This window comes from Pelobates fuscus, chromosome 5 (genome assembly GCF_036172605.1).
Source record: "Pelobates fuscus isolate aPelFus1 chromosome 5, aPelFus1.pri, whole genome shotgun sequence".
NCBI classification, from domain to species: Eukaryota; Metazoa; Chordata; class Amphibia; order Anura; family Pelobatidae; genus Pelobates; species Pelobates fuscus.
The window spans coordinates 270,232,835-270,304,923 of record NC_086321.1 but is presented as its reverse complement, the minus strand read 5'-3'; positions in this window follow the sequence as shown (position 1 = coordinate 270,304,923).

Below are 72,089 nucleotides of genomic sequence, written 5' to 3'. Positions count from 1 at the left end.
GCCAGTATGCGATTCCAGAGTCTGGCCTCTGGTATACCCCCAAATAGGCATGTGCATGGGGAAAATTTTCAGTTCAGCATTCTGCAATTCGGGAGTTCCGCAATTTGGAATTTCCACAATTCGGCACTTCAGAACTTTGGCAACTTCGGCACTTCAGCACTTCAGCACTTCGGCAACTTCGGCAACTTCGGCACTTCGACACTTCGGAAATTCAGCAACTTCGGAATTTGGGAATTTCGGGACTTCGGCACTTTGGTACTTCTATTGCAGCCGTTTAGTAGATAACTCTCACGGTATTAGGGAGTTATCTACCAAAAGCCTGAAAGACCTAAATTGGTCTTTCAGCCAAATTTACTACATTTTGTAGATTTAGTACATTTTGCCCCTACTCGCTATACCGCGAGTACGGGCATCTCTATTAAACAGTGTCACTGTTAATAATAAAAAAAAATAGGGTCCCCCCTCCCAAACCCCCACCTGCGACGCGCGAGTGTGGGCTTTTAAACTAAAGGGGGGACCTATTGCCCCCACCCCTGAGCGGCAGGTGGGGGCCCTAAAGTAAAATGATGGGGGGACCTATTGTCCTCCCCCGGCCCCACCCCTGATCGGTGGGTGGGGGCCCTAAATACTCTTAAGAGGGGGGACCTAATGTCCCCCCCTGGCCCCCACCCCTGAGCAGTGGGTGGGGACCCTAAATTAGAATAAGGGGGGGACCTAATGTCCTAAATTAGAATAAGGGGGGGACCTCCCCCCTGGCCCCCACCCCTGTGCGGTGGGTGGGGGCCCTAAATACTAATAAGGGGGGACCTAATGTCCTCCCCTGGCTCCTACCCATGAGCGGCGGTGGGGGCCCTAAATTTGAATAAGGGGGGGGTCCTAATGTCGTCCTCCCCCCTGGCCCCCACCCCTGAGCGGTGGGTGGGGGCCCTAAATACTAATGTCCTTCCCCCTGGCCCCCACCCATGAGCGGTAGGTGGGGGCCCTAAATACTAATAAGGGGGGACCTAATATCCTCCCCTTTGGCCCCCACCCCTGAGTGGCAGGTGGGGGCCCTAAATAATAATGTTACCCCCCAGGTGACTAGGGGTCCCGAAACCCCTAGTCACTCCCACCCCCCAAAAGAAAATTAACCCCTACCGCCCTCACGCTAAAAATAATGAGGGGGGGCCTTTAACTAAGTACCTGTAAAAAAAATAAAACTTACCATTTGATATTTTCTTTCTTCTAAAATCTTTTTTCAGCATAGGCTGCACACTGTTTAATAGACATGCCCCTACTCGCAGTATAGCGAGTAGGGGCATTATTTACTATTACTAAGTAATCTTTACTTAGTATTAGTAAATTTGTCTGAAAGACTAATTTAGTTTTTTCAGCCTTTTAGTAGATAGCTCCCTAATACCGTGTGAATTATGGAGTTATCTACTTATTCATTCCTGTCATTCCATTGACAGGCTCAGTAACTTACATTTTATATGAATGTATGTTACTTGATTGTTGTAAATGTTGCAAATGCTTACAGCTGAATCCTGGCTATGTTTGTATACTTTTTATTTAAAATTGTATACAGTGTAACATTCTTCATTCTTCCACTGGGTAAGTATATTAGTTCTTAGACAATACTGTGCTTCAGAACTTCGGCATTTTGGAATTTCGGCAACTTCGACACTTAGGAAATTCGGTAATTTTGGAACTTAGGGACTTTGACCATTCGGCAATTCGGCAATTCATCTATTCGGACATTCGGAAGTACCCGAATGTCCGAATTGCCCAAAATTCGTCTGAATTCACATTCGGACCAAAACAAATTGCACATGTCTACCCCCAAATGGCGCCGTTCGCACCCTGTGCCAAATCTGATCCATCTGCTACTTCTTGAAACCGTGTGAAGGTGGAGCACGTCGATGTCATGTCGGAATGTGACTTGGAGTTGCATGCCTCCAAGCACCTCCAGGTACACACACACACTCACTGACATACACACTCACTGACAGACATACAGACACACACACACTCACTGACAGACAGGCAGACACAGACAGAGACGCACGCACACACACTCACTGACAGACAGGCACACACAGACAGACAGAGACACACGCACACTCACTGACACACAGACACTGACACACACTCACTCACTCACTCACTGCCAGACACACACACACTGACAGACACACATACACAAACACACATTTACACATCATTTTATTTATTGACACACACACTCACTGACAGACAGGCAGACACAGACAGAGACGCACACACACTCACTGACAGACAGGCACACACAGACAGACACACGCACACTCACTGACACACAGACACTGACACACACTCACTCACTCACTCACTGACAGACACACACACACTGACAGACACACATACACAAACACACATTTACACATCATTTTATTTATTGTTCCATACCTTTGGGAGCTGGTGTGAGCCCTCTTCTATCTGGAGATCTCCTTCCTGCTCTTTCTTCTCCCTCGCGCGCAGTTTAGTGATGCCGGGTGCCGGAATACCAAAAATTGTTTAACATAATCTTTGCATACTTTTTATTGATGACATGTTTGTCATTTATGTGGTACATCAGCTCTATAATATATCATACTGTTACATGAGAAAATTTAGCTTTTTACCCAACTTTGTATTTACTGATTTTTCTTTGATATCTAAAGCTACACTAAAATAAAAATAAATGACTAAAATAATAAATAAAAATAATAAATAAATACATTATATATATATATATATATATATATATATATATATTTCTTAAAAGGTGTGATACAAATACCAAGATGTCCGCCTACACACTGAAATTCTGTCACATTTCTTTCAAGGTCATTACAGCTATGTTAACTATAGTTTGCATATATAAAAATTATATTTGTTTTAAACTGGTTTAAGTAAATTAAAATTCAATTGTTAAAGCAAATTTATTTACAAAAAAATCTTGTTTTTCCAGAAAACTTTAGTAAGACCTCCTCCTATCAGTGGCAGAGCAACTTTGCTACTTTAGACCAGCAGACCATAACATCTTCAGTTGGTGAATTCCACCAGATCATCATCCTCTGCAGTGCGCGATTACACAGTGTTTACTCCACTGGTTTATATTATTTATATTATACTTATTAAATAAATGTGTGTACTTTATTTCATCGAGAAGAAACACGTCTTTTCTATAATAACTTCCTGTAAATAGGTAAATGCAGGAAAATGTAGCTGTGTGTATGAGTGTGTTTTTGTGTGGGTGCATCTATCTATATATGGGTATATGGGTTTGGTATTGGGGTTGTACCACAGGACAGGCATAACAGTTCCAGTTGTATTCTGAACATAGCTCAAACGGCTTAAAGAAACTAATTAAGCTTTATGATAAAGTCAAGCTGTAACCTAGCCAGTTTACATACCTGTGCAGTGTGCACTGCTTCTCTCATACTTTTTGTGAGGTACTTTACTGTGGTCATATTTGGTAGGAAATGCTAACCCTATACCAACCCTCTCCAACTCTATCCCTAACCCTATGCTTATTGCTTACACTAACTTTTTTGTTTTGTTTTTAACATTCTTTATTTTTTCAGTGCATAGTGAGAAATACAAGATCATTTAGACATTTCAGAAATGGAATACACAGTGTTAAACGATACAAGGAATTGCCTGAAATGTTGAATACTGCACTAATGTTTGAAAAATAACAAAAAGAAAATACCAGGCTATGCTAGGCATGTATAATTAATAGACTAGACAGTAACTAAACATATTCAGGCTAGCTATGTAGATCTATATTGTTTATGAAGTAGAATAGCTGAGAACAATTAGCATAATACTACTAGCATGACACTAAACTGTATTATCAGCCTTTTTGGATTTGCTAGACATGTTTTTGGATCACAAGCAAATAGTACCACCAAGGTGCTAAAGGACAGGGCAAAACTATTATGCCACTACAGGTGTGGCCTGAAAAGAGGTATATGGGAAGAAAGTACATTTAAAACAGTAAGCTGCACCTAGAAATGGAAGGCTAGCCAGGCATGAATGCATGTCAGGCTGCCTGCCAATCATGCATGCCGGCCAAACAAATGCAAAATATCATGAGTAATGCACTTGAAGTGCTATTTAACTCCCTGAACGCTTTTTAAATCAGCCGAACGCTTTTTAAATCAGCCGATGCCCACAGCGTCAGTGCCAAGGACAGATTTATGTGCAGGGTACTTTGAGCCTCCCTGGGTGCCGTGTAGTGCTGCATCCCACCAGTCCCAGGCTGTGACGGAAACCTGAACCCAGAGTCCACTGGCTTTTCTCCCTTTCACTAGGGTGAAGCCTCGAGATCACAGTTGTTAAGTTCCCCGGGTGGCTGGATGTGGTGTGGACAATCAGACTTTCTTGGTTCCCCGTCTGGGAGGGAGTCTCTGGGGTAGAACTCTGCCCTGAGGCCTAGTGGCCTAGGAGCAGGCACTCTAGGTTGCTTCTTTCGTAATTGTAATTTTCTTCAGAACTGTTGGCAAATGTTGTTAAACTTGATCTTAAAGACAGCTTCCTTTCTCCGGTCGAGGCTGGTGCACCTTGCTTTGTAGCTTTACTGCCGTCGGCCATCTTGAAACGACCACGAGGGAACTGTTCACTTGTAGGTTGCCCTGGATTAGTGTGGTAAGTAGGTTCTTGATTGGTGGGGACCGGGATAACGCCCGCCGGCCCAGAGGGAGGAGGAATGGGACCCAGTTCAGTGGTTAGATTAGTTCACACGGCAAACCTATGAGCTTAGTCGCCTGCAGGCCACAACGTGCTGCTGAGGTCTCCCATCAACCAGCTAACCTGAGTGAGGGGTCTGTAGACCTTTACGGCCTTGGAGAAGGCACCTTCTAACATGAGATAATTTACAATGGAGATTCTTTTGATAGATGGTGAGATTGTGGTATGTGATGGAATTTTTACCAAGATGCTGGTACTTCTCAATGCATAATAGTTCTAGCTGCAACTTCCGTGGCTAACACATCAAGCTAGCAGATGTTATGCCTAGTTAAGTATCTCATCATTTTGCAAAAGACATATTGGCAGGTTAAGTGTTCATAAACTTCTAATACATAAGACCTATTGGCCAGCAGTGGAGATGTGCTATATAGTTTTATCCCTGGTAAGATTTCAAAAACAGTCTCTTTATCAAATAATGAAAGTAAAGTATTTGGGTGACATCTGTTTGCATCTTAGTTTAGTACTGTTGTCACAAAATGCAAGTTTAATTCCAGACAGCATACAACCAAAAAATCCCTGTAAATACAGTGAGCAATCTCATTTTTGTGTGAGAAATAGAAATTTAATGTACAGGCAGAGTGAGTCTGATAAAAACAAAGAATGAGATAGAAATAAAGAAACATACATAAGTTTATGAATTTGTTCATAAAATATTTTACCAGGAAGGATACATTGAGATTTCTCTCATTTTCAAGCATGTTCTGGGTCCACAAACATTGCAGTGTCACAATACAGTACAGTATAATATTAAAAATACAATATAATATTAAAATACACATATATACATTTAACACGGAACAAGCCTGAAATGTAATTAACTATGATTACAAGTGGATTATGTACTGAGTTAGGTTGACAGGCATGTCTTCAAGTATTTTAGACTGCAGGAAGATTTAATTGTGTCTGTGAGGTCGTTCCGTAATTTGGGTGCTCTGTAGGAAAATGAGGATTGAGCCACTTTATTTTCCCTTCGTATAGTGGCAGTACTTACAAGTGGGATGTTCCTTAGGGTTCTGGACAAGAAGCTCCCCCTTCTTTAGAATTTAAATGCTGTGCTCCGCCTGCTGCCTCCATATAAGCTGTAACCCAGAGACACACACCAGTTCTTCTTGTCCCGGCAACGGGACGGACAGGTTCCCCCACAGTGCAGGTGGAGATTTGGTGCGTTCAGCACAGGTTGCTGACCGGGAGGTGAGTGCCCGATAGTTTCCCGGGCGGGAACTGAGCGGCAATAGTACTTCCGGGTTCGCGTTACGGAACGCGACCGGGTACTGGCTTTTGTGTTTTTTTTCTGATCATTGCTCGTTACGCATGCGCACAGCGGTGGAACGCACGCCCGGGAGGTTTTGCGTTCCACCGAACACAGAATCGCGCTACTGAGCATGCGCGAAACGGTGTTTGGCGCCAAATTCAAAATTTGGACCTATATGGCTGTGCAGGACCTTCCTGACCCCAAGGGTGGGTGTACAGTCCTGGTTCTCCGTGTCACCAGCCTCCTACACGGATCTTAGGTGATTTTGAGGTGAGATTTATCTATTTAAACTCTCCTTTTTTTCACCTTTCTTTATGCATGCTCCTGGAATTAATCGGCCGATCCTAGACCTGAAACAAGTAAACACCTGCATACCGTACCAGAAGTTCCGTATGGAAAGTATTCTGTTTGTGACACACATTTTACGAAAGGGAGATTACATGGCAAAGTAAGATTTAAAAGATGCTTATCTCCATGTACCGGTTTTAGAATCTTCCCGGAAGTTTCTCCGGTTTGCGGTTTTAACAAGTAAGCGAAGGATTCTCCATTTACAATTCAGGGCTCTTCCCTTTGGCCTATCCTCAGCTCCTCGAAAATCCTGTCTCCCATAGCAGCAGTTTTACGTCTGAAAGGTATCTCGATTGTTCCATACCTATACGATTGGTTCCTGAAAGCCCAATCAAGACAACTGCTAAATCTTCATCTCAAGATTGCAATGAAGGTTTTTTTAAAGATCACGGTTGGATCCTGAACCTGGAAAAATCCAAGCTGACTGCGTCACGAAGTCTAGAATTCTTGGGTCTTCGAGTAAATTCACAGACCCTCTCTTTTTTTCTACCAATAGGGAAACAAATGAGGATTTTAAAAGCCGTATCAAAGCTACAAAAAACCTATGCTCTATCAGGGATGCTATGAGGTTACTGGGCCTCCTCACTTCTGCAATCCCGGCGGTAGCCTGGGCAAAGGCAGAATCAAAACCATTGCAAAGGGACATCCTTTCCCAATGGACACGAAAACAGGAAGTTCTAGACTCGCCCTTCCACCTATCCGAAGGGGTGAAAAGACAACTGAACTGGTGGAAACACAGAAGCAACATCTCAAAGGGCCTATCGTTTGCACAGAAACAGTGGATTACGATAACCACAGATACCTTCCAGACGGGTTGGGGCGCCCATCTAGGTTCTCAGTTCCATCAAGGTCGTTGGAACAGTGTGGAGGCTGGCTCTTCCTCAAAATTTCAGGAAATTAAAAGCGGTTTGGAAGGCACTGGTTTCCTTCAGTTCAGCCATCACCAATCAGTCAGTGAGGATTCAGTCGGACAACGCCACTACAGTGGCTTATTTGAATCACCAGAGAGGCACGAAGGTGAAAGCTCTACAAGATCTCTGCTACCGCATAATGTCTTGGGCTCAAGCGAATCTTCTCGCTATATCAGCTACCCATATCAGATGGTCTCTTAACATTATTGCAGACGACCTCAGCAGATGCCATTGGTCTTAGGCAGACTGTGCACTGTCAAGCCAAGTTTTCTGGGAGCTGGTTTCACGCTTCGGCAGGCCAGAGATTGCCCTGTTGGCCACAAGGTGAAACAGAAAAGTACAACGTTTTGCTTCTCTCCATTCAGGAGATTACCCAGATGTCCTAGACGGTCTATCGATCCCTTGGAGCTTCGACATGGCTTATGTTTTCCCTCCTGTCGCTCTTATACCACGGATTGTTCGGAAGTATGATGGAGAAGGCAAGAATTTTGGCAGTCCTGCCCTTCTGGCCGAACAGAAGTTGTTTTTCAGAAGTGGAAAACATGACAATCTCACGTTGGCATCTCCCAGTCTCTTCTCAAATATTGGAGAATGTGACTCTCCCCGTGGAAACTCTGGAGATTTTTCACCTGACGGCACCTGACCTGGAACCTGACCTGGTTGCTGCAAGGGTGATCCTTCAAGGCCATGGTCTTTCTGACCTTTTATGTGATGTGTTGCTGTCTTCTGTCCGCTTGTCCATTTCGAAAATCTATTTCAGAGTTTGGATTAAGTACAGAACCTGGTGTTCACTTCGAGGTTTGGATCCGGCCAAAGCCTCTATCCCGGAAATTCTTTCTTTTCTGCAAGATGGGTTTGAAGCCGGCCTGGGAGTATCTACGCTCAAAGGCCAGATTTCAGCTCTAAGTCACTTCCTGGTTCGTGTCATTGCTTCAAACCTTCTTATTCGAAGATTTCTTAAATCCATAAGGCTTAAGAGGCCTCCTAAGTTAGTACCTTTCCCTACTTGGGATCTGTCTCTGGTGCTTCAAGCCCTTTGTGAACCACCGTTTGAACCTTAATGGAGGTTCCTATCAAGTTACTTACCTTCAAGACGGTTTTCCTGGTGGCTATCACCTCTGCTAGATGAGTAGGTGTGATCCGAGCTCTCTCTTCCTCTCCGGAATTCTAAATTTTTTTTTCATCAAGACAAGGTGGTCCTGCACACCAAGCCTTCTTTTTTGCCTAAGGTTATTTCTAGTGCTGCTATTAACCAACCTATTGTCCTGACGGCTTTTTGTCATCTCCTACATCGGATCTGGAAAGAAAGTGACATCTCCTAGATGTTAGTAGATCCCTGAAAATCTATCTGCAGAAGACTCAGGGATTTAGATCCTTAGATCATCTATTTGTATACTTTCATGGCACTAACAGGGGTTGTGCTGTCTCAGGACCCTCTTTGGCCAGATGGCTGACGTATACAATCAGGTTGGCTTATCAATCCAAAGGGATTCCCCTTAGTTTCCCTTTAAAGGCTCATTCCGCTAGAGCTATGGCGACCTCCTGGGCTGAAAAAGCAGCCGCCTCACCTGAAGACATCTGCAAAGCTGCTACTTGGTCTTCCTTACATAATTTTATCAAGCATTGTAAGCTGGACGTATTCTCATCATCTGAAGCTGCTTTGGGCGTAAGGTGCTACAAGCTGTGGCCTGCTGAGTTCCCACCCTTTATTTTATGCAGGGGTCTTGCTATATCCCACTTGTAAGTACTGCCACTATACGAAGGGAAAAACAGTAATTTTACTTACCGTAAATTCCTTTTTTCTTAGTATAGTGGCAGTACTGGCTTTCCCTCCGCTTTCAAATAGATTAAATTCTATGCATCATTCGGTCTCCGTTTGGTTCTTTTGTATTACTGGTGTGTGTCTCTGGGTTACAGCTTATATGGAGGCAGCAGGCGGAGCACAGCATTTAAATTCTAAAGAAGGGGGAGCTTCTTGTCCAGAACCCTAAGGAACATCCCACTTGTAAGTACTGCCACTATACTAAGAAAAAAGGAATTTACGGTAAGTAAAATTACTGTTTTTTGTATTGTAGTATGCTAAATTGCTGGCACTGGGTCAGAGGCAGGGCCGGATTAACATAGGGGCTGATGGAGCTGCAGCTCCAGGCCCAAACCCATGGAATAGGCCCATTGATTTAAAAAAACAAACAAACATATTTTTTAAATTAAAATAATTTTTTTTACACACTACTCTTAGGGTTGCCCCCTGGCCAGTATGTATTTGAGGCTGCCTGACTGGTGCCGATATTGCAGTATTACCGGCAAAACAAATGCAGGTATTTTTCTCAGTACAGGGAGTGCAGAATTATTAGGCAAGTTGTATTTTTGAGGATTAATTTTAAAACATTCAAAAACATAACAAAAACAAATCAGTGACCAATATAGCCACCTTTCTTTGCAAGGACACTCAAAAGCCTGCCATCCATGGATTCTGTCAGTGTTTTGATCTGTTCACCATCAACATTGCATGCAGCAGCAACCACAGCCTCCCAGACACTGTTCAGAGAGGTGTACTGTTTTCCCTCCTTGTAAATCTCACATTTGATGATGGACCACAGGTTCTCAATGGGTTTCAGATCAGGTGAACAAGGAGGCCATGTCATTAGATTTTCTTCTTTTATACCCTTTCTTGCCAGCCACGCTGTGGAGTACTTGGACGCGTGTGATGGAGCATTGTCCTGCATGAAAATCATGTTTTTCTTGAAGGATGCAGACTTCTTCCTGTACCACTGCTTGAAGAAGGTGTCTTCCAGAAACTGGCAGTAGGACTGGGAGTTGAGCTTGACTCCATCCTCAACCCGAAAAGGCCCCACAAGCTCATCTTTGATGATACCAGCCCAAACCAGTACTCCACCTCCACCTTGCTGGCGTCTGAGTCGGACTGGAGCTCTCTGCCCTTTACCAATCCATCCATCTGGCCCATCAAGACTCACTCTCATTTCATCAGTCCATAAAACCTTAGAAAAATCCGTCTTGAGATATTTCTTGACCCAGTCTTGACGTTTCAGCTTGTGTGTCTTGTTCAGTGGTGGTCGTCTTTCAGCCTTTCTTACCTTGGCCATTGAGTATTGCACATCTTGTGCTTTTGGGCACTCCAGTGATGTTGCAGCTCTGAAATATGGGCAAACTGGTGGCAAGTGGCATCTTGGCAGCTGCACGCTTGACTTTTCTCAGTTCATGGGCAGTTATTTTGCACCTTGGTTTCTCCACACGCTTCTTGCGACCCTGTTGACTATTTTGAATGAAACGCTTGATTGTTCGATGATCATGCTTCAGAAGCTTTGCAATTTTAAGAGTGCTGCATCCCTCTGCAAGATATCTCACTATTTTTGACTTTTCTGAGCCTGTCAAGTCCTTCTTTTGACCCATTTTGCCAAAGGAAAGGAAGTTGCCTAATAATTATGCACACCTGATATAGGGTGTTGATGTCATTAGACCACACCCCTTCTCATTACAGAGATGCACATCACCTAATATGCTTAATTGGTAGTAGGCTTTCGAGCCTATACAGCTTGGAGTAAGACAACATGCATAAAGAGGATGATGTGGTCAAAATACTAATTTGCCTAATAATTCTGCACTCCCTGTATAAACAGAGATTACTCTGCGATATTAGCACCGGCCAGTAGGAGTCGCTGTGTGTGTGGAGAGAGGAAGGAATAGGAAGTTACAGCATATACCTGCATCTCTCTACGTACTGATCCGCAGGGGAGCACCTACACAGCATAGAGAGTCAAGACAGCAGCTTTCAGCCTGTAGAGACAGTCTACAGCTCAGGGAAGTGAGGGATGAGGTAAAAGTTGCAGGGAGACATGGGGACACCGAGACACTAGGGGACACTGAGACATGGGGACACAGACACTAGGGGACACTGGGAGACATGGGGACACAGATGCTTGGGGAAACAGACACACATGGGTACACTGGGACACTGAGACACTAGGGACACAATGTTCACAAGTGTCTCAGTGTACCCGTGTCTCCCTGCCAGTGTCTCAGTGTCCCTAGTGTCTCCCAGTGTCCAAAGTGTCTGTGTGTCCATGTCTCTAAGTGTCCCTAGTGTCTGTGTCCCCATGTCTCCCAGTGTCTGTGTCCCTAGTGTATCAGTGTCCCAATGTATCTCCCAGTGTTCCCATGTCTCTCAGTGTCCCCTATTGACATAGAGACACTGGGAGACATGGGGACACAGACACTAGGGAACACTTGGTGACATGGAGACACTGGGAGCAATCCATCTATACAGCAGAATCAAACTGTAAGTAGTTTTTTGGTGATTTTACAGAATTTTCTATTATGTCACTCCTTGTGATTTACATCATGTGATGTAATGCATACATAATAAGTTATGCAAATTAGTAAGGCCTGTATTTTTTTTCCAAGTAAGGTGGCAACCCTTACTACTCTTCACATACTCATGCTTAAGTATGGAAACTTAAGAGGGATATATGGAAACAAAACTTCTGTGGACTAACTGAAATTAAATTAGTTAAGGTAATGCTGACTTTGGTCTTTCTAACACTGTGGCATGTTCCCTTTCTTCTACACTCACTACATCCACCTTTTCTTTGTCTCAGACTGTATACCAGGAGCTTCTACCTGCTAGTACAAAGGTAAGGAGACAAGTGGACATGTGAGTGATAGGGGACAGTCCTTAGAAAGCATGGAGCAAGCGCATCATTAGACGCGTTTATGCCAAACTCAGGATCCTGTTGGCCAGCATGCATGATTGGCAGGCAGCCTGACATACATTCATGCCAGGTTAGCCTTCCATTTCTTTGGGCAGACATGCCTTATTTTTGGGCATGATCGTCCCTTTCTCAAGCTCTGGTTACGTGACACTGCTGTTAGGGAGTATGGATTTGAAAGGTGAAAGCATGAATTAGAGAGAGATAAGCATATTTTAAGAGAGTTTTCTTATAGCTGCATCCTATGTGTTTCCCTCCGGCAACATCTCCACCATATACACAACGCTTGAGAGGTATGACTGTTTTGGTGTTTTTGGTCGATAAGATTCTGTACTTGGGCCCCTCATAATTGTCAGCACCAGGCCCACTGGGCTCTTAATCTGGCCCTGGTCAGAAGTTAAAGGAGGTGGGAACAGCTGGGGAGAGCATTCTACTCAGGTAGGGATGGAGCACAAGGCTGGAAAGATGAAGGGTGCGTCTGGATTCCAGCGGCAGCCAGTTTAGCACTTTTAAAATGTCACAATGGTCTTGTAATAACATTGTAGCACAAAGTGACGGAATGAGTTATACAATGTAGTAAGTTTATTAGGGATGTGCATGGGCAAAACATTTGGTTCAGTTCAGCACTTCGGCAATTCCCTAAGCTTAACCCTAACTCTACCCCTACTCCCACCCATAACATAACCCCAACCCTAACCTATCCCTTCTAGTTAGGGGTAGGGTTAGCGTTAAATTCCTGTTATCATGCCCTTAATTTTCCCTCCCTCTCCTGTTTTGCCACTTTTCAGAAATCCGAAGCACTTTGGTACTTCAGCACTTCTGAAATTCGGTACTTCTGCAATTCGGACATTCAGAAGCATCCAAATGTCAGAATTGCTGAAATTCGTCTGAATTTGGACGAATTGCACATGTCTAAAGTTTATGAAAGTGGGATTGCGGTGCGGGTGCATACCCTACATCACCATAATTACAATGGGGCTTAGGCAGGATTTGTTTCTACAGGGCACCAAGTTTTATATAAACGTTTGAGAGTTTTTTTTATGTGGAGGACAAAAGATAGATTGGGGTCTAGCAACATAACTAGATATTTTAAAGAATGAACTACAGTCAGTGTACTAGAGTTGATGCATAGTTGGGAATTTTTTAATTTATGTAATTCAGATATCATTCCACAGATCATTGTTACAGTTTTGTCAGTGTTTAGGAAAAGTTTGTTATCTGCAATCCACTTTTCTACCTCTGTGAACTGGTCTTGGATCACAGCCTAAAGCTTCGGTAGATTGGGTTTACTAGCGTAGATTACTATGTTGTTCGCATACCTGTGTACAGTTGAGGCTTTGTAGAATTTAGGCAGATCATTTATGAATAATATGAATAGTAGGGGGCAGAGTATGGAGCCTTGGGGAACACCACTCGTGACCAGGAGAGGGAGGCGCTGTCAAAAAGGGACACATATTGTGATCGATCCAAAACATATGTCTGAAACCAGGTTAACAGATGATCACCAATAGCTGAGTTTTTTATTTTTTTTTAAATTCTTTATTTTTGTTGTGCACATTAAAGGTAAAATCCAACATGTTTCTCCGCTGTGCCCCAACAGCTGCAGCGGGGTTTGAACAACATAAAGCATTTGTATGGTTAAAATCAGTCATTACGATAATTGTTTTGCACTTTTTAATTGTTTGATTGTGAATGTTGTGGTGTAACTGGGATTGGTTATAGAAGTGGTTGCGAGTGTGTAGTGTGAGATTGTGCGGTGATTTGTCTGGATTAGTGGTATGGATGTGTCGGGTCGGGCTGTTCGTTTTGGAGCTATCGTATCATGGCATGTCATGTATTTAATGAAGGTGGGTGAACTGGCCCGCCATAGGTAGTACCCCTTACCAAGGGGGTAGCTGGGGGGAGAGGGCTGGTCCGTATGGAGACGGCCACTTGCCATGTAGTGCCCTGTTTCCAGGTGTTGTCTGTCAAGGGGTGGTAGGTGTTGCGACCTGAGGTGTCGGCCTGTCTCCTAACGCACCCGGACCAATAGCTGAGTTTTTAAATTTTTGCAATAGAATGCCATGGTCTACTGTGTCAAAGGCCTTGGAAAAAAAATCAAGGAAATTAGCTTCCGTTAGGTCTCCTCTTTTTTTTCAACTTTGGATGTCAATGCAAACTTTTAAGAGGGCAGTTCAGTGATTTGTGCGAAAGCCTTATTGATCAGGGGTTAGATAGTTTGATTGTTGATAATACTCACATAGTTGCATGTCAATGCCCTTTTCCAAGATTTTTGACAATATAGGGAGCAGTGATATCGATCGTTAGTTAGATACCAAAGTATCATCACCACTTTTAGGGATAGCTACTACTCTCGCAGTATTCCAAAGTTTGGGTATGTATCCAGTCATTACGGATTCGCTGATTAAGGTTGCGACTAGTTTGGCAATTGCCATAGAGAGAAACAGCAACACAGACAGACAGACAGGGGAAGCTCAAATAATTTATTTCAAATTGCAGTTGATCATTACATTTCTTTTAGGTCATCAAAAGTACAGTCTTTTTACAGGGTTCATGGGTTTCCAATAATAATAAACACTGCATTTTCTTTGACATTTGTGCCCAAGGACTCTTTGGATTGGCTCAGATCATTAGTAATGATGATCACAGTCACTGGCAGAGTGGCGGCCCCAGACTTACGCAGAGTGGAATTGAAGGCAGAGTAGAACATATATCACAATGCTGGGTCTTGAAGTATTTTAGGCTTACATAGAGTGCCATATTTGCAAGAGAAAACTCAGAAATTCGTGTACCTTAACCATAGGGTAAATCTCTCAGATAAGTGTGAGAATGTGGAGCCTGGTCAGCAGGGGTAGTTGGGGCAGAGCATCCCCCAGTTTCTGTTGAAATAAAACAAACTATCTAGTCATGTCAACATTTTGGATACTTTTTTGAAATAAATGCCTCATTATTTTGGTTTGGACCTCTCAGATGTACTTAGTCTCCTCTAATATATAATCCCAGGGCACCAATTTGTTGAAGGTTGTCAGATCCTGCAAATTCTTCTATCTACTAGGGCTTCCACTAGAGCTGCTACTAGGCAGCAATGTAAACACTGCCTTTACAGTGATAACAGTATAGGGACATGCTATAAACATCAGAACCACAACATTAATATGTAGTGTTTCTGGTGACTATAGTATCCCTTTAAACAAAATGCTTAACACCCTTATTAGGGTGGATACAAATTTGTAAAAAAAAATATTTAACATTTAAAGGGACACTATCTGCACCAAAACAACTTTAGCTTAATGAAGCAGTCTCACTGCTCAATTCTCTGACATTTAAGTGTTAAATCATGTGATTTGCTCAGTCTTCTTAAAAACTTCCTGTAAAGAGACCTCTAATGTTTATATTTCCTCAATTGCACATTATCTATGTGCCATCAGCACAAAGGTAAAAAAAAAAAAAAAAAAGTTTTAAAAATGGATGTAAATGCTGTCAGGCCCCCGCTCTTCATTTGCCTTACTTCGCAGTCCCTCACAGCATCTTCAGTTCTCTTCTCGGCTTGTCTCCTGGCTTGACTGGTTCACCCCTGCAAACTGATGATGGGTCTGAAGTGGTGTTGCTTCCCGTTCATGGCCCGCAAATCGGAGGAAAAGGCCCTCATCATGGAAGCATGGTGGATGAAGCGAGACTCGGAAAAGACCTTAGGTGCATGCAGGGCTGTCTTTAATGCAGGGCAAACGGGGCAGCTGCCCCGGGCCCAGTTGCTCCTGGGAGCCCCAGAGCAGCTGCCCTGTGTGCCCCATGATTTGCGCAGCCCCCATGGGCTCCCATGCACACTAAGGAGGCCCCCCGGGTGGTCCATATACTAAGGGCCAACCGGTGGGCATGTGTCAGCAGGGGCCCGGTCAGGCGCTGTGACGCTTAGACAGCGCACCGGGCCCCTTCCTGTTCGGCAGTCAGCTGGGAGGAAGTGAGTGCCGTGCATCACTTCCTCCCACCAGAGATCAGAGTCGAGCGGGAGGAGAAAGGCAGGGAGGAGGGGAGTTCCAGAGGATAACTCCCAACTGCCTCAGCCTGCCACTGAACCCCAGGGAAACCACCCTCCAGAAAAAGGTAAGAACCTGGAGGGTGGCTAAATGTATGTCAGTATGTCTGTGTGTGTTTGTGTGTGTGTGTGTGTGTCAGCATGCCTGTGTGTGTGTGTATTTCAGTATGTCTGTGTGTTTGTGTGTGTCCTTATGTCAGCATGTCTGTGTGTGTATATCTGTATGTCAGTATGTGTGTGTGTATGTCAGTGTGTGTTTGTGTGTATGTCAGTATGTCTGTGTGTGTGACTGTGTCAGTATGTCTGTGTGTGTATGTCAGTATGCCTGTGTGTGTGTGTGTCGGTATGTCTTTCTGTGTTTGTCAGTTTGTCTGTGTGTCAGTATGTCTGTGTGTGTGTGTGTGTGTCGGTATGTCTGTCTGTGTTTGTCAGTTTGTCTGTGTGTCAGTATGTCTGTGTGTATGTCAGTATGCCTGTGTGTGTTAACATGTCTGTGTGTGTGTGTGTGTCAATACGTCTGTCAGTGTATGTGCCTGTGTGTGTCAGTATATCTGTCAGTGTATGTGTCTGTGTGTGTCAGTATGTCTGAATGTGTGTCAATATGGCTGGCAGTATATATTTGCGTGTCAGTGTGTATCTGCAAATGTTTTAATATGTCGGTGTGTATATGTGTGATTGCGGGTTGGGCATAATTGGGGGATGGGGGGGGGGTAGGGCCAAGGGGGCCCAAGAAAATGCTTTGCCCAGGGTCCTATTCATATTATAGGGTGCATGTGGGTTGGAATGGTGCAGAGAGCGGGTGGGTCCAAACATGTGGTGGGATGTGGGGGGAGGCTTCCCTTTTCTCATCTATTTAACAGCAGTCATCCTGTTCCTCTCAGTTCTACTGTGCTCATGGTGGTGTAAACCTCCTTTCCTGCTGTGCTTCTGATTCCTGGTATTTGACCCTTGTCTGTTTCAACATTTAGGAACCTGTGCTGCCTGACCTAACCTTCTGCATCCCTGCCCATGCCTTTAAATGGCCTTCATCTACACTGCGATCTTCTTATCATTATATCCATAGTGGGCTCCAGGGCCGGCGCTTCCTATAAGGCGAACTAGGCAGCCGCCTATGGCGCCATATAGGAAGGGGCGCCCTGCGCCCCCATCGCCGGCCCTTTAAATGCTGCAGCCAAATAAGCGCTCTATAGAGAGCGCTCAGACGGCTGCCGCACTGCCTCACCTCCCCTTCCCTGTAGCGTGGCCGAGCTCCTGTGCGGTCCGAGACCCGGCCGGTCTAACAGGAAGTGCACACTGAGTGTGCACTTCCTGTCAGTCCGGCCGGGACCGCGGACCGGAAAGGAGCTCGGCCACGCTACAGTTAAGGGGAGGTGAGTAGAAGATTGGAGGGGAGGGGGGGAGTGAAGATTGGAGGGGAGGGGGGGAAAGAAGATTGGAGGGGAGGTGGGGGGGAGAGAAGATTGGAGGGAGGGGGGAGTGAAGATTGGAGGGGTGGAGAGAAGATTGGAGGGGAGGGGGGGAGTGAAGGTGGAGGGAAGGGGGGAGAGAAGATTGGAGGGCAGGGGGGAGTGAAGATTGGAGGGAGGGGGGAGAGAAGATTGGAGGGAGGGGGGAGAGAAGATTCGAGGGGAGGGGGGAGAGAAGATTGGAGGGGAGGGGGGAGAGAAGATTGGAGGGGAGGGGGGAGAGAAGATTGGAGGGGAGGAGAGGGGGGGAGAGAAGATTGGAGGGGAGGGGGGGAGTGAAGATTGGAGGGGAGGGGGGGAGTGAAGATTGGAGGGGAGGGGGAGTGGAGATTGGAGGGGAGGAAGGGAGTGAAGATTGGAGGGAGAGGGGAGAGAAGATTGGAGGGGAGGGGGGAGTGAAGATTGGAGGGGGGAGAGAAGATTGGAGGGGAGGGGGGGAGAGAAGAGGGGAGGGGGAGAGAAGATTGGAGGGAGGGGGGAATTAAGGAGAACACAGGGAGGGGGGGAGTAAGGAGAACACATGGAGAGGGGGAAGTAAGGAGAACACAGGGAGAGGGGGAAGTAAGGATAACACATTGAGAGTGGGAAGTAAGGAGAACACATTGAGAGGGGAAGGTGAGGAGAACACAGGGGGGGGATGTGAGAAGAGTCTGCTAGGGGAGGAGGGGGGAGAGGAGAGACCACTCAGGGGCAGGGTAGAGCACTAAGGGACGGAAGGGAGAGCTCTATAGGACTAGGGGACGGGACAGGGAGCTCTTTCACACTATGCTCACACACACACTGCTTCTCTTACATACACACAGAAACACAATGCATCTCTTACACTTAATGCACCCCTTACAGACACTCACACTACATCACTTACATATACAGAAACACACCTTGCATCCCTTATGGATACAAACACAGATTCACACAATGCATCCCTTACACACAACCAGAAACACACAATACATCCCTTATACACAAACACACACTGCTTTCTATCCCTTAAACAAAAACACACTGCTTTCACTACACACAAACACACTGTATCACCTACACAAACTGGTATCCCTATACACTACATTCCATAAGCACAGACATTAGATCCTCTACACTAACCCGTAACACATCCCCTACACACTCCACTCCCTGGGAGCGAACTCATGGGTGGAACATGTAGGTGGACTTATGGGTGGGCCTTATGGGCATACTTACTGTCAGGCCCTGGGGCCCAGACCTTGAGCTGTGTAAGGGGCCCCAAAATTTTTTTATTTTGCCTAGGGAGGCAAAAATCCTTGCACCGGCCCTGGTGGGCTCCGTCTACTATACCTAATACCATTCTTATAAATGCTTGCACTGCGCATTGTGAAATACCTTGTTTATTATTTGGGATTGTATGCATCTGCTAAGTTTGTGAATTGTGGTGTATTGGTGGCAACTGCGAAGTTCCAAGTTATCTTTTAATCTATATATTTTAATTTGTTTTTGTTTTGACCTAATCACCTAAACCTTTAGTGGTCAACCAGTTCATTGTAAAGGTGTAACATTTTACAGCAGGATCCATATGAACCAGATTAACTAAATTTAAAAAGATTTAAGTGTGTTTGTGACATACAGGAGAGTAACCACCAGATGGAACTATTTAAAAGAAAATCAAAGGAACATTACAGCATTTATGAACTCAATCTCCAGTTCTGTCTGTTATGTATGATCTGCAAGCTGAAATAACCTAAAACAAAACTTCCTTTGTAATAATCTGTACCTCTGTCAAACTTGCGAATTATGACTTTAATATTCTATATAATTTAAATATTTTATAATCAAGCTAAAATACTCAATAGATGTGGCTATAACAGACTTAGATCTTTTCCAGATCACATATTTGCCTATATTTTCAAACTAGGATTTGTAATTTAACTCCAACTTGGTTTTTAGTAGATAAACCTTATTTTATGTTTATAACGACATTTCAAATTAATCAAGAAGCCTTGAGAGTGCTAGTGGTTCATGAAAGCTGAATCTTCTACATAAAATAGCAAAGTAAACCTAGATGAACAAGACAAAATACTAACACACCCACCACAGGTCACTGCACCCCCACTGTTCTTTGCCCTTTGCCATTCCTCAGGTGAAGTTACCAGCAGATAATAGCAGAGAGGACATCTTCTTGCCTTCCTTATCTTCCCTGGTGCCAAACTCCTGCAACACACCAGGAGGCAGTTGTTAGAGGGACGGGGCTAGGGCTAAACAGGGCTAAGGCCAGCCGATGATTGGCTGCCTGCCGAAGGAGAAAATCCTAAGCAGTAAGAGGAAGTGATAAGTGACACGGCTTATAACTGGGGCCCTATTTAAATGGACACTGTAAACACCAGAACCACTACAGCTTAATGTAGTGGTTTCTGGACAAAAATCTGCAGTCTTTGTGGAGTAAACTAATGGCACTTCCAGTGGCTGTCGCTAAGCCTTGGGGAGCTTCCTGTTTGCAGTCTTGCATCTTTACACGATGGACGTTCAATGTCTCCACGATCTGCTTTGAGATGCCGAACGCATCACATAGAGATGCATTGAGTCAATATATGCAGCTTTGGGTTGGCTGATATAACAGTAAAAAAAGAAATCTATATTTATATATTATTTATTTAATAAATATATAATATACACATTTTTTTCTGCTCCTCCTAATTTTCCTCTATTGGTTACTTTTTAAAATTCTTTATTTTCCGTGCAGAGAAAAAACAATACATAGAGACAAGCAATGCCACGATAGCTGTTGCCAGCCAACTGATCAACAGGTAGACAAAGGTATGGCATCTAATAACATTGCACATTTTATAATATATTGTGAGACTGACTATGCATAACAAGGGTAAACAGTAATATTAGCGTGGTTCACAGATCTACGTCATAGTTTGGGCACAGTAGAGGTTAATGTCAGGTTAAAACTTTGCATTGATATATTGATCTGACCTCGCCTGTCACAGTACCTGACTGCTCCTGTGTTTTAGTGAAACAAGCTTGTACCAAGCCAGTAGGAGAAATCCTGCTACGTCGTGTTAAACTAAGACTGGCTGTAGGAGTCATAGAGCAGGCTGTAAGTAGTAACTTTAGCCAGGTGTTGCTGTGTAGGTGTGGTAATCCTGTGTATTGGTTACTTTTTCTCACTCGATCTGTAACACGATTGGCCCAGTTTCACACTTGTTTAGTCTGATTTTTTTTTCCGAATCCTTTTTCATCAATAAAATTCAGACAAGACAAACTGCCATATGGACGCAATTTTTTTATTTTTTTGCTTTAGATTAGATAAATGGCCTGTATCACTGGAAAGAGAATATAGAAGCCAGTGGTTAAAGAAACACTATAGAGTCAAGACAACAAATTCCTGACCCTATAGTGCTAAAAATACAGGTAGGGTCCCTGACCACCCCTTCCTCCCTTTAAATAAAAAAAGCTATCCTGTATTCTAGCGCCGCATGGATCCGCTAATGCTGGCCTTGCCACAGATCTGCTTCCTTGGCTGAGATAATCAGAATTGATTAAACTCCAGCCTAGCCAATGCATTGAATCAATGTAGCTCTATGGGAAAAGTTCAGTGTCTCCATGCAGCGTGTGGAGCTACTGAATGAAGGTGCTGCACTGACCCAGGAAGCACCTCCAGTAGCTGATCAAGGAGTGGCCACTGGAGCCACTTTTCTTTGAAAAGTCAGTGTTTGCATTAAAATGCCTGCAGGGACTAACTATACTCACTGTAGTGGTTCTGGTGACTATAGTGTCCCTTTAAATACATACAGGAGGCTATTATCTTTTATGGAGGAGTCATCTCTTCTAGATAGGTGTACAGGAACTTAATTGTGACAAATGCTCTTTCCCACGAACGTTTGCCACAAACTCTTGGAGGAGTGTGGAAACTGGCCTCCTGCCCACCGACTATGGTCCAGGTCTGAGAAACCGTTCAAGAGTTACCCTGCCCAGCCGCCATTAGCAGCTCTCCATGGGTGCCCCTGGTTTGGCACTTTCCCTTCATTCGAATGGAACCGAACACTAGCTCCCTTATGGCTGTTCGCATGAACCAAACCCACAAATGGTCCTCAGCGGGACTTGGACGTGACCGCTATGGAACTAATTTCAACATGAGGACTTTGTGGGTACCCGGTCACCTCAGCAGTACTTGGCCTCGAATGTTATTAAACTGTTTTCGGCTTGAGGTGACCTTGCGGTTCCCGGACAACTTGGTTTGTGGTTTTGAACCGCTTTGCAACCCGCTAGGAGAGCGCTTTTGGAGGGAAGGTTCCTGAGACTAAGGTGAACAAATGCTACCTGAGAGCCAGATGGAGCACCCCGTATTTTTGACGCAGGAGCTCCCGAAAGTTGACCAGCAAAAGCACCAAACACCCTGGAACTATTTTGGGCATAGGACCACATGTGTGGCCATTCAGAACTTTAACATGGTGGTGTTTCCCCTACGCTTCATAGATCTGAGCGCTATATGTTGAACATGGCCGCTCAGATCAGAGTTATTTGGGGATCTATAATATGTGGGGTTATTGTATGTTTTTTTTTTTTACATTCTTTATTTTTGATTTATTCAAGCACGACATGGACATGTGATACATTTCAACAGGTTTCAACAGTAGCGTTATCGTGACAGTATACATAGCATCTTGTTAGTAGTGTTAACAATTAACTACGAAGCTATATTTCCTCCCCCCCCTTATGTTGCGTACATATGGCAATAAACAGTGTGGAGTATTGGGTTGTGGTGTGAGTCTCCTTTTGTTAGGAACGAGTGGGAACGTAAGGTACATGGGGAAAGAATCACACCATAGTGGTGGCGTCTGAACTGTATCTTTTGGTGGCTTATCAAGTCTGTGGGTTTAGCTTGGTGCGAAAAAGCCTTTCACCATCAGAATGTGCCATATTCCCTTTATGTTACTTATGTCGAGCAGGTGTCGGGGAGGGTGTGTGTATGGGTTGTGATATGTCAAGCTGGTTGGGTAGGGTTAATGGAAGATTGGGACATCAGCTTTGTGAGTATGTCGAGTCGGTGGTGTCGTAAGTCCCATTACATACATTATTTCATCTGTGTATACAGCGGTGTGGGTTCTGGCAGATAACACCCATCAGCCCTCGGGACCTTGCTGGTCCTTGTGCCAGAGCAATGTACCTGTCCTAGAATCTGCTGGAACGAATGATTCGTTCCCTGGTCTCTGTGTGCGTGGGCGGGAAGGGAGGGGCGGGCTACTGGGGCTGGGGTTAGCGGAGTGGGGGATGGGACCGGGAGGGGTTGGGCGTGGGAGACCTGGGTGAGCCACCCCCGGCCCCCGTGGCCATGCCATCGCCTCTCAGATCTGCGGACCGTGGCTGCGCCGCTGTCTGCTGCGGTTCGGCCCTCTCGAGTCAACAGGCATTTGGGGTGTGTATTATGCTGACCCCTTCGAAATATATGAATTCCAAGGGTACCATTTGAGAGCGCATTTGTCAGAGCGCTCTTGCAGGGAGGCGGTCATGATTTCCATGTCGTAGATGTTTTCCACTTTATCTACCCATTGTCTAAATGTGGGAACCATTGGGCGTTTCCAGTGCTGGGGTATGAGGGCTTTGGCTGCAGTGAGCAGATGTATGGTGAGGGAGTTTTTGTATGTGCGCGTGGGCGTGGGCGTGTGGTGTAAAAGCATCGTTAGGGGCTGGAGGGGGAGGTCTGATCCTGTAATCTCCCTGATCTCTGTATTGACCATCTGCCAAAATGGTGTTATGTGTGGGCAGGACCACCAGATGTGTAGGTTAGTACCAGGTTCTGCGCCACATCTCCAGCATTCGCCTGTAGCAGCTACTTGCATGTGTCTGAGGGCGTCTGGTGTTTGATACCACTGTGTCAGGAGTTTATAACTAGTTTCTTGGAATTTTGAGCTTATGGAACATTTGTGTGTGAGGAGGAATATTTTATCCCAGTCTTGATCTGTCAATTGGGTTCCGGTCTCTCTTTCCCATTTACTCGTGAAGTGGGCCATTGTCCACCGACATCAGGAGAGTAACGTACATGCAGGAGATGCCATGTTCTATGTGACTCCTATTTGTGCACAGTTGTTCAAAGTCTGTGAGCTGCCTGTGTAGGTGGGCCCTTCCTGGTAGTTGAGCGTGGTACGACTTCACCTGGTGGTAGTGGAAAGTGTCTTGCTGTGTGGGTGGCTGGTCCTTCAGTAGATCCGCCAGCTGCCTGAGATCGCTCCCTATGCTCCATTGTTGTAGGTAGATCTAGTCTGTCATTTGGAAGCGTTTGAGGGCCGCCGGGGGGAGGCCCCCTGCCAGGTCTGGGTTGTAGGTGACGGGGGTGAGGGGATTCGGGGAGGTTGTCAGTCGTCGAGCGTAGCGCAGGTTGCACCAGACCTTCAATGTAGCGTCTATTATGGGGTTGCCCGTTTGCAGTTCCGTAAAGGTGGTTCTTCCTAGCCAGAGTCTTGACGGAATAGTGCCCCGGGACTGCTTTGTCTCCATCGTCACCCAGCGTTTGGGGCTGGGGTGGGCATGCCAGCACGATTCTGTGCAGGTGTGTGGCTTGGTAGTAGGCGAGTAGGGACGGCAGCCCCACTCCTCCTGCTGCCTTGGGGCGTTCCAGGGTCGTCCTGCGGATGCGCGTTGGTCGCTGGTTCCACACGAACTTGCGAATGGCTGTCGCTGCCGATCTGAAGAATGCCTGTGGAATCCTCGTGGGCAGAGTAGCGAACAGGTAAAGCAGTCTTGGTAAGATGTTCATCTTAACCGCACTGATACAGCCGAACCAGGTGATGTATTGCCCTGACCACCGTGCTAGGTCTTGTTGTATGGTCGAGAGGATGGGGAGGAAGTTCAGCTGGTATAGCTGGGAGAGGTAATTCGGCAACCAGGTGCCCAGGTAGCAGAGTTTGGTCGCACACCAGGAGAAGGTGAATTGGGAGCTGAGGTGATTGGTGAGTCCTTCATTCTGTGTTATCGACATGGCTTCGGACTTGTCTAGATTTAATTTCAGGTTGGATACCTGTCCGTAGGTCTCGAATGCCCGTAGCAGGTTGTTCCAGGAAGAATATCATGTCGTCCGCGTACACCGCCACCCGGTGCTCCTCGCCGCCCACACGGACCCCCGTGATGCCACCATCCCGTCTGACCGCCTCCAGGAATGGTTCCAGGGTGAGGGCAAACAGGAGGGGGGGACAAGGGGCAGCCCTGTCGGGTCCCATTGCATATGGGGAAGGAGTGTCGGCGTGGTGTATAATGCCGAGACCCATGTGCACATGTATGGCCCAAAGCCCATATGCCGCAACGTTTCAGTCATGAATACCCAGTCCACTCGGTCGAATGCCTTTTCGGCGTCCATCGATAGAAGTACGGTGTCCCGGTTAGACGTTCTAGCGGCGTGGATAACATTAAGTGCCCGTATAGTGTCGTCTCTGGCTTCTCTTCCCGGGATAAAACCCACCTGGTCTGGGTGGACGAGGTCTGGCAGGATCCGGGCCAGTCTTAGGGATAAGGCCTTGGTGAAGAGCTTCAAGTCGGCTTTCAGTAATGAGATGGGCCTATAACTTGCGCAGTTGGTTGGGTCCTTGCCCTCCTTGGGGATGACCGTGACTATCGCCGCTAGGGAATCCATGGGAAAGCGCCCTTTGTCACGTATGGAGTTCAGACCCGCCAAGAGCTTCGGCAGGAGCGTGTCTCGGAACGTCCGAAGATACGTGAGCGGCAGGCCGTCTGGGCCTGGGTCCCGATGCGGTTTTGAATTCTTCAGTGCTGTGGCTAGTTCCTCCAGCGTCAGGGGGCTTTCCAGGTCCTCCACGAGTTCCGGCGTCAGTTTGTGGGTAACATTTTGTGACAGGTAGTCAGTGATTTTCCGGCGCTGGGTCTGGTCCGAGGCATCCCGTGTGGCCTGCGTTAAATTGTAAAGGTCTGTGTAATAGGTTCTGAAGGCCTCCTTGATTCCTTTGGGCAAACTGGTGTTCCTGCCATCCCGTGTGTGGATCTTGTGGATGTGATGGGACCTTCTCTTCGCCCGGAGCATCTTAGCCAGGAGTCTGCCGCTCTTGTTGGAATATTCGTAAAAGAACCTGGCTCATTTCCGCAGGATGTGTAGGTGTCCTTGGGAGAGGTGGTCCCTGAGCGCCCTGCGGGTCTCCGTCAGTTGTAGGTAGGTGTCATCTTCCAGGGTCTGTTTATGGGTGTTTTCCAAGTCCGCGATCCTCTTTGTCAGATCGGTGATGCGTCGCACCTTTTCTTTCTTGCGTCGAGTACTTATGGATATAAAGTGTCCCGGAGCACACATTTATGGGCTTCCCATAATGTCAGTGGGGGCATGTCGGGAGTTTCATTTGTGTCAAAGTATTGGGTGATAATCTGTTGTGCCGTGGTGCGTGCGTCTAAGTCTGTCAGTAGAGTCTCATTAAGTTTCCATTGGCGTTCCACGGGTTTAAATAGAGGGGAGACCATTTGTATCGATACCGGGGCATGGTCAGACTGGCGTAAAATCCCTATGTGTGCGTCGTGTAGGAGCGTCAGGTGTTCCTGTGGCATGAAAATATAATCTATGTGGCTGTACTGCTTGTGTACAGACGAATAGTAGGTAAAGTCTCTATCGTCAGGGTGGGCCGCCCTCCAGCAGTCGACTAGCCCCACCTTGTGCAGGGATTTCCTGGCCATGTGTAGGCAGTGTGCTGTAATGGCACTGGTGCCCTTCGAGGAGTCTAGGCTGGGGTCTAGTGGTATGTTCAGGTCCCCTGCCAGTATCAGGAGGCCATCCCTAAACCGTTCTAGTTTGGACAGTGTTTTAGCTAGGAATGTGTGTTGCGTTCGGTTTGGGCTATATATACATGCGAATGTGTATGCGTGGTCCGCAATAGTACCCTTAAGGAATATGTATCTCCCGCTCGGGTCTGCGAGCGTTTCCTTGTGTTGGTATGGTACCGAGTGAGCGAAGAGGATCACGACACCCGTTTTCTTGGCATCTGGGTGACTTGCGTAGTACCCCTGAGGGAAACGGTTGTTCTCGAGTTTTGGCTGGACTCGGCTCACGAAATGCGTCTCCTGCAAGAACGCTACGGACACCCTCTCCGCCCAGAGTTGGCGAAGCAGCTGGGCGCGTTTCTCCGGGAGGTTTAAGCCCCGGACATTGTTCGACCATAACTTTAGCTGCGCCGGGCGTACACCTGACTTGGCCCCGGGGTCCAGGTCCCCCCCCCCGGATCCCCGTGGATGTATTAGAGGGAAAGGTCGGTCGGGTGTGAAGGGGGCTGAGGGGTTCGGAGAGGGGGGGGAAGGGGCGGGTGTGAGCGTGGGAGTGGGGAGGGTGAATGCAACAACGAACCTCGGTCGGGAGTGGTGTTCGGCAGTCGCTAGCCAGCAGACCTTCCGAACTCCGACCGGTATGTACAAATTAGGTCTGTTGCGTGAGGTGCGAGGAAGGCCACCGATGGCGTCAGTCGCTCGGTTGTATAGAGTCTGTCAGTGACTGTCTCCCAGGTCACCCAACCCGCTGGTGGTAGCGTCTAGTGCATAGAGTCCTTGATGTGGGGAAGTACCATATCAGGGCGGGTGGACCTTCGTCCTGGGTGAGTGGTGAGCTACCAAGTTGGGATTGTCTGGAGTTGTGACTGGGGGAACCCTCCTACACCATGTTTCCGTCAGGTTAGTTCCGGGTTCACTGTCCTTTGGTTCCCAGGTGGTATGTCAATGGTCTCGGTTATTCGTCGCTATTGCTCGGTCGCAGGCGTGCCGGCCCAGTCGTCCAGTCCCCCCTAACCATCAGGGTTTGTCTGTGGGTCAGGTCCATCTGTCCGTGTGGCAACCTCACGGGGTCAACTCTCAACATAAAACATGAAACATAATATAAACATTTGTTAAAACGCGTATGTCCATACACCGTGGATTTCCTTTTCTCTGGCTGTCCTTAGCGCACGGCCGCCGGACCCCTTACGCGGCCTCCGCACTCGCCAACAACCTGGTCAGCGGCGGGGGGGCCTCTAATGTTATTGTATGTTTTTATTATCTTTTGGGGTACTTTTATGTTTTCTGTTGGGCTTTCTGTTCCTAGGAGATAATTAGCTTACCAGTCTTTAACTCAATTATCTCCCAGGCCCAGAGATTCCTGGGAGGGGCTTCTGGAGACCCCATACAATGGAGACCCCATGCTGGGGTCTGTGCATAAAAGGAAGAGTTTGGCTCATTAAAATCAGTTGTACTCCCAGAACTATGTGTTGTCTAGTTACTGGGAGGGGAAAGGGCTAATCCCTGCTCAGCACCTTGTTCCAGCTCGTGGAGAGCTCAGCAGGGAAAGTCCTTATAAGGACTGTAGCTCCCATGACTGTGAGTTGTCCAGTCGCTGGGAGTGAATAGAGCTAGTCCCCTACCCTGCTCCAGGACAGAGAGGCTCCAGAGGACCCCAGTCAAGCCACGGCGATTTGGGCAGAAGAGCTGAGGTTTTCCCGGTTCTAGCTAGGAAGCGATTCTTGGCGAAGGTACCCAGCCGGGGTACAGGGAGCTCCGTTACATTAATTAACCAGGAAGAAATCCAGATTTATATTACACTTTGTTTAAACTGGTTAAGAGATTGTACAGCTGTAAAAATGTGGAGATTTTACAACTTTTAAAAGTGTAAGAAAATAATTTATGATGATAAATTACATGACTGCTTTATTTAAATTAAAAAAAAAGAATTCACTCAGTTTTTCATTTCAGAATTAAGCTTAATATAGAGAACAATAAACTAACATTTGTAGAAGGTACAGTGCCTTGCAAAAGTATTCACCCCCTTGACTTTTTACCTATTTTGTTACATTACAGCCGTAAGTTCAATGTTTTATTAATCTGAATTTTATGTGATGGATCAGAACACAATAGTCTAAGTTGGTAAAGTGAAATGAGAAAAATATACACATAAAACTATTTTTTAGAAATAGAAAACAGAAAATTGGCATGTGCGTATGTATTCACCCTCTTTACTATGAAGCCCATAAAAAGCTCTGGTGCAACAAATTACCTTCAGAAGTCACATAATAAGCGACATTATGTCCACCTGTGTGCAATCTAAGTGTCATATGATCTATCATTACATATACACACCTTTTTTGAAAGGCCCCAGAGGCTGCAACACCTAAGCAAGAGGCACCACTAACCAAACACTGCCATGAAGACCAAGGAACTCTCCAAACAAGTAAGGGACAATGTTGTTGAGAAGTATAAGTCAGGGTTAGGCTATAACAAAATAGCCAAATCTTTGATGATCCCCAGGAGCACCATCAAATCTATCATAACCAAATGGAAAGAACATGGCACAACAGCAAACCTGCCAAGAAACGGCCGCCCACCAAAACTCACAGACCGGGCAAGGAAGGCATTAATCAGAAAGGCAGCACAGAGACCTAAGGTAACTCTGGAGGAGCTGCAGAGTTCCACAGCAGAGACTGGAGTATCTGTACTTCGGACGACAATTAGCCGTACGCCCCATAGAGTTGGGATTTATTGCAGAGTGGCCAGAAGAAAGCCATTACGTTCATCAAAAAACAAAATGGCACGTTTTGAGTTTGTGAAAAGGCATGTGGGAGACTCCCAGAATGTATGGAGGAAGGTGCTCTGGTCTGATGAGACTAAAATTTAACTTTTCAGCCATCAAAGAAAACGCTATGTCTGGCGCAAACCCAACACATCACATCCCCCAAAGAACACCATCCCCACAGTGAAACATGGTGGTGGCAGCATCATGCTGTGGGGATGTTTTTCAGCAGCCAAGACTGTGAAATTGGTCAGAGTTCAGAGAAAGATGCATGTTGCTAAATACAGGGATATTTCTGAGCAAAACCTGTACCACTCTGTGCGTGATTTGAGGTTAGGACGGAGGTTCACCTTCCAGCAGGACAATGACCCCAAACACACTGCTAAAGCAACACTTGAGTGGTTTAAGGGGAAACAAGTAAATGTGTTGGAATGGCCTAGTCAAAGCCCAGACCTCAATCCAATAGAAAATCTTGTGCTGTTCACAAGCGCAAACCAACCAACTGGAAGGAGCTGGAGCAGTTTTGCAAGGAGGAATGGGCAAAAATCCCAGTGGTAAGATGTGGTAAGCTCATAGAGACTTATACAAAGTGATTTGGAGCTGTGATTGCCGCAAAAGGTGGCTCTACAAAGTATTGACTTTAGGGCGGTGAATAGTTATGCACATTGACTTTTTTTCTGTTATTTTGTCCTATTTGTTGTTTGCTTCACAATAAAAAAAAAAACATCTTCAAAGTTGTGGGCATGTTCTGTAAATTAAATGATGCAAATCCTCAAACAATCCATGTTAATTCCAGGTTGTGAGGCAACAAAACACTAAGTGTATACTTAGTGAATACTTTTGCAAGGCAATGTACATAGCTCATACAAAAATGGCTTAGACTTAGAGCAGGGGTGCCCAAAAGGTAGATCCCCAGATGTTTTAAGACAACAACTTCCACGATGCCTTGTTATCTAAAGGCATGAAAAGACATGCAAAGCATCAGGGGAGTTGTAGTTCTACAACATCTGGGGATCTACATTTTGGACAGCCCTGGCTTAGAGAATATTAAACTAAAACATACCCTTATAGCTGCTGGGAGTTGGTTCACCAGCATGTATCTCTTAAGCACAGAACTAGAATATCAAATGATGGGATATTAAAGGTGGGCTTATAAAGTGGGAGTGACAAAGTGGCTCAAGGGATGAGATAGAGGAGAGTTCAGGGTTTCTTTGAACTAGTGGCTCGGATGCAGTAATGTTTAGACCAGGGCTTGGCAACTTTCGGCACTCAAGATGTTTTGGACTACATCTCCCATAATACTCTTACAACCATAATGTTGGCAAAGCATTAGGGGAGATGCAGGGCCGGATTAACATAGGGGCTGATGGAGCTGCAGCTCCAGGCCCAGGCCCATGGAATAGACCCTACTCTTAGGTTTTCCTCCTGACTGGTATTTTACTGACCCAGATGGTATTTGAGGCTGCCTGGCCGTGCCAGTATTGCAGTAATATCGCAATACAAATGCAGATATTTTTCTCAGTATAAACAGAGATTACTCTGCAATACCAGCGCCGGCCAATAGGGGTCAGTGTGTGGAGAGAGGCAGGGATAGGAAGTTACAGCATATCCCCCCCTGCCTCTCTCTACTCACTGATCCACGGGGGAGCAGCTACACAGCACAGAGAGTTCAGACAGCAGCTCCCAGCCTGCAGAGACAGCCTACAGCTTAGGGAAGTGGGGGATGAGGGGAAAGGCTGCAGGGAGACATTGGGACACTGAGACACTAAGGGACACAGACACTTGGAGACACTGGGAAACATGGGGGCACTGAGACACTATGGGACACTGGGAGACCTGGGGACACTGAGACACTAGGGGACACTCTGAGACATAGAGACATTGAGAGACACATTGGGACACGGAGACACTAATGACACAGTGCCTCCATGGCTCCCAGTGTCCCCATGGCTCCCAGTGTCCCCATGTCTCCCAATGTCCACATGTCTCCCAGTAAGTGTCCCTAGTGTCTCAGTTTTCCCGTGTCTCTCAGTATCCGTAGTGTCCCCATGTCTCCCAGTGTCCCCATGTCTCCCAGTGTTCCCAAGTGTCTGTGTCCCCATGCCTCCCAGCCAGTGTCCCTAGTGTCTCAGTGTCCCCATGTCTCCCAGTGTCCTCTAGTCTCCCAGTGTTTGTGTTCCCATGTTTCTCAGTGTCCCTAGTGTCTTAGTGTCCCCAAATGTCTGTGTCCCCATGTCGCTGTGTCCCTAGTGTCTGTGTCTCCATGTCTCCCAGTGTCCCCAAGTGTCTCAGTGTCCCCATGTCTCACTGTGTCCCCATGTCTCTCAGTGTCCCTTAGTATCCTAGTGACACAGGACACACTGAGACATGGAGACACTGGGAGCAATGAGGACACAGACACTGGGAGACTAGTGGACACTGGGAGACATGGGGACACTGAGACACTAGGGACACTGGCTGGGAGGCATGGGGACACAGACACTTGGGAACACTGGGAGACATGGGGACACTGAAACATTTGGGGATACTGACACTGTGATACATAGGGACACTGATGCCAGGCTGGCCTTCCAATTCTTTGGGCAGACATGCCCCCCTTTTTGGGCATTTTCACTCCTTTTGGCAGTTCTAGTCATGTGATTCGTGTCAGTGGCCCACCCTTTTACACCACCCATTGACTTCCTGCTTCACTGGACACTTCTGTTAGGGGGAATGGATTTACTTGAAAGATGAAAGCATTAATTAGAGAGAGATTAGCATATTTTAAGAGAATCTGCGTTTTCTTATAGCTGCATCCTATGAGTTTCCCTCTGGCACCATCTCCACCAGATACATAACGCTTGATAGGTATGACTGTTTTAGTGTTTTTGGTCAATAAGATTCTATAATTAGGCCCCTCATAATTGTCAGCACCAGGCCCACTGGGCTCTTAATCTGGCCCTGGGGAGATGTAGTCCACAACATCTGGAGTGCTAAAGCTTGCTTAACCCTGGTTTAGATCTTCCTTAGGGAAAATGTATTTTTACTATACAGGGTTAGTCATTGTTGAAATATACAGGATCATTAAGAGTCAATGAAGTACAGTATTGGATTTTATGAATGTATTGGATTTGTTATGGCAACATATGAGGTAAATGTAGTAATTAGAAATGATTACACATGGAAGTGGAAGTGGTATATAGCATTGTTATTGTGAGGGGTTTAAATAACTGGGAAATGAGCTCATTTACTTAAGTAATTACATAAACAAAGAGTAAGAAAAAAAAATTATAAAATAAAAACAGGAGGCAGAATTTACTTGAAATGATTAACGCAAATTATTCAAAAGCAAAAGGAGTCTCAGGCGTCAATAATTTAGAAAAATGTTCCCATACATAAATATAATAGCCAAACATGCATCAAAAGCAAGAATTCAGCAAATAAAAACCATACATATCAATAATTGTTTTATTTTAAAAAGTCATTATGATAATAACATGCAATATATATATATATATACATACAAAACGTTCAACAAAACCCAAAGAAAAAAGTTACTTGCACACTATCCCAGATCCCTATGCAAATTTTTTATAACTGGAGGTTTTATTTAGTATCAATCCAATGGGAATTTAAGTGTAAGCTCCCCTGCCACGTGAAGGCAAAACCTCTTAAATAAGTTCTCTACACTAACAATTCACCTAGCTTTTTTCAGCTAGAAAATGTTACAGAGTTTCATTGTTCTTTCGACAGTAACACTATCCAGGGCAGACCCAATATAGGACCTGATAGGGCCATGGCCCGAGGCAGCACTCTGACAGGGGCGGCATTTTGTTGTCCCCAGGGGTCAAGTCCTGGGGGAAAAAGTGTGGGAACTCACCCAAGATTCCCGCCCCCCCCCCCCCTAAAAAAAAAAAAAAAAAAAAAAATACACTCCTATGCATATAGTGCAGTGCAGGGGGTGTATAATGAATGTAGTGTGTTTGTAGTGAAAGCAGAGTATGAATAATAAATGTAGTGTGTTTGTAGTGAGTGCAGTATGTATAATAAATGTAGTGTGTTTGTAGTGAGTGTAGAGTGTGTATAATGAATGCAGTGTGTTTGTAGTGAGTGTAGATTGTGTATAATAAATGTAGTGTGTTTGTAGTGAGTGCAGAGTGTGTATAATGAATGTAGTCTATTTGTAGTGAGCGCAGTGTGTATAACAAATGTAGTGTGTTTGTAGTGAGCGCAGAATGTGTATAATGAATGTAGTGTGTGTAGTGAGTGCAGTGTGTATAATGAATGAAGTGTGTTTGTAGTGAGTGCAGGGTGTGTATAATGAATGTAGTGTGTTTGTAGTGAAAGCAGAGTATGAATAATAAATGTAGTGTGTTTGTAGTGAGTGCAGTATGTATAATAAATGTAGTGTGTTTGTAGTGAGTGTAGAGTGTGTATAATGAATGCAGTGTGTTTGTAGTGAGTGTAGATTGTGTATAATAAATGTAGTGTGTTTGTAGTGAGTGCAGAGTGTGTATAATGAATGTAGTCTATTTGTAGTGAGCGCAGTGTGTATAACAAATGTAGTGTGTTTGTAGTGAGCGCAGAATGTGTATAATGAATGTAGTGTGTGTAGTGAGTGCAGTGTGTATAATGAATGAAGTGTGTTTGTAGTGAGTGCAGAGTGTGTATAATGAATGCAGTGTGTTTGTAGTGAGTGCAGATTGTGTATACTGAATGTAGTGTGTTTGTAGTGAGTGCAGAGTGTGTATAATGAATGTAGTCTATTTGTAGTGAGCGCAGTGTGTATAACAAATGTAGTGTGTTTGTAGTGAGCGCAGAATGTGTATAATGAATGTAGTGTGTGTAGTGAGTGCAGTGTGTATAATGAATGAAGTGTGTTTGTAGTGAGTGCAGAGTGTGTATAATGAATGCAGTGTGTTTGTAGTGAGTGCAGATTGTGTATACTGAATGTAGTGTGTTTGTAGTGAGTGCAGAGTGTGTATTATGAATGTAGTCTATTTGTAGTGAGTGCAGTGTGTATAATAAATGTAGTGTGTTTGTAGTGAGTGCAGAATGTGTATAATGAATGTAGTGTGTGTAGTTAGTGCAGTGTGTATAATAAATGTAGTGTGTTTGTAGTGAGTGCAGAATGTGTATAATGAATGTAGTGTGTGTAGTGAGTGCAGTGTGTATAATGAATGAAGTGTGTTTGTAGTGAGTGCAGAGTGTGTATAATGAATGCAGTGTGTTTGTAGTGAGTGCAGATTGTGTATACTGAATGTAGTGTGTTTGTAGTGAGTGCAGAGTGTGTATAATGAATGTAGTCTATTTGTAGTGAGTGCAGTGTGTATAATAAATGTAGTGTGTATAATAAATGTAGTGTGTTTGTAGTGAGTGCAGAATGTGTATAATGAATGTAGTGTGTGTAGTGAGTGCAGTGTGTATAATGAATGTAGTGTGTTTGTAGTGAGTGCAGAGTGTGTATAATGAATGTAGTTTGTAGTGAGTGCAGAGTGTGTATAAGGAATGTAGTGTGTTTGTAGTGAGTGCAAAGTGTGTATAGTGAATGTAGTGTGTTTGTAGTGAGTGCAGAGTGCGTATAGTGAATGTAATGTGTTTGTAGTGAGTGCAGAGTGTGTATAATGAATGTAGTTTGTAGTGAGTGCAGAGTGTGTATAATCAATGCAGTGTATTTGTAGTGAGTGCAGAGTGTGTATAATGAATGCAGTGTAGGTAGTGTGAGTGTGTTTGTAGTGAGTGCAGAGTGTGTATATTGAATGTAGTGTGTTTGTCGTAAGTGCAGAGTGTGTATAGTGAATGTAGTGTGTTTGTAATGAGTGCATAGTGTGTATAATGAATGTAGTGTGTTTGTAGTAAGTGCAGATTGTGTATAATGAATGCAGTGTGTGCTGGATGGTGTGTGTGTGCTGGATGGTGTGTGTGTGTGTGTTGGATTATGTGTGTGTGTGTTGGATTATGTATGTGTGTGTTGGATGATGTGTGCTGGATGGTGTGTGTGTGTTGGATGATGTGTGTGTGTGTGCTGGATGGCGTGTGTGTGTGTGTTGGATGGCGTGTGTGTGCTGGATGATGTGGATGTGTGTGTGTGTGTGGGATGATGTGTGTGTGTGTGTGTGTGTGCGCGCTGGATGATGTGTGTGTGTGTGTGTGTGTGTGCGCGCGCTGGATGATGTGTGTGTGTGTGTGTGTGTGCGCGCGCTGGATGATGTGTGTGTGTGTTGGATGATGTGTGTGTGTGTGGGGGATGATGTGTGTGTGTGTGTGTGGGGGATGATGTGTGTGTGTGTGTGTGTGTGTTGGATGATGTGTGTGTGCTGGATGATGTGTGTGTGTGTGGGATGATGTGTGTGTGCTGGATGATGTGTGTGTGTGTGTGTGTGGGATGATGTGTGTGTGTGTGTGTGTGTGTGTGGGATGATGTGTGTGTGTGTGGGATGATGTGTGTGTGTGTGCTGGATGATGTGTGTGTGTGTGCTGGATGATGTGTGTGTGTGTGCTGGATGATGTGTGTGTGTGTGCTGGATGGTGTGTGTGTGTGCGTGTGTGTGTGTGCTGGATGATGTGTGTGTGTGTGCTGGATGATGTGTGTGTGTGTGCTGGATGATGTGTGTGTGTGTGTGTGTTGGATGATGTGTGTGTGTGTGTGCTGGATGGTGTCTGTGTGTGTGTGTGTGTGCTGGTTGGTGTGTGTGTGTGCTGGCCTGGATGATAGGGGGGTGAAGCATTTATTTTTTTAAAACTTAATGTGCTTATTTTTTTATCCACCCCTCCCTGCTGCTTCTTACCTTGTCAGGGAGGGGGGAGATCGCCTGGTGGTCCGGTGGAGGAAGCCAGCCACTGCACACAGGGCCCATCACACGCTGTGTTCCCTCTCCAGCTCTAACTCTCGCAAGACTCGCCTGTGCGGAGCGTTGCCATGGTAACACCCAGCACTCCCAAGCAACCAAGTCCTGCTGAATCTTCAGAGCAGAGACTGGGCCCCTTAAAACAGCATTAACACCCAGCACTCCCAAGCAACCAAGTCCTGCTGAATCTTCAGAGCAGAGACTGGGCCCCTTAAAACAGCATTAACACCCAGCACTCCCAAGCAACCAAGTCCTGCTGAATCTTCAGAGCAGAGACTGGGCCCCTTAAAACAGCATTAACACCCAGCACTCCCAAGCAACCAAGTCCTGCTGAATCTTCAGAGCAGAGACTGGGCCCCTTAAAACAGCATTAACACCCAGCACTCCCAAGCAACCAAGTCCTGCTGAATCTTCAGAGCAGAGACTGGGCCCCTTAAAACAGCATTAACACCCAGCACTCCCAAGCAACCAAGTCCTGCTGAATCTTCAGAGCAGAGACTGGGCCCCTTAAAACAGCATTAACACCCAGCACTCCCAAGCAACCAAGTCCTGCTGAATCTTCAGAGCAGAGACTGGGCCCCTTAAAACAGCATTAACACCCAGCACTCCCAAGCAACCAAGTCCTGCTGAATCTTCAGAGCAGAGACTGGGCCCCTTAAAACAGCATTAACACCCAGCACTCCCAAGCAACCAAGTCCTGCTGAATCTTCAGAGCAGAGACTGGGCCCCTTAAAACAGCATTAACACCCAGCACTCCCAAGCAACCAAGTCCTGCTGAATCTTCAGAGCAGAGACTGGGCCCCTTAAAACAGCATTAACACCCAGCACTCCCAAGCAACCAAGTCCTGCTGAATCTTCAGAGCAGAGACTGGGCCCCTTAAAACAGCATTAACACCCAGCACTCCCAAGCAACCAAGTCCTGCTGAATCTTCAGAGCAGAGGTATCATCTCTGGAAGATCTACTCAAGAATACCTGTATTCCTGTTTCCTTTAAACTCTTATTTTAAAATTGTGTTCTATTCCATCTCCCTCCCTATACTATCACTACTTAATTGATACCTATATCTCCCATCCCGATCTTCTGTTCTTGTTTTGCTTAAAGCTGCTGTGATCATGTCATTTTATGTTCATTCTTTAAGACTTTTTGTTAATTGTTTGTTTACCTAGTGTTACTACTCACTGATAATCTTGTAAATTTATGTTCATGGTTTATGACTTTCACCTATCTGATCCTTCCTATCTTTTTATCCCAAATGTTATCTCCTTTTAGTTTTTCATCTCGAATTAATTACCTCAATAGCCCCATGTCTCCCCACCCATAATAGTGTGTTTTATTTCTTTTTTTTCTAACCTCAGACCTTATATTTCAGACTGGGCCCCTTAAAACAGCATTAACACCCAGCACTCCCAAGCAACCAAGTCCTGCTGAATCTTCAGAGCAGAGACTGGGCCCCTTAAAACAGCATTAACACCCAGCACTCCCAAGCAACCAAGTCCTGCTGAATCTTCAGAGCAGAGGTATCATCTCTGGAAGATCTACTCAAGAATACCTGTATTCCTGTTTCCTTTAAACTCTTATTTTAAAATTGTGTTCTATTCCATCTCCCTCCCTATACTATCACTACTTAATTGATACCTATATCTCCCATCCCGATCTTCTGTTCTTGTTTTGCTTAAAGCTGCTGTGATCATGTCATTTTATGTTCATTCTTTAAGACTTTTTGTTAATTGTTTGTTTACCTAGTGTTACTACTCACTGATAATCTTGTAAATTTATGTTCATGGTTTATGACTTTCACCTATCTGATCCTTCCTATCTTTTTATCCCAAATGTTATCTCCTTTTAGTTTTTCATCTCGAATTAATTACCTCAATAGCCCCATGTCTCCCCACCCATAATAGTGTGTTTTATTTCTTTTTTTTCTAACCTCAGACCTTATATTTCAGACTGGGCCCCTTAAAACAGCATTAACACCCAGCACTCCCAAGCAACCAAGTCCTGCTGAATCTTCAGAGCAGAGACTGGGCCCCTTAAAACAGCATTAACACCCAGCACTCCCAAGCAACCAAGTCCTGCTGAATCTTCAGAGCAGAGGTATCATCTCTGGAAGATCTACTCAAGAATACCTGTATTCCTGTTTCCTTTAAACTCTTATTTTAAAATTGTGTTCTATTCCATCTCCCTCCCTATACTATCACTACTTAATTGATACCTATATCTCCCATCCCGATCTTCTGTTCTTGTTTTGCTTAAAGCTGCTGTGATCATGTCATTTTATGTTCATTCTTTAAGACTTTTTGTTAATTGTTTGTTTACCTAGTGTTACTACTCACTGATAATCTTGTAAATTTATGTTCATGGTTTATGACTTTCACCTATCTGATCCTTCCTATCTTTTTATCCCAAATGTTATCTCCTTTTAGTTTTTCATCTCGAATTAATTACCTCAATAGCCCCATGTCTCCCCACCCATAATAGTGTGTTTTATTTCTTTTTTTTCTAACCTCAGACCTTATATTTCAGACTGGGCCCCTTAAAACAGCATTAACACCCAGCACTCCCAAGCAACCAAGTCCTGCTGAATCTTCAGAGCAGAGGTATCATCTCTGGAAGATCTACTCAAGAATACCTGTATTCCTGTTTCCTTTAAACTCTTATTTTAAAATTGTGTTCTATTCCATCTCCCTCCCTATACTATCACTACTTAATTGATACCTATATCTCCCATCCCGATCTTCTGTTCTTGTTTTGCTTAAAGCTGCTGTGATCATGTCATTTTATGTTCATTCTTTAAGACTTTTTGTTAATTGTTTGTTTACCTAGTGTTACTACTCACTGATAATCTTGTAAATTTATGTTCATGGTTTATGACTTTCACCTATCTGATCCTTCCTATCTTTTTATCCCAAATGTTATCTCCTTTTAGTTTTTCATCTCGAATTAATTACCTCAATAGCCCCATGTCTCCCCACCCATAATAGTGTGTTTTATTTCTTTTTTTTCTAACCTCAGACCTTATATTTCAGACTGGGCCCCTTAAAACAGCATTAACACCCAGCACTCCCAAGCAACCAAGTCCTGCTGAATCTTCAGAGCAGAGGTATCATCTCTGGAAGATCTACTCAAGAATACCTGTATTCCTGTTTCCTTTAAACTCTTATTTTAAAATTGTGTTCTATTCCATCTCCCTCCCTATACTATCACTACTTAATTGATACCTATATCTCCCATCCCGATCTTCTGTTCTTGTTTTGCTTAAAGCTGCTGTGATCATGTCATTTTATGTTCATTCTTTAAGACTTTTTGTTAATTGTTTGTTTACCTAGTGTTACTACTCACTGATAATCTTGTAAATTTATGTTCATGGTTTATGACTTTCACCTATCTGATCCTTCCTATCTTTTTATCCCAAATGTTATCTCCTTTTAGTTTTTCATCTCGAATTAATTACCTCAATAGCCCCATGTCTCCCCACCCATAATAGTGTGTTTTATTTCTTTTTTTTCTAACCTCAGACCTTATATTTCAGACTGGGCCCCTTAAAACAGCATTAACACCCAGCACTCCCAAGCAACCAAGTCCTGCTGAATCTTCAGAGCAGAGACTGGGCCCCTTAAAACAGCATTAACACCCAGCACTCCCAAGCAACCAAGTCCTGCTGAATCTTCAGAGCAGAGGTATCATCTCTGGAAGATCTACTCAAGAATACCTGTATTCCTGTTTCCTTTAAACTCTTATTTTAAAATTGTGTTCTATTCCATCTCCCTCCCTATACTATCACTACTTAATTGATACCTATATCTCCCATCCCGATCTTCTGTTCTTGTTTTGCTTAAAGCTGCTGTGATCATGTCATTTTATGTTCATTCTTTAAGACTTTTTGTTAATTGTTTGTTTACCTAGTGTTACTACTCACTGATAATCTTGTAAATTTATGTTCATGGTTTATGACTTTCACCTATCTGATCCTTCCTATCTTTTTATCCCAAATGTTATCTCCTTTTAGTTTTTCATCTCGAATTAATTACCTCAATAGCCCCATGTCTCCCCACCCATAATAGTGTGTTTTATTTCTTTTTTTTCTAACCTCAGACCTTATATTTCAGACTGGGCCCCTTAAAACAGCATTAACACCCAGCACTCCCAAGCAACCAAGTCCTGCTGAATCTTCAGAGCAGAGGTATCATCTCTGGAAGATCTACTCAAGAATACCTGTATTCCTGTTTCCTTTAAACTCTTATTTTAAAATTGTGTTCTATTCCATCTCCCTCCCTATACTATCACTACTTAATTGATACCTATATCTCCCATCCCGATCTTCTGTTCTTGTTTTGCTTAAAGCTGCTGTGATCATGTCATTTTATGTTCATTCTTTAAGACTTTTTGTTAATTGTTTGTTTACCTAGTGTTACTACTCACTGATAATCTTGTAAATTTATGTTCATGGTTTATGACTTTCACCTATCTGATCCTTCCTATCTTTTTATCCCAAATGTTATCTCCTTTTAGTTTTTCATCTCGAATTAATTACCTCAATAGCCCCATGTCTCCCCACCCATAATAGTGTGTTTTATTTCTTTTTTTTCTAACCTCAGACCTTATATTTCAGACTGGGCCCCTTAAAACAGCATTAACACCCAGCACTCCCAAGCAACCAAGTCCTGCTGAATCTTCAGAGCAGAGGTATCATCTCTGGAAGATCTACTCAAGAATACCTGTATTCCTGTTTCCTTTAAACTCTTATTTTAAAATTGTGTTCTATTCCATCTCCCTCCCTATACTATCACTACTTAATTGATACCTATATCTCCCATCCCGATCTTCTGTTCTTGTTTTGCTTAAAGCTGCTGTGATCATGTCATTTTATGTTCATTCTTTAAGACTTTTTGTTAATTGTTTGTTTACCTAGTGTTACTACTCACTGATAATCTTGTAAATTTATGTTCATGGTTTATGACTTTCACCTATCTGATCCTTCCTATCTTTTTATCCCAAATGTTATCTCCTTTTAGTTTTTCATCTCGAATTAATTACCTCAATAGCCCCATGTCTCCCCACCCATAATAGTGTGTTTTATTTCTTTTTTTTCTAACCTCAGACCTTATATTTCAGACTGGGCCCCTTAAAACAGCATTAACACCCAGCACTCCCAAGCAACCAAGTCCTGCTGAATCTTCAGAGCAGAGGTATCATCTCTGGAAGATCTACTCAAGAATACCTGTATTCCTGTTTCCTTTAAACTCTTATTTTAAAATTGTGTTCTATTCCATCTCCCTCCCTATACTATCACTACTTAATTGATACCTATATCTCCCATCCCGATCTTCTGTTCTTGTTTTGCTTAAAGCTGCTGTGATCATGTCATTTTATGTTCATTCTTTAAGACTTTTTGTTAATTGTTTGTTTACCTAGTGTTACTACTCACTGATAATCTTGTAAATTTATGTTCATGGTTTATGACTTTCACCTATCTGATCCTTCCTATCTTTTTATCCCAAATGTTATCTCCTTTTAGTTTTTCATCTCGAATTAATTACCTCAATAGCCCCATGTCTCCCCACCCATAATAGTGTGTTTTATTTCTTTTTTTTCTAACCTCAGACCTTATATTTCAGACTGGGCCCCTTAAAACAGCATTAACACCCAGCACTCCCAAGCAACCAAGTCCTGCTGAATCTTCAGAGCAGAGGTATCATCTCTGGAAGATCTACTCAAGAATACCTGTATTCCTGTTTCCTTTAAACTCTTATTTTAAAATTGTGTTCTATTCCATCTCCCTCCCTATACTATCACTACTTAATTGATACCTATATCTCCCATCCCGATCTTCTGTTCTTGTTTTGCTTAAAGCTGCTGTGATCATGTCATTTTATGTTCATTCTTTAAGACTTTTTGTTAATTGTTTGTTTACCTAGTGTTACTACTCACTGATAATCTTGTAAATTTATGTTCATGGTTTATGACTTTCACCTATCTGATCCTTCCTATCTTTTTATCCCAAATGTTATCTCCTTTTAGTTTTTCATCTCGAATTAATTACCTCAATAGCCCCATGTCTCCCCACCCATAATAGTGTGTTTTATTTCTTTTTTTTCTAACCTCAGACCTTATATTTCAGACTGGGCCCCTTAAAACAGCATTAACACCCAGCACTCCCAAGCAACCAAGTCCTGCTGAATCTTCAGAGCAGAGGTATCATCTCTGGAAGATCTACTCAAGAATACCTGTATTCCTGTTTCCTTTAAACTCTTATTTTAAAATTGTGTTCTATTCCATCTCCCTCCCTATACTATCACTACTTAATTGATACCTATATCTCCCATCCCGATCTTCTGTTCTTGTTTTGCTTAAAGCTGCTGTGATCATGTCATTTTATGTTCATTCTTTAAGACTTTTTGTTAATTGTTTGTTTACCTAGTGTTACTACTCACTGATAATCTTGTAAATTTATGTTCATGGTTTATGACTTTCACCTATCTGATCCTTCCTATCTTTTTATCCCAAATGTTATCTCCTTTTAGTTTTTCATCTCGAATTAATTACCTCAATAGCCCCATGTCTCCCCACCCATAATAGTGTGTTTTATTTCTTTTTTTTCTAACCTCAGACCTTATATTTCAGACTGGGCCCCTTAAAACAGCATTAACACCCAGCACTCCCAAGCAACCAAGTCCTGCTGAATCTTCAGAGCAGAGGTATCATCTCTGGAAGATCTACTCAAGAATACCTGTATTCCTGTTTCCTTTAAACTCTTATTTTAAAATTGTGTTCTATTCCATCTCCCTCCCTATACTATCACTACTTAATTGATACCTATATCTCCCATCCCGATCTTCTGTTCTTGTTTTGCTTAAAGCTGCTGTGATCATGTCATTTTATGTTCATTCTTTAAGACTTTTTGTTAATTGTTTGTTTACCTAGTGTTACTACTCACTGATAATCTTGTAAATTTATGTTCATGGTTTATGACTTTCACCTATCTGATCCTTCCTATCTTTTTATCCCAAATGTTATCTCCTTTTAGTTTTTCATCTCGAATTAATTACCTCAATAGCCCCATGTCTCCCCACCCATAATAGTGTGTTTTATTTCTTTTTTTTCTAACCTCAGACCTTATATTTCAGACTGGGCCCCTTAAAACAGCATTAACACCCAGCACTCCCAAGCAACCAAGTCCTGCTGAATCTTCAGAGCAGAGGTATCATCTCTGGAAGATCTACTCAAGAATACCTGTATTCCTGTTTCCTTTAAACTCTTATTTTAAAATTGTGTTCTATTCCATCTCCCTCCCTATACTATCACTACTTAATTGATACCTATATCTCCCATCCCGATCTTCTGTTCTTGTTTTGCTTAAAGCTGCTGTGATCATGTCATTTTATGTTCATTCTTTAAGACTTTTTGTTAATTGTTTGTTTACCTAGTGTTACTACTCACTGATAATCTTGTAAATTTATGTTCATGGTTTATGACTTTCACCTATCTGATCCTTCCTATCTTTTTATCCCAAATGTTATCTCCTTTTAGTTTTTCATCTCGAATTAATTACCTCAATAGCCCCATGTCTCCCCACCCATAATAGTGTGTTTTATTTCTTTTTTTTCTAACCTCAGACCTTATATTTCAGACTGGGCCCCTTAAAACAGCATTAACACCCAGCACTCCCAAGCAACCAAGTCCTGCTGAATCTTCAGAGCAGAGGTATCATCTCTGGAAGATCTACTCAAGAATACCTGTATTCCTGTTTCCTTTAAACTCTTATTTTAAAATTGTGTTCTATTCCATCTCCCTCCCTATACTATCACTACTTAATTGATACCTATATCTCCCATCCCGATCTTCTGTTCTTGTTTTGCTTAAAGCTGCTGTGATCATGTCATTTTATGTTCATTCTTTAAGACTTTTTGTTAATTGTTTGTTTACCTAGTGTTACTACTCACTGATAATCTTGTAAATTTATGTTCATGGTTTATGACTTTCACCTATCTGATCCTTCCTATCTTTTTATCCCAAATGTTATCTCCTTTTAGTTTTTCATCTCGAATTAATTACCTCAATAGCCCCATGTCTCCCCACCCATAATAGTGTGTTTTATTTCTTTTTTTTCTAACCTCAGACCTTATATTTCAGACTGGGCCCCTTAAAACAGCATTAACACCCAGCACTCCCAAGCAACCAAGTCCTGCTGAATCTTCAGAGCAGAGGTATCATCTCTGGAAGATCTACTCAAGAATACCTGTATTCCTGTTTCCTTTAAACTCTTATTTTAAAATTGTGTTCTATTCCATCTCCCTCCCTATACTATCACTACTTAATTGATACCTATATCTCCCATCCCGATCTTCTGTTCTTGTTTTGCTTAAAGCTGCTGTGATCATGTCATTTTATGTTCATTCTTTAAGACTTTTTGTTAATTGTTTGTTTACCTAGTGTTACTACTCACTGATAATCTTGTAAATTTATGTTCATGGTTTATGACTTTCACCTATCTGATCCTTCCTATCTTTTTATCCCAAATGTTATCTCCTTTTAGTTTTTCATCTCGAATTAATTACCTCAATAGCCCCATGTCTCCCCACCCATAATAGTGTGTTTTATTTCTTTTTTTTCTAACCTCAGACCTTATATTTCAGACTGGGCCCCTTAAAACAGCATTAACACCCAGCACTCCCAAGCAACCAAGTCCTGCTGAATCTTCAGAGCAGAGGTATCATCTCTGGAAGATCTACTCAAGAATACCTGTATTCCTGTTTCCTTTAAACTCTTATTTTAAAATTGTGTTCTATTCCATCTCCCTCCCTATACTATCACTACTTAATTGATACCTATATCTCCCATCCCGATCTTCTGTTCTTGTTTTGCTTAAAGCTGCTGTGATCATGTCATTTTATGTTCATTCTTTAAGACTTTTTGTTAATTGTTTGTTTACCTAGTGTTACTACTCACTGATAATCTTGTAAATTTATGTTCATGGTTTATGACTTTCACCTATCTGATCCTTCCTATCTTTTTATCCCAAATGTTATCTCCTTTTAGTTTTTCATCTCGAATTAATTACCTCAATAGCCCCATGTCTCCCCACCCATAATAGTGTGTTTTATTTCTTTTTTTTCTAACCTCAGACCTTATATTTCAGACTGGGCCCCTTAAAACAGCATTAACACCCAGCACTCCCAAGCAACCAAGTCCTGCTGAATCTTCAGAGCAGAGGTATCATCTCTGGAAGATCTACTCAAGAATACCTGTATTCCTGTTTCCTTTAAACTCTTATTTTAAAATTGTGTTCTATTCCATCTCCCTCCCTATACTATCACTACTTAATTGATACCTATATCTCCCATCCCGATCTTCTGTTCTTGTTTTGCTTAAAGCTGCTGTGATCATGTCATTTTATGTTCATTCTTTAAGACTTTTTGTTAATTGTTTGTTTACCTAGTGTTACTACTCACTGATAATCTTGTAAATTTATGTTCATGGTTTATGACTTTCACCTATCTGATCCTTCCTATCTTTTTATCCCAAATGTTATCTCCTTTTAGTTTTTCATCTCGAATTAATTACCTCAATAGCCCCATGTCTCCCCACCCATAATAGTGTGTTTTATTTCTTTTTTTTTCTAACCTCAGACCTTATATTTCAGACTGGGCCCCTTAAAACAGCATTAACACCCAGCACTCCCAAGCAACCAAGTCCTGCTGAATCTTCAGAGCAGAGGTATCATCTCTGGAAGATCTACTCAAGAATACCTGTATTCCTGTTTCCTTTAAACTCTTATTTTAAAATTGTGTTCTATTCCATCTCCCTCCCTATACTATCACTACTTAATTGATACCTATATCTCCCATCCCGATCTTCTGTTCTTGTTTTGCTTAAAGCTGCTGTGATCATGTCATTTTATGTTCATTCTTTAAGACTTTTTGTTAATTGTTTGTTTACCTAGTGTTACTACTCACTGATAATCTTGTAAATTTATGTTCATGGTTTATGACTTTCACCTATCTGATCCTTCCTATCTTTTTATCCCAAATGTTATCTCCTTTTAGTTTTTCATCTCGAATTAATTACCTCAATAGCCCCATGTCTCCCCACCCATAATAGTGTGTTTTATTTCTTTTTTTTCTAACCTCAGACCTTATATTTCAGACTGGGCCCCTTAAAACAGCATTAACACCCAGCACTCCCAAGCAACCAAGTCCTGCTGAATCTTCAGAGCAGAGGTATCATCTCTGGAAGATCTACTCAAGAATACCTGTATTCCTGTTTCCTTTAAACTCTTATTTTAAAATTGTGTTCTATTCCATCTCCCTCCCTATACTATCACTACTTAATTGATACCTATATCTCCCATCCCGATCTTCTGTTCTTGTTTTGCTTAAAGCTGCTGTGATCATGTCATTTTATGTTCATTCTTTAAGACTTTTTGTTAATTGTTTGTTTACCTAGTGTTACTACTCACTGATAATCTTGTAAATTTATGTTCATGGTTTATGACTTTCACCTATCTGATCCTTCCTATCTTTTTATCCCAAATGTTATCTCCTTTTAGTTTTTCATCTCGAATTAATTACCTCAATAGCCCCATGTCTCCCCACCCATAATAGTGTGTTTTATTTCTTTTTTTTCTAACCTCAGACCTTATATTTCAGACTGGGCCCCTTAAAACAGCATTAACACCCAGCACTCCCAAGCAACCAAGTCCTGCTGAATCTTCAGAGCAGAGGTATCATCTCTGGAAGATCTACTCAAGAATACCTGTATTCCTGTTTCCTTTAAACTCTTATTTTAAAATTGTGTTCTATTCCATCTCCCTCCCTATACTATCACTACTTAATTGATACCTATATCTCCCATCCCGATCTTCTGTTCTTGTTTTGCTTAAAGCTGCTGTGATCATGTCATTTTATGTTCATTCTTTAAGACTTTTTGTTAATTGTTTGTTTACCTAGTGTTACTACTCACTGATAATCTTGTAAATTTATGTTCATGGTTTATGACTTTCACCTATCTGATCCTTCCTATCTTTTTATCCCAAATGTTATCTCCTTTTAGTTTTTCATCTCGAATTAATTACCTCAATAGCCCCATGTCTCCCCACCCATAATAGTGTGTTTTATTTCTTTTTTTTCTAACCTCAGACCTTATATTTCAGACTGGGCCCCTTAAAACAGCATTAACACCCAGCACTCCCAAGCAACCAAGTCCTGCTGAATCTTCAGAGCAGAGGTATCATCTCTGGAAGATCTACTCAAGAATACCTGTATTCCTGTTTCCTTTAAACTCTTATTTTAAAATTGTGTTCTATTCCATCTCCCTCCCTATACTATCACTACTTAATTGATACCTATATCTCCCATCCCGATCTTCTGTTCTTGTTTTGCTTAAAGCTGCTGTGATCATGTCATTTTATGTTCATTCTTTAAGACTTTTTGTTAATTGTTTGTTTACCTAGTGTTACTACTCACTGATAATCTTGTAAATTTATGTTCATGGTTTATGACTTTCACCTATCTGATCCTTCCTATCTTTTTATCCCAAATGTTATCTCCTTTTAGTTTTTCATCTCGAATTAATTACCTCAATAGCCCCATGTCTCCCCACCCATAATAGTGTGTTTTATTTCTTTTTTTTCTAACCTCAGACCTTATATTTCAGACTGGGCCCCTTAAAACAGCATTAACACCCAGCACTCCCAAGCAACCAAGTCCTGCTGAATCTTCAGAGCAGAGGTATCATCTCTGGAAGATCTACTCAAGAATACCTGTATTCCTGTTTCCTTTAAACTCTTATTTTAAAATTGTGTTCTATTCCATCTCCCTCCCTATACTATCACTACTTAATTGATACCTATATCTCCCATCCCGATCTTCTGTTCTTGTTTTGCTTAAAGCTGCTGTGATCATGTCATTTTATGTTCATTCTTTAAGACTTTTTGTTAATTGTTTGTTTACCTAGTGTTACTACTCACTGATAATCTTGTAAATTTATGTTCATGGTTTATGACTTTCACCTATCTGATCCTTCCTATCTTTTTATCCCAAATGTTATCTCCTTTTAGTTTTTCATCTCGAATTAATTACCTCAATAGCCCCATGTCTCCCCACCCATAATAGTGTGTTTTATTTCTTTTTTTTCTAACCTCAGACCTTATATTTCAGACTGGGCCCCTTAAAACAGCATTAACACCCAGCACTCCCAAGCAACCAAGTCCTGCTGAATCTTCAGAGCAGAGGTATCATCTCTGGAAGATCTACTCAAGAATACCTGTATTCCTGTTTCCTTTAAACTCTTATTTTAAAATTGTGTTCTATTCCATCTCCCTCCCTATACTATCACTACTTAATTGATACCTATATCTCCCATCCCGATCTTCTGTTCTTGTTTTGCTTAAAGCTGCTGTGATCATGTCATTTTATGTTCATTCTTTAAGACTTTTTGTTAATTGTTTGTTTACCTAGTGTTACTACTCACTGATAATCTTGTAAATTTATGTTCATGGTTTATGACTTTCACCTATCTGATCCTTCCTATCTTTTTATCCCAAATGTTATCTCCTTTTAGTTTTTCATCTCGAATTAATTACCTCAATAGCCCCATGTCTCCCCACCCATAATAGTGTGTTTTATTTCTTTTTTTTCTAACCTCAGACCTTATATTTCAGACTGGGCCCCTTAAAACAGCATTAACACCCAGCACTCCCAAGCAACCAAGTCCTGCTGAATCTTCAGAGCAGAGGTATCATCTCTGGAAGATCTACTCAAGAATACCTGTATTCCTGTTTCCTTTAAACTCTTATTTTAAAATTGTGTTCTATTCCATCTCCCTCCCTATACTATCACTACTTAATTGATACCTATATCTCCCATCCCGATCTTCTGTTCTTGTTTTGCTTAAAGCTGCTGTGATCATGTCATTTTATGTTCATTCTTTAAGACTTTTTGTTAATTGTTTGTTTACCTAGTGTTACTACTCACTGATAATCTTGTAAATTTATGTTCATGGTTTATGACTTTCACCTATCTGATCCTTCCTATCTTTTTATCCCAAATGTTATCTCCTTTTAGTTTTTCATCTCGAATTAATTACCTCAATAGCCCCATGTCTCCCCACCCATAATAGTGTGTTTTATTTCTTTTTTTTCTAACCTCAGACCTTATATTTCAGACTGGGCCCCTTAAAACAGCATTAACACCCAGCACTCCCAAGCAACCAAGTCCTGCTGAATCTTCAGAGCAGAGGTATCATCTCTGGAAGATTGCCCACCCACCCCTCCCCACACCATCCCACCCCATGGTCGACAACTTACTTATAGATAGTGCACATCAGCTGGTTTCCTTAACACACCAATCAAATCACTAAACCTCTCCTCACCTGAATTTATTTAACACACTGCATCCTTACATTGGTTTAATCACTCATTGATATTTGTGTGTTTGTATATATGATCTACATATCTATATAATACACTTTTTCTAATGTTCTCCCTTCTATTTTTCACTTTAACACTAACTTCTCTCATCACTAAAATATCCCTATCCTTTCACTCACCTGTCCCTAGCAACACCATAATTATTACTTCCACCTTACTCCCCTCCCCTCTCTATTCATCCCATGCACTCTACACATACCTTTCCAGCCTATCTCCACCAACTCCTCCCAAATCCTCTACATACATACCCTCCTACAAAACTTTCAAATCCTACTCCCACCTTCACTTCCTTTCTATCCTTCTGCTCCTAGCTGCTGGTGATGTCTCTCCTAACCCCGGCCCCCTCGCAACAAACTCAGCACATACTAACCCAAGGATCCACACTAATCTCATACCCATCTCATGTTCCTCTAAATCCTCCTTCAATACTGCCCTCTGGAACGCACGCTCTGTTTGCAATATAACTAAATCCACTGCTGTCCATGACTTCTTCATCTCTCGTTCTATTGATTTACTAGCCATAACAGAAACCTGGCTCTCCCCCTCTGACACTGCCACCCCTGCATCTTTGTCCTTCGGTGGTCTCCAACTTACCCACAACCCAAGAAACTCTGAATGTAAAGGTGGTGGTGTTGGTTTTCTCCTCTCCCCTCACTGCTCTTTTAAACCTCTTCCCACCCCCCCTTCTCTCTCTTTCCCATCATTTGAAATACACTCAATTCGCCTTTTCAAGCCCTTCTCTGCTAACATTGCTGTTATTTACCGCCCCCCTGGTTCCCCTCTTCTCTTCCTTGACCACTTTGCTGCCTGGCTACCCTATTTCCTCTCTTCTAACATTCCATCCCTAATTCTCGGGGACTTCAATATTCCTATAAACCCACCTTTGACCTCTGCATCCACCAAACTACTTTCCATGACTTCCTCCCTCGGGCTATCGCAGTGGGCAGATTCTCCCACCCATGTAGCTGGCAATACCCTTGACCTAATCTTCACTTATGCATGTACAGTATCTAATATCTGCAACACTCCATATCCACTCTCTGATCACCACCTCTTATCATTTGCTCTCACATACCCCCTCACCCAAAAACCTCAGCCTAACCCCCCTCAACTCAGGAGGGACCTTAATTCTCTTGATCTCCAACAGTTGTCAGCTGACATTGATTCACAACTGCTGTCCATCCCTTCCCTCTCCTGTCCTTCACAGGCCATCTCCATATATAACTCTACTCTTACATCTGCCTTGAACACTGCAGCGCCACTCCAAACAAGCACCTCGAGGAGGACCCGCCCCCAACCATGGCATACTAAATCAACGCGCTACCTGCAAAGATGCTCCCGTTGTGCTGAACGCTCATGGAGGAAGTCTCGTACACAATCAGACTTTCTCCATTATAGATTCATATTGTGTTCATACAGTGCAGCCCTTGCCCTTGCCAAACAGTCCTATTTTTCCACTCTCATTAGTTCATGTTCCCGCAACCCCAGGCGTCTCTTTCACACCTTTAATTCTCTTCTTCGCCCTGCTGTGGCCACCCCCAAAACTAACCTTACTGCTGATAACTTCGCATGTTACTTCACTGACAAGATTGAACAGCTAAGGAAAGAATTCTCCCCTCCTTGCCTTTCTGTTTCTCAATCACACATAGATCATGGCTTTCCTACCCTTCAGACATTCTCCCCAGCTACTGACCAAGAGGTGGCTGCTCTTCTTTGCTCCTCTCGCCCCACCACTTGCCCACTCGATCCTGTCCCATCTCACCTTATTAGATCTCTCTCCACTTGTCTCGTGCCTTCTCTAACACACATCTTCAACTGCTCGCTCTCCTCTGGCATCGTCCCTGCTGACCTTAAACATGCCACTGTAGTACCTATACTAAAAAAACCATCCCTCGACCCATCCACCCCCTCTAACTACCGTCCCATATCCCTGCTCCCTTTTTCCTCAAAGCTTCTGGAAAGACTTGTCTTTACCCGTGTGTCTCATTTCCTCAATTCCAACTCTCTCCTTGACCCTCTTCAATCTGGCTTCCGCCCTCTCCACTCTACAGAGACTGCCCTTATCAAAGTTACTAACGACCTAATCGCAGCTAAATCCAAAGGCCACTACTCCATACTAATTCTTCTTGACCTCTCAGCGGCCTTTGACACCGTTGATCATGCTCTCCTTCTTCAAACTCTTCAATCGCTTGGTCTCTGTGACTCTGTCCTCTCATGGTTTTCCTCTTATCTCTCCCAACGCTCATTCAGTGTCTCCTTTTCTAATGATACCTCCTCCCCTTGCCCTGTCTCAGTTGGAGTTCCCCAAGGCTCCGTCCTTGGTCCCCTTCTATTTTCTCTTTATACTGCCTCTCTTGGCAAACTTATTACCTCTTTTGGATTTCACTACCACCTGTATGCTGATGACACCCAGCTATATCTCTCCTCCCCGGACCTCTCCCCTGCCGTCCTGCAACGTGTCACTGCTTGCCTTTCTTCCATCTCTGACTGGATGTCCTCCCGCTTTCTGAAACTCAATCTCTCAAAAACTGAGCTCCTTGTCTTTCCTCCTCCTAATACTGATCCTCCTCTTTCGCTCTCCCTCCAAGTTTGTGGTACCAACATCAGTCCATCCTTGCAAGCGCGCTGTCTTGGCGTCATACTTGACTCTGGTCTCACCTTTGAGCCTCACATCCAGCATGTTGCCAAATCCTGTAGATTCCATCTTAAAAACATAGCCCGCATCCGCCCCTTTCTCGCACCAGATACTACCAAGGAGCTTGTCCATGCTCTAGTAATTTCCCGCATGGATTATTGTAACCCTCTCCTGATTGGTCTCCCCAATAGCCGTACTGCACCCTTACAGTCCGTAATGAATGCTGCTGCTAGATTGATTTTCCTCTCTAGTCGTTTCTCTCACACCTCACCCCTCTGCCAGTCCTTACATTGGCTTCCTGTATGCTATAGGAGTCAATTCAAGGTACTAACTCACACCTATAAAGCACTGAACAACTCTAGCCCCTCTTATATCTCCTCACAGATCCATAGGTATGTCCCTTCTCGGTCTCTCCGTTCTGCCCGTGACCACCTCCTGTCCGTTGTCCGCACTCGTACGGCCAACTCGCGCTTGCAGGACTTCTCGCGGGCGGCTCCCTTCCTATGGAATAGCCTGCCTACCGCCATCAGACTCTCCCCTAGTCTTGCATCTTTTAAGAAGTGCCTTAAAACCCATCTCTTTAGGAAAGCTTATGGCCTCCAAGACTAACCCTTACCTCACATACCTGTCTCTTGCCCTCTCCTAAAGGGCAGCCCACCTTATTTGATTGTAAATTCCTGTCCTAATGTGTTTTACACCCCACCTCCTATAGAATGTAAGCTCGTTTGAGCAGGGTCCTCTTCAACCTATTGTTCCTGTAAGTTTATTTGTAATTGTCCTATTTATAGTTAAATCCCCCTCTCATAATATTGTAAAGCGCTACGGAATCTGTTGGCGCTATATAAATGGCAATAATAAATAAATAAATAAATAAACCCATGGCAACGCTCTGACAGCCGCGGGTCTCGCGAGAGTTAGAGCCGGAGAGGGAACACAGCGTGTGATGGGCCCTGTGTGCAGGTAGCAGGGCAGGTCCTGCAGGACTGGGAATGGGAACGGCGTTCCTGCTTTGGAAAAAGTGCAGGAACGCCGTTCCCATGCGTTCCTGCAGGACTCGAGCCCTGGTTGTCCCTGTACACTATAACTAGCCTGCTGTTAGTGGCCCTGGAAGCCTATTTCTATATCTATCTATCTATCTATCTATCTATCTATCTATATATATATATATATATATATATATATATATATATATACAGTTGTGCTCAAAAGTTTGCATAGCATTGGAGAATTGGTAATACATGTACCATTTTAAAAGAAATGGGCTGCCGATGCATATACTTTGATTTTAATACTTACCTTGATAATGGTTGTCGTCTATGCAGTACCTCCATAGCTTTGTTTGATTTAGGATCTCTCTAGTCTAGGGGGGCTGCCTCGAAGCAGCAGGGAGGAGGTTGTTACTAATTTAGGAATCTATACCGATTACTTTTTTCACTCCTTCAGTGTTTACAGACTCTCCCCTCTTCACGTTAGCGAGTTTTTGCACCACCCCTACCCTAATTGTTAGAGGTCTGTAGTATATTTGTAAGGGGGTGATAGCCCCGAGTTCGGGACTGTCGTGGCCGAACTGCTAACCGTATCATTGATGGTCACCCTTTTCTAACTAGCAGACCTCTCATTTTCTTGATACAGGAAGGGTTATTAGGCACTTACTATCTTCAATTCAGATATAACATACCCTCTTATTTCTAGATTGAGATTCTTACCATTCGGGGTTAATACTGAACGTTACATTAGAGGTTCACCTGCAATCTATGACACTTGACAGTCCCATATTCTCTGGTTATGTCCAGGTTATGTTAAGCCCTACATATCTCTGTAACCCCCCATCACCTCCACCCCTCTAAAATCTGAGGATAGGATTGTTTTCCTGTCTCTCTGTAGTTTTCTGTTTTCAGTTAAACAGGATGATTATTTAGGTTTTACATTACATCGTAAACTCACTGATCGGAATACTTTGTTGGGGGCAACGAGTTTCCATCCATATACAATTAAAGATTCTTTACCTGTATCACAGTATATGAGGGTTCTACATTACAACCACGACCCTACCAAAAGAGAAGAAAAACCTCTAGAGATGAGCTATCGCTTTATGGAAAGAGGATATCATCCCCATGTACTCAACATGGCCAAGCAGCGAGCACTGAGAATTTGGCAAGAGGACCGTGAACCATATTACCTATCTACCTTTGACATATCATACTGGCTCGACTGAATTGAAGAAATCTATATACAAATATTGGGGGATACTCAGTTCAGATAAAAATTTACAAAAGTCTTCAAACAGCCACCTATCATCAGTTTTAAAAGAAATCAAAATGTATGACATGTACTGGTTAAAAGCGATCCGACTACATGCTACAGCAAACCCAGGGGATTCACCAAGACAGGTTGTTTCAAATGCAGTGGCTGTGTCACATGTAGCCACGTGCCACGTTTGCACACCCTCATAGTGGTAAAATAATTGCTATTAAGCACTTTATTACCTGTTTGACAGATCATGTCATATACCTTATTACATGCCCATGTGGGCTCTCATATGTCGGCAAAACCGATCTTACAGTCCAGAACCGGTTTAGAGGACATCGATCAGGTATTATGACAGCCTTTCGAGATCAGAAACCTGACAAATCGGTAGCAAAACATTTTCTAGCTGCTAATCATCGCTTGCCAACATTACACTTTATTGCTAAAGACCATATACCATCACCAACACGAGGAGGAGACAGGCCGAGAACATTACTCCAAAGAGAAGCGATGTGAATCAATTTATAAATTGGACACTGTTGGACTCATTACTTATTCAATGTTCTTGTAGATCGGATTACTAGAGATGGACTTCCCAGGAATGTATCTTTGTTTAGATTTATTTTTTATTTTTTTTAATTTTTTAACTTTTTCATCTTTTTTCTACTTGTTATTTTTTTATTCATTGTTATTTTTTCTATTTGGATTAGGTTATCAGAATTATTTAAAAGCATTAAAAAATTTTGAACAGAGAAAAGAAAATTCTTCTGCATATATATGATAATCTTCACTGCATCTGACATTTCTTCATTCTTCATTATTTATTATTGCTTTGTAAGCTTGGATTGCTTTACATTTTTTTTTACATGTATATTGTTTTCAATATCTCTTTACATAGATCCCTTACACATTTTTTAACACTTCGTTCATATTTACATAACATACACAGTCATTCTTATATCAGGGTTATTTTTCCACATATATTTATTTTTTTCCACACATGTTTACTTTTATATTCATTTATTTCCCGGCATTTATTCCAGCATTTTATCATTATTTTTTTTCTCTGTTATATTTTTTAGGTGTTGTTCCTATGTTGGGTCCTCTGCTATAGATGTCTGTTTGTTGTAATACTTCCATGTGTATTAGAGTTGGAGCTTCTTAGTGTTGGAGTGTCTCAGTGACCCGCTCTTTACATATACACTTTGCATATATATTTGGTATATGTATATTTATTGTATATATTCAGTATTCAGTAATTTTGCTTGTTTAAATTTTGAGATGATTTGTGGATTTTTCATACAGCAGTTAGGCGACTGCTGCACATGTTGTGTTATATACATATTGTTTTGATGTTATCTTGACAGCCTTTGAATGATGGGAGTTGAACTTATTTTTGATTTGTTTTATCACCTCACTTGTCTCACTGTGTTCACTTTCTTAGCGCAGATCTTCACCTCCCCCCTACTGAGGCGGCACATTACTTATTTTTTTTCTACTATATATAATATATACTTCTTATTACATCCTCCATATTCTGTTTATACAATATATATAAACATTTCACATCGATTCACTCACTCACTCATGTAGTGATAACAGATAGTAGGTTTCTATCACTCGGTTGTTTGTTACCTAGCAACTGAGAGTAGGAAGCATGGCGTTACACGTCATCATGTCACGGGGGGGTCACATGTCCCGCATGAAAACTTCCGGGTTAGAGTTCACAGCGGAGCATCACTTGGATTGCTAAATCAGTTTATATACACTGTATATATTCATTGTATGTTCACTTCACTAATTGATCTTGAGAAACATCGATCACGACAGTGTGTATTTTTTTTGCAGTTCTAGTTTATATATATATATACATATATACAATCTTGGAGACAGGCGGGCTTTTTCACCTAAGCTGGAATTGTCAAAAACTCAAAGTGAATTTTTAAAGGTTAGTATAAATATCCAAACAGAAAATATAGCTAGCTTAGAGAATTTTTATTACTGATTTTTTTTTTTTATAATAATACACAAGATCCAGTGCACTCACTCATCCACTAAACAGCAACTTCAAAGCTCACAGATATTATTAGTTTTCTTTTTGTTTGTTTTTTAACTCCTAATATAGGCAAAAATAATGGGGGTTTAGTTACTTTATATGATCATATATTGTATAACGTCAACGTACCCCATCTTTGGCAGGTCCTACTCTAACAGCCTAATGTCTGCTCTTATGAGATTAACCCACTTACTTGGGGATTTTGTTTTTTAGGAATAAATACATTTTTTTTACAATTCACACTTTAGCAAATAACCCTGTATGCCAAGTTATCGGGTAGGAATTGCCATTTGTTCCTAATTCAGGCAGGGTTTCATTAGTCAGGATGCTTTTGAAAACTAGAAGCATCCTGTCTTCTCCAATGACTCCCAATACTTCCCATGGTTCCGAGGTGGGTGAATGATAATTGATTTTTACAGGATCCGAGCAGAGTTGTAATGGCCTTGACCACACAGTAGTAGTTAATGCATAGTGTGTGCTTGAAAAGCAACTTTGGCATTTTAGTTCCCTTTTTATTTTAAGAATAACTGAGATCCTTATTGCATTTCTCTTACATTTACATTTATATTTATTGCCCTGCTAAAAGGGACACTATAGTCACCAGAACAACTGCAGTTTATTGTATTTGTACTGGTGAGTATAGTCAGTTCCTGCAGGTTTTTTTTGCAGTAAACACTGTCTTTTCAGAGAAAATGCAGTGTTTACATTACAGCATAGTGATAACTCCACTGGCCCCTCATAGAGATGCATTGATTCATGAGATGCTGTTTGACCAGGGCTATGATTGACTTGTGCTGGCCCCTGATCTGCTTCCTTGACAATCTAAGCCAATCCAATGCTTTCCTATGGGAATGCATTGTGACAGGCTGAGATCACAACTTAGCCAAGGAATCAGTTCATTGGCAGAGCCAGCAGCAGCAGACTGGGATAAAGGTAAGACTATAAGGGGGAAAGGGTGGGCCAGAGGGCTAGATTTTAATTTTCACTCTGTAGGGTCAGGAATATATATTTGTGTTCCTGATCCTATAGTGATCCTTTAACCAAATTTGCAAAAAATTGTACCTATATGCATTGGTGATTTGGGGGTAACTTTGTAAAATAAACACATCTGACATTCTTCACAATTAGTGAGTGGGATATGAGCCCTCAGGGTGGAATGTGACAGTTCGACATACAGTATAATGCACAGTGCGGCATTGATTCCAATTGTACCAAAGTTATTAATATACATGGAAAGTAATGGTTTATTTTTTAAACTTGACAAGTACCTTCTTATCACTATAATTAATGCTTGTAAGAGGAGCAGTGTTTTGGGTTATGCTGTCTGTCAACCTAATTATCTGTAAATAGTAAATCTTTATCCTCTTTATATGTGGTAAAACTGGTTCATCGAGCCAACTTAGTCAACATTACAAGTCCATTGAAAGGTATCTTATCTTTGGCTGTCAGCCTGTTTATAGACCTAACATTGTTTTGTTCAGTGGGCTGGATGAAGTTTTATCCTCCAGGTGTTGCTGAACTACTGCTCACATAATGATGAGACACAAGAAAAAAAGGGTGGATCAACGCTAAATAACTGAGCAAAAATAGAGTGGCTGCACACCTGAAGCTAGGGGATTCTTTCAGATACCCGGGAGTCTAACTAGAGAAAAAGGGCAAAGAAAAAGGAAGCGCCAAGGGTAAGATCTATTTTAAAACCCAGACGGGTAAGTAAAAGTAGTAAAATAACTTAAAAACTTTAAAAGGTAACAATACAATGAAACAAATAATGTCCTAAAAGGATAAAATATTGTATATTAGGTATACAGATACAGTCCAAATATTGTTATACTTCCTTGTCACAAATATCCATGCGGTGTTCCTGATTCATATTCATAAATTCATATAAAATTGCAGAAACAGGAAAACCAATGCTCAAATGAATCATAAGAGAGACATAAGGCCACAATTGCCAAATCATTGATAATGGAGCTCAGACCAGTTCCAGCATATTTAGCGTACAGTGGTTTAGATCTCCACTTGTAGGATACCTTTTAGGTACTCTCTCTGCAGTAGAGTGATCATCAGGTGGACCATATAGGGCAAAAAGAAAAAAAAAAAACCAATAGTACTCTTCTTATGGATAAATCTAAGAATAAATAAACTTGATAAAGCCCTATAGGGTGAAACGTGTTATGGATTTTATAGTGTCTGTTATTAATAAAATATTATTTGGCTACCTTATTTTTATTTATTTTTTGCCATATACTTTAAGGGATTTTATCCTTACACAGCTGTTTCCTACCAGGAATCGCTTCCTACCACCTGTCACACTTGCAGACATCTGTCAAAGAATCCTAGGTGGGGATTATACCAACCACGCATAAAACATAGAGCAGTTTGTCTCCTCTCTACGCTGTAAGTAAGTTTTCAACTATTAGCCCCCCAGTGACTATAAGTTAGGGGATGGAACTGGATACCATTATGGCTATTCCACAGTCTCTTATCTCTGTCTCTCTAGTCCCTCAACCCCGGCCCTCCCTGATCCTCTCTAAATGCTCACAGGCATTCACATGGCAGCCGCCATCTTGCAGCTCCTATGCCTAAGTGGAGGCCGGTGCTGACAGTAAACACAGTAGGGAGAGAGGAAGAGTGGGTGCCCTTCAGGAAGCCACAAGCACCCTGGGACAGGTAAGTGCCGGAGGGTCCTTGTCCCTAAACCAACTGTTGAGGAGCCCCAATGCACGAGACAAGACAATGTAAGGTTCAAGGTGACTTCTGCCGTTTAATGGACTGTGTAACGGATTATATTCAGCAGGTGGTCTTTAAAAGCATTATCCAAATCTAATAAAATCATCTATCTTATCTCAACATCTTAACCTATAGTAAGCTTGCAGGTGTATCTTCATGTTTGGACCTTGCACAAAAGCTAAGTTTCACTATAACTATGCACTTAGAATTAATATGCATACGCACTTAGAATTAAAGATATTAACTACGCATTTCTAAATCACACATTACTAAGATGTTATAATCAAAGGGAGAAACACAGGAAATAAGGCCAACAGCAGAAACATACAGGATATAACACTAACACTTGTTACACAATGTTCTATAGCTCTTGTCTAGGGGTATATCCACTAAGTTCCAAGTTAGCCAATTTTAAACAGACTGAGCATCCGGTCATCTGTAGCTTGAGCCTTGGGTCAATATAGGCAAAGTGTATTATTCCTAACACATACTGACTACATACAGATACTACAGATACACACACACTGATAACATACAGATTCACATATAAAGATGCACACACACACACAGATACATATACTGTCAGACATACGAACACAGACACATTCACTGACAGACATACTTATACATACACTGAAAGACATACTGACAGACATACTGACACACACACATACACTGACAGACATACTGTGTATGTGACAGATACACTGACACATACACTGTCAGACATACTGACACACGGACACATGTACTGGCAGACACACTGACACACACAAAAACATACACTGACAGACATACTGACACACACAGATACATACACTGAAAGACATACTGACACACATACACTACATACACTGACAGACATACAGACACACAGAAACATACACTGATAGGCATACTGACACACAAGCAGACATACTGACCCTCACACACATTCACATATACTGACATAAATACTAACATACACAGATACACACACAGACACAATGACACACCGACAGACAGACCTGACACACACACACACACACAGACAGACTGACCAACACAGACAGACATACATGTAAAATGTAAACTTTAAACCCACTCTCCAGTTTCCTACCTGGGGTCCAATGTTGTGCCTGAGGCTGATGGCAGTGAGGAGTCCCCCTCCTCACTGCCTCTTTCTGCTGCTCCCTCCCGCGCGGCTCCTTCTACCCCCTCCCGCACAACACCTCTCTATGTGTGTGGGCCCCTGGCTGGTGGCAATGGGGTGGGGGGGATTCTGGAGGGCAGCGGGGCCCACAGGGCAGCTGCTATGGGCCCCTTGAAGTCACTGGGCCCGGGGCAGCTGCTCCGTTTGCCCCGTGTTAAAGACGGCCCTGCCTATATATATATGCTATTCTGTTAAATCTGTGTATGTGTAAAACTAATATTTTGTATACTAAATCTAATTAAATAAGACTGTTCATATCTAAAGCCTTCTTAACACTAAACTTGAAATGTATTATAATAAATGTGCATTCTAACACTATTACCCCAATAAATCAATGGCACTATACATTGCAATCATTTAAATTTCCATATGTTAGTTTAATGTAAGTTGTAACGAAAGATAACATTGAAGTATTATTGTCACATTGTTTTTTTTTTTATTGCTTCATCATATGGTTTTTCTTCTGAAGACTTGAATGCGGCCAGATTTAGAAGATAGTCACTTAATTTAATGAATCACGAGGGGAGTTCTGAGGAAACATCAGGCAGCAGTGTTCTAAAAGGGAAATTTAATTCAAGTACTGTACATTTGCCAGAATTAGGACAGTGATAGTGGGTAGAAACTCTATTTTTTTTATATTTTGCTGTCAGTTTGACACAAAACTAAAAAACAGCAGAATAAGTTGGACTCTCAAGTAGAATAACCCAGGGGGCATATTACACATGAAAAAGTATCTCTCATTCTGTGACAGCTCTTCTTGAATATTTGGTTAGGATTTAAGACCATGCCCTTCTTCTCATTTGCTGTTAAACTGAATAAGAAAATGTCATGTTTTATTTCCTGTCCAGCATTCTATTGCAGTGATGTTCTGCAAATATATTTCTACCCAGAATCTCCTGCAGGTTGGTATTTTAGAATGTTGTATCACAGGATTCCAATTCCTATTGAGCTGATTGTTGTTTTTGGTCAGGCATCATGTATAAATATGTCTTCTCGGTTTACATGCTTTACATTTTCATTTTTTAAACTTCTGAACTCTCTTCGTAATGATGATGAGTACATTCAGATATAAAGACTGCATTGACATGTCTTTTTCAAGTTCAAAGCAGTTTGTGCTGGAAAATGAAAACTTAGCTAGCTCTGGTTCCTCTTCAATTCCGCTCGTGGTAAGAGATTTTACCAAAAATAGCTCTCTCGAATCAGAGTTAATTTTTTCCAGGGTCTGCCCGGAGTGGGTCAGGAACCTTCTCAACTGGCCGCTAAAAGTTTTATGTTTCATTAATGAAATGTGGTAAAGAACAAGAAGCATGTTCAATGCTCTCATCCGTCATGCAAGAGTTTTTTTAATGCCCAGCAGGAACGATTTGCAGGGTTATTCACTAAATTAAGAATTGCTGGGAAAACTAAAGTAAATTAAGAATGAATTTCAAATTAAGGCTAAAATAGACAAAATGAAAACAAAATTGACCTGGAGAAATTTTTCTTATTTGGCTATATTGGCCTAAAATTTAAAATTTTCACTTTGTGAATAACCCTTTAATGTTAAATTGAATAAATCCTATTGTCTAATTTTTTTTGCACCACCTTCATGTTAGCAAGCCAGAGGACAAACTCGACCAGTGGATGCTGAATTATTTGTAGACTTATAAGTGCCACACTCATATCCAGCATAACTGGGCAATTTTTTTGCAAATAGGACTGCTGGGTTAGTTGATTTCTCCTCTTTAAAGCAGACAGATCTGTGCACCTACCTCTCTTTGTCTGCCCATTACTTGAATGGACGTAGCGGGGAATGTGATGCAAATAAAAATAATGTAGCCTACCCCAATAAAGACAGACACCTGAATTTGGATGGAACAGGCCACAGCATTTATTAAACATAAGACTGTAGAACTCATCCCACATTTGTTAAACTTTATCATTCAATTATAACCAGAAATAAATACATAAATAATCCATAACTTTACATATAATTATTAACACCTAGTGCCCTACAGCCTTCTCTTACATAAGCGTCCTTGCCAATGAAAGAGACCACGTGCCTATGCACCAACTTGCCCACAGGGTAAATTCCCTTTTCCTTTAAATGCTTACCACCAGCCAGCTTTTAGCTCGGTGAGAACGTCCAAGTCGGTAACTTAAAAGTTTACCATACAGAGCAGGGGAGGTTGAGACCTGACCATGTCCATATCCTGCCACTCCATGCAATAGCCCCCAAAAACCTATTGGCAAGGACACGCCCCCTGCTAGCTGTGACATAGACAAGAACAAATAAAAAAAAAAGGGTGGGTGGGAGGGAAATTGTTTGCTGGCCCATCTCCCAAGAGGCACTGAGGTAAGATGATCCCTACACCACTCCCAAACACTTAACCACTCCCATATACTCCCAAACACTTAACCACTCCCAATCACAAGCATCTATCCCCACACTCATACATGTGCCCTTGTCCGATTAGCTGCGCTATCTCCTGAGGGCCTGATCCACAGGTACTTGTGGTATTTAATGTCATCTCTATATATTCATAATTAAAGATATTGTGGACAAGAAAGAAAACAGATTGATAATAGATCTGCACTACTGTAGGCACAGATTGCAATCATCGATTAAACCCGATATTTTTTTCTTTGTGATATATACAAGAAAAAAAATAAAGGAACTAGAAGTTCATGGTCAAATAAACTGGCAATTTAAAGTCCATCTTGACATTTGGTATATTGGCAAATTGCTAGGGTTAAACTTAGGGTGAAGGTTAGGCTTTGTGGTTATTTAAAAAAAATAAAAATAAAAATAATTCAGCAAAAAATCATGCAGTCTACTTTACTTTGTGGTCTTGCTTTTCGTGATTTTTTTGTGTTATATCATAAAATACAGGATCCTTTATTTCGTATTTTGCTATTTTGTATTGTCTATATGTAATTTATTAAAACATTTCAATAAAAAGAAAGTAATAAAAAAAAAAAATACACAATCCTACTGAGGGTGGAAGGAACGGGAAAGGCAAATATGTGAAAACAAACCTTAGACTTTATCTAAATGTATTTATAAAATATTTTACCAGGATGGATACATTGAGAATTCTCTCGTTTTCAAGTTTGTCCTGGGTTAATAAATGTTAAATAATCTATTATATAGGCCATGAAAACGTACAAAATAAAATGTACAATGGAATAAATTGTGCGCTCTGTGATTACCAACTTCAAAACAACAAATGCTATAAGGATAGTGTAATTCCCTGAAGTGTACACATTATTCTATGAAGGTGATGTAATCCTTGTTTTGTTATGCAGTCTTGTGCCTATGTCCTGCAGAGAGGAATTTCTACAGAACCACATGGAACAATGACAACATAGCTTGTGGTGAGCAGTGCAGGGAATAGACTTTACAGGGAGGGGTTCACCTTTCATGAGCCCTGGGTGGAATATTACTCAAAGGTGAAAAATAAGAAGCAATGTTTATATCTATGAGAATTAATATATGCTGCATCGTCTATTTTTATGATGATGTCAATATATTTATATATATGTATGTAGGTCTAGCCTTTGGCGGAATATATTTTCAGAGATCTCAATATCAGACGGTATATTAATTTAACAGCAATGATACTGGAAGAATGATTTATTTTTAAAACATTTGATTTGCTGTTGCCCTTTTTATTGCTCACTGTACACATTTCAGTGGAGTGATCTCGAATAGTGAATTCAGTTTTTCACTGGTTACATTAAAGGTACTATATAGGCACCAAGTCCTCTTTGTCTTAATGTTGTCACTTGCTGAAGACTTACGTCTATCTTCTGTCCGTACTCCCACCTCTGATGCTCGCCTTCAAGACTTCTCGAGGGCTGCACCGTTTCTGTGGAACTCACTTCCCTCCTCCGTTAGATGCTCACCCAGTCTCCACTCCTTAAAAAAAATCATTAAAAACCCATTTCTTCATAAAGGCGTATCAATTAAACTGTTAACAGCTCCCGACTGATTCCTCTCTTGCAACTGTCATTAGTCTAATACTATCCTTACCTTTTGTGTCACTTTACCCCACTCCCTCTAGCATGTAAGCTCATTGAGCAGGGCCCTCAACCCCTCTGTTCCTGTGTGTCCAACTTGTCTGGTTACAACTACATGTCTGTTTGTCCACCCACTGTAAAGTGCTGCGGAATTTGTTGGCGCTATATATATAATAACATAATAATAATATTAATAATAATAATAAGTCACATAGAAAGTTATCCAGCAAACAGTACAAGAAAACTGCACACATTTTTTGTTATATGCAAGTAATGACAAGAGTAATTCAATGCATAGAGATTGCAAAAGAGATAAGAATTAGTTCAGGACATATGCAGTGGATGTTTAGACAGGCAATAGGAGTTTTGCACATGCTAGTTAAGCAAAATGAGAGAATGGTAGTATACCCAGGAGGCCCCTGCTATTAGGGAGCCAGATCCTAAGCAAGCAAGACATTAGATGAAGGAAGATAAATCAACAGGTACATATAGCTTAAAACACAAGTAAAATGAAAGTCCCATTCTGCAGGCTCTGTAACAAGCTGCAGAGGTATACGAGTGGGCTGGATGGCTGTTTCGTTCTCCCCTCCGATATAGTAAAGTGGTGTCTGCTTGGGAGGAAGCGTGTTGTGTGGTTGCGTCCGCTGTTTGCCACTCTGACACATGGTCGGCGTCTCCTCTTTGTGCTGACTGGACACAGTGAGCTCCCCTTCCTCTGCTTCGCTGTAGGTGAGGGAGCTTGGAGAGACAGGGTAGTGGGTGCAGCGGAGGCCGCTATTTGCATGCGTGCCGCCAGGTTTTCCCAAAAGGCATCAAAAATCATGTTGAGTCAATCCAGCACGTCCAACTCTCCACCACTGGAGTCGGAGGAGCCCGTAGCATCCGACATGTTGACTGCCATGCGGTGTCAGGTATGTGTTGGTGCCGCACGCATGCAGCTTTCAAGGGGCCCTCCCAGGTGTGGACCGGGATTACCCCTGCCGGTCCAAGGGGGGGGGGGGGGGGAACGGGCACCAGGTGAGTAGACTCTTGGCCCAGGTCACTCCAGGCAGGAGATCAGCCGCCTCTCCTTTACTCGATGCACACTAGGCCGCAAGATGCTCAGAGCCACCCCCAAGACCGTGCCGACCGTGGACACTGCTCGTCGCTGGTAGGTGAGTCAAACCCCGGCTAGCGTAACATTTGTGTTTCTTTATTTTGCTTTAGGATCCAGTGGTGACCCCAAGAGTTACAGTTTTGCCCGTAGTGGCCTGCAGCTCTCAAGGCACTTGTCCTGCAGGCATGGCAGTAAGGCCCCGCCCCCCATGTCCCTGTCTTTTTAACCTGCTACGGATAACATTGCTGTTTTACAGGAATATAAATGGTCTTCATTTCAGGGTTAAAATGCCTCTAGTGGCTATCTTCTTGAAAGCCACCAAAAACACTAGAGAGAATTTGATTGGTGCAGCACAGAGTTTTGCCAGTTTTCCCTGTGGGGAAGCATTGTATTGTCTGAGATTATCAGTATTGATGATCTCAGCCAGGGAGGCGAAGCATCAGAATGGAGGCTTGCACGCCGTAGGAAGTAAGGCATATAAATCCTCTTTTTAAATCCTGCAGGGGTGACACATCTACATAGGTAGGGGAACACTATAGTGTTACTAATACATGTTTGTATTCCTGACCAATAGTGTCCCTTTAAAGTTGCTATGAAATGTGGTTGTGGTAAGAGCTGGAGTAACCATAGGATCTAGAAAAGGCACTAGACAAGTTGGATCACTAACATCCTGAAATCAGTGACAGGGATTAGTTTTGTTTTTGAAAACTCATAGGTTTTTTTAAAGAAAAAACTCAGAGATTTAGTGGAAAAATTGAATTAGCCCTCCAGCACGAAGATACTTTGAGGAAAAGTCTTAAAGTAGCCAATTTAGTCTTTCAGAATTTAGCTAAGTTTCAGAACTAGTTCAGGCAGTTTCCAGGTGCTGACTAATGAATATCTGATGAGCTCACTGTGCATGTTTTGGAAACCTGATGTGTGCTACTGCAGAAAAAAAAAAGCTAAACTGTGCTAAATCTGCCAATTACATCAATAATGTATATCTTGCAAGGATTTGGAAATGTAAAATCTTAGAAGAGGATATGTCTAATTTTTGGACATTTTAGCAGCTCACAAATTCAAATAACAGTAAAACATGACAGGTGAATCTTGAATAGGACACAACACTGCTATGTATGGGAAAGCTTGTCCACAGCTTTTATTATTGCACATAGTATATAATAACAAAAGTAATTGCCCCCCACCTATTGCCGTCTTATATTTTAGCAGACCCAATAATAAATAGGGCAATGACTACAAACATAAATAACATGTAATAAGATATATAATAATATATAACACATAAGCAATAAAGTGCCAACGTTTTACTTAACAGCCCAGTGGTGAGGGTATACCCGGATACCCCCACACCTCCGAGGTTCTGCGCTACCTACACCATAACCAACTGTATAACCCCAATTCTATTTCACCACTCCTTTTTTACCTACCCCTTGCTCCTTTTCTAACTCCTAAGTCCTTATCCCCACATTTTCCTTCCCCTTGCCAGCACTGCTGCTGTGACCAAGCAGGGCAAAACAGAACACAAACCCACGTTGGTAAGTACATTAAATTGCCTATTCCTAAGATGGCTACCCCTATATGTATGGCTACCCCTATATGTATGCCCCAGGCCCGGACTGGCCATCGGGCACACCGGGCAAATGCCCGGTGGGCCGCGGTGGCCATGGGCAGAGGCCGGCAGGGGAGGTCCCCTGCCAGTCCATGCAGGGCCGACACTATCCGAGCGCCGGCCCTGCTGTTTGCCATGACGGGCCGGTGGGGAGATCAAAGATCTCCCTCACCGGCCCACGTGGACAGACATGCGGCTGGGAGAGGACCACCGCTGGACCACCAGGGATGGTGTCGGAGTGCGAGTATCGTTCCCCCCCTCCCCGGTACCACCATGCCAGGCTTATGGTAAGAAGGGAGGGGGGAGGACATAATGCCGACTTATTTGTTTTTTTATTTATTTTTTTACCCCCCCAACACACAATCCCTTTTAACATTCACCCACAGCACTCTCACACCCATCACACTCAGCACTCTCACACCCATCACACTCAGCACTCTCACACACATCACACTCAGCACCCTCACACACATCACACTCAGCACTCTCACACACATCACACTCAGCACTCTCACACACATCACACTCAGAACTCTCACACACATCACTCTCAGCACCCTCACACACATCACTCTCAGCACCCTCACACACAAATCACACACAGCACTCTCACACTCCTCACTCTCACACAGCACCCTCACACACAGCACCCTCCCACACAAATCACACACACTGCACCCTTAAACACAGCAGCATCACACACACAGCACCCTTAAACACATCACACAGAGCACCCTCACACACATCATACGCAGCACCCTCACACACATCACAAACAGCATCCTCACACACAGCACCCTCACACACATCACACACAGCACCCTCACACACAGCACCCCTCACACACAGCAGCCCTCAAACACAGTACCCCTCAAACACAGCACCCTTCACAGACACACTACACCCTTCACAGACACACTACACCCCTCACATACCCACTGCGCCCCTCACAGACACCCACTGCACCCCTCACAGACACCCACTGCACCCCTCACACATACACACAGAACCCCAACACACTGCACCAAACACACACACAATACTTATTTGGGAGTACTAAGGGGATTCCAGATTTCCCTCGGGTCCAGTTGGGCTGCTGGGTGGGCGCGCGCACGAGGGAGCATTCTCCCCTGAGCTCTCTCTGCCCAGCTCCTTCGCGCGCCGCTTACTGATGCCTCAGGCATCACTGTGGTGCTCGCGAGGGAGCTGGGCAGAGAGAGCTCAGGGGAGAATGCTCCCTCGCGTGCCCGCCCGCAGATTGCCGCTATTAGTATGTGAACAAGTAGGAAAGATGCTGGGCCAGGAAGGCAATATGGTGATATAAATAGTAGACATATTTCGGGAGTGAGTTCAATGTGTGTGCAGTAGTCGCGATGTTCGCCACTGTTTGCCAGAATTTCTTGATTTTGGTATACGTTCACCATATGTGGTACCCACCTCTTGTGAGCATCTCCAACAAATGCTAGTGTTCGAATATATACGTGATAGTCTATCTGGCACCATGTACCATCTATATTGTATCTTCCTCATAAGTTCTAGATGGGAGGCACAACTCGATCTACCCCTGTGTGCAACAAATGGTGTGTTCCATATTTGTGTATCTAATGTCTGGTTTAAGACATTCTGCCATTCTAGTCTAAATTTGTCCTGTCCCCCTATCTGGATGCCGTGGATGGAAGTGTGGCTTCTAATCTTCTGTGCTAAAGGTTGTAAGGCTAGAATGTATAGTAGAGGAGACAGGGGGCAGCCTTGCCTCGTCCCATTTGTTTTTGTGAAGGGGTAAGACACATGCGCCGTCGGAGTGCTATATAAGGCCCTCACCACTGACAGGAATCCCCCAGGGATGCCACATTTAAGAAGCACCACCTCTAGGAACCCCCAATGCAGATGGTCAAAGGCCTTTTCCGCATCAAGGGATACCAACAAGCCCCCCCCAAACCTGATTTTCTGAAACTGTGCATCACGCTCACCAACTTACGGGTGTTCTCAGACCCTTAGCGTCCTGTCACAAAACCCACTTGATCAGAATGGATTACATGGGGTAAAATCTTACTGAGTCGGGTTGCATATATCTTTGCGTACAGTTTCGCGTCCGTATTTAAAAATGATATGGGCCTAATGTTTTGAGGTATAGTAGGTGGTTTACCTGGTTTCGGCAGTGTGACAACATGTGCCGCAAGTATATCAGTGTGTAAGTGTTCAGTGGTGACAGCGTTGGCAAACAGTGCAACCAGGTGAGGAGCTAGCGTGATGCAGAATATTTTATAGTAGAATTTGTCCAGGCCATCAGGTCCAGGTGCTTTACCCGATGGCAGTGCCCTAATAGCGTCAACTTCCTCCTGTTCAGACAGTGGACTGGTCAAGTCTGCCTGCTGTGCTGTGGTCAAGTGGGGTAAATTAAGGTCTGTCAGGTAGTGAGCTATATTCTCACTCTTTGTTTCACATAGCTTGGGGTCCTGTTTTAAATTGTACACATCCGCGTAGTATCGCACAAATTTGTCACTGACATCTTTTGGAGTATGTATCTTGGTTCCCGTTCACGTTGTGAGCTATGCTATATTTTGAGATGCTTTTCTCGCCTTCAATCTAGCGGCTAAGAGCTTACTCGCCTTGTTCCCTTGAGCATAAAATTTGGCTTTAAGGCATTTAAGCTAATAATCGATGGCCCGAAGAGCATGCTGGTGAATAAGTCTCGTCAGGGACAGGATCTGGCTTCTAAGGGATAGAGATGGTGTTAGTTAGTTTTGCCCATTTAGTGCATAAAGGTCCTTTTCCCATTGCTTCAATGGTGCCTGAGACTGTGCAGCAGCTCTTTGTATAAAAAGTCCTCTTACCACTGTTTTGTTTGCCTGCCATATCGTGTTGAGAGATACCTCAGGGGTCTCGTTATCTAGGAAATAACTTCGAAGGGACTCATCTGTTTTGCCTGTAAACTCCTTGTTTTGTAATAGAGAGTAATTCAGTTACTCCGATTTTTTAAATCATATAAGTTCTTGACTTCCAAGGTGACCAGAACATGGTCTGACCATGTGATTTGGGTAATACACAGTGGTGAATTTGGTTAATGTATGATACTGACACGAAGAATGTATTGAGACTGGAATATGAGTTGTGTATATGTGAGAAATAGGTATAAGATTTTTCTGTTCCGTGGGAAGCTCTCCAGGCGTCATAGTAATGATGCAGGAAAAAGAGTTTTTGCAGCGCTCTACACTATCTTTTAAGGTACCTGCTCTACCCCTTCTTCCCAACAATCAGAAGTAAAAATGTGGAATATGCGTGATTAAATACCTGGTTAAATACCGCTGTCAAGTAGAAGCACTTCTGACCTTCACAGCAATTTTGGGGATCCCAATGACTCAATTTATTGGGGAAATTAGGTTAATCTAGTGATAGAGGGACTCACCTTCTGCTTTGTCTAACCCTTCTGCAGAATTTAACACAGGCGACCACTGCAGTTCCTTGTCCCATGCTGGCTCGGTTATATGTCCTATTAGTGGAGATTTTTGGCCACCCATCCCCATAAACATTTCTGATACGTCTAAAGGGAGACCGAGTAAGAGAAAAGAGTGCAATAACCCCAGTACCACGCTACCTATCCTCCATGATACCAACATATAACGGTCATAGGGACAATAGGACATGCAGTAAAAATACTTGCAGTTCTTTGGTCACACTAGCACAGTATCTGGGACCAGCATTTAGTCCTTCATCTTCTCCTCGTCCTCTTTCATTCGGGAGAAAGGCGTTGCGTCTCTCCAGTGGGTCTCGGTGGTTCTTTCGGTTCCAGTCCCCATTCCTGAGGTATCTTGGATCTGTCTTACGGTGGTTTTACCATCTCGCTGCACCAACAATTTCACTGGATATCCCCAACGGTAGATGATTCGGTGGGCTCTCAGTTGCTCCATGATGGCTTGGAAAGATCTTCTCCTCTTGAGTGTGAATGCTGAAATATCCGCATATACCGCGACATCCCGGTATTTCTCCGACCAGTCTGGGGAGTTCTGCTTCTCTTAAGGATTTCCTCCTTCGCATGATAATAGTGGAGGCGTAGCAATATGTCTTGCGGTGTATCAGGAGGCAGGAATTTGAGCCTAGTTGTGCGATGTACGCGGTCCATGAGAAGGACCTCTCTTGGGAGCTCGGGGGCAATCGCATGTAATAGCTCCGTTCATGGGTACTGACAGTTTCTTTCACTCCCCTAATGTGGAGATTATTCCACTGGGCCCTGTCTTCCATTTCCGCCCGCTTAATGTCAAATTCTTCCATCCGAGACATTAGGCCATCCATTTTTGCAGTCATTATGGGCCTCAGCGTACTCTGACACGGTGGTGACATGGTATTTTCCATAGTGTATGTTCTAGCCCCCAATTCTTGTAGATCTTTGCGTAGGTCTCCGAGTGTGGATTGTAAGGTATGCAGTATTTTGTCAGACATATCATCCAGCATAGCCTGTAATACTCCTTGGGTAACTGGAGAGTCTGTTGCTTGTGATTTTTGCGAAGACTTGAGCTTTGACTCCTCGGCGCCATCTTGGATTTCTTCAGGCAGCGCCTGAATCTTAGTCTGCCCGGTTCTTGGGGCAAAAAATTGTGACTTTTCTTGTCTCTCCGACGTCCGTTTAGGTTTGGACTGAGACATATTTAGTTTTGCCGTTGGTATCGGACTTTGAAGGTCCAAATTGCTCAGGTTAGGGCCTTAGGTGCACAGAGCACTCCCAACATGCGACCGCTCGCCATCAGGTCCAGGACACGCCCCCACCATAAGATGTTTTTATACCAACTATAGCAAGTGTATTACTGTAACACTACAATGAGTATTTGGAGACTGAGGCCCAGAAGCATGGCCCACCTATGTAAAGAACACTGTTTGAAGGAGGCTATGAGTGAGACAGTCCTCTAGATCAGTGGTTTCCAACCTAGTCTTCGAGAAACCCCTAACAGGCCAGGATCTAGGGATTACCCAGTTGTGTCTAAGGTGTTTTAGAAGAATACAAAACACTTTAGACACAACAGGGTAATCCCTAAATCCTGGACTGGTAGGGGGTACTTGAGGACTGGGTTGGGAAACACTGGTCTAGACAACGGACAGTAACACAGTGGCTTACCAGGCAAAGCACAAGTCAGGATAATATGACAACACAACCAAGAAATCTAAAGGGCAAGCAGCACAGGTGAATTCATGGTCTGAAAGTTCTGATAACAGGAAGTGTCCCTGCTTGCAGATATGTTTCTGAACAACAAAATAAAACGTTATAATTAGATGTGAAGTGGATGTGCATCCAG